The 72,089-nt window shown below is 31.2% G+C and overlaps 3 protein-coding genes, 1 long non-coding RNA gene and 1 pseudogene across 9 annotated transcripts; all 5 read left to right on the forward strand.

Moving 5' to 3' along the window:
- Positions 1–716: 716 nt before the first annotated feature.
- LOC141703741 (uncharacterized) lies at positions 717–4,530 on the forward strand. Its single transcript, XR_012567662.1, has 2 exons — positions 717–897; positions 4,165–4,530. It is a non-coding gene; the product is annotated as an uncharacterized LOC141703741 (long non-coding RNA).
- Positions 4,531–12,058: 7,528 nt separating this feature from the next.
- Positions 12,059–23,823, forward strand: LOC141703736 (putative 1-phosphatidylinositol-3-phosphate 5-kinase FAB1D). Of its 4 annotated transcripts, none has more exons than XM_074507167.1 (8): positions 12,059–12,553; positions 12,900–13,041; positions 13,128–13,469; positions 14,031–14,861; positions 14,974–15,308; positions 15,669–15,730; positions 15,820–15,984; positions 23,368–23,823. In XM_074507167.1, exons 1-6 carry the CDS (start codon positions 12,132–12,134, stop codon positions 15,721–15,723), a joined length of 2,127 nt encoding a protein of 708 aa, XP_074363268.1. In that variant the 5' UTR covers positions 12,059–12,131; the 3' UTR covers positions 15,724–15,730; positions 15,820–15,984; positions 23,368–23,823. The 4 variants fall into 4 exon arrangements, with proteins under 4 accessions (XP_074363268.1, XP_074363267.1, XP_074363266.1 ...); XM_074507166.1 differs by lacking the exon at positions 23,368–23,823 and adding an exon at positions 19,279–19,644 and having other exon boundaries at positions 15,669–15,741; XM_074507165.1 differs by lacking the exon at positions 23,368–23,823 and adding an exon at positions 19,279–19,644.
- A 3,353-nt stretch (positions 23,824–27,176) lies between these two features.
- On the forward strand, positions 27,177–34,602 carry LOC141703737 (putative 1-phosphatidylinositol-3-phosphate 5-kinase FAB1D). 3 transcript variants are annotated; one of them, XM_074507170.1, is made up of 8 exons: positions 27,177–27,671; positions 28,018–28,159; positions 28,246–28,587; positions 29,149–29,979; positions 30,092–30,426; positions 30,787–30,859; positions 30,938–31,102; positions 34,385–34,602. In XM_074507170.1, the coding sequence occupies exons 1-6, from the start codon at positions 27,250–27,252 to the stop codon at positions 30,839–30,841; spliced, it is 2,127 nt and encodes a 708-aa protein (XP_074363271.1). In that variant the 5' UTR covers positions 27,177–27,249; the 3' UTR covers positions 30,842–30,859; positions 30,938–31,102; positions 34,385–34,602. The 3 variants fall into 3 exon arrangements, with proteins under 3 accessions (XP_074363271.1, XP_074363270.1, XP_074363272.1); XM_074507169.1 differs by having other exon boundaries at positions 30,787–30,848; XM_074507171.1 differs by lacking the exons at positions 30,787–30,859; positions 30,938–31,102; positions 34,385–34,602 and having other exon boundaries at positions 30,076–30,238.
- A 7,711-nt stretch (positions 34,603–42,313) lies between these two features.
- On the forward strand, positions 42,314–46,346 carry LOC141703733 (putative 1-phosphatidylinositol-3-phosphate 5-kinase FAB1D; annotated as a pseudogene).
- Positions 46,347–62,429: 16,083 nt separating this feature from the next.
- On the forward strand, positions 62,430–70,021 carry LOC141703738 (putative 1-phosphatidylinositol-3-phosphate 5-kinase FAB1D). The gene is made up of 9 exons (XM_074507172.1): positions 62,430–62,454; positions 62,706–62,880; positions 63,227–63,368; positions 63,455–63,796; positions 64,358–65,188; positions 65,301–65,635; positions 65,997–66,058; positions 66,148–66,312; positions 69,656–70,021. Exons 1-7 carry the CDS (start codon positions 62,430–62,432, stop codon positions 66,049–66,051), a joined length of 1,905 nt encoding a protein of 634 aa, XP_074363273.1. The 3' UTR covers positions 66,052–66,058; positions 66,148–66,312; positions 69,656–70,021.
- Positions 70,022–72,089: the final 2,068 nt, after the last annotated feature.

The following is a 72,089-nucleotide window of genomic DNA, read 5'->3' on the forward strand; positions in this document are numbered from 1 at the left end:
ACACAAAGCATCTTCCTGGGAAACCGATGGAAAAATTTTGGATGTGGAGTCGCGTGGATTGTAAACTTCAAATGGAAACACTACTACAAAAAGAGTCTTAATGTCAGCTACTGCCCGTGGTTTGTCCTTTGGAAAGTTTTTGGAACTTAGCTTAGCGAACCACTTGTCATCTAGTAAAATTCCCATCTGCGGGCATCAATTGCATACTGACTTCCTCTACTTCTTTGGGTATGTGAACTTGTATGAATGTCTATATTGTAAATTGCAGAAATAATATACAAACAACTATGCCTCAAAGAGACTTGAATCCTCAACCTCTTATTATCGAGAGGAGAGTGGTATCCTCTAAACTATTAGCGGGCATCATTATTTTTGTTTTTCAGAATGAACTATACGATGCATGGGTCCAAAACATCAAAATTCATATAAACTTTCTTTTCCCATCGTGTCTGTAAATATGGTGTACTCATTCACTTATCTGTTATTAGAATGCTCAATGCTGGGTCATGCTTGCCTTTCTTAGGTTTTTTCAAATACCACCTTGTTACTAATCCATATTTCATTGATGTTGTTCACATTGCAGATTGGGGACAATGGTTGCAATGCTCAGATATTCACGGGTTATGAAATATTTCTAGTGGCTGTAATGTTTCTGTGAGCAATGAGGCAATGATTTAAGAAATATTTACTCTTATCCTGCTTAAATTGATGTTGATCTTTCTTCCTATATAGATATCAAACTTGAATGAGGAAGTAATTGAAGTATTCCTTGAAGCCGAGACACTTTTGAAGGACATCAGTTTGCATTTTGAAGGATCAAAACTCAAAATTCAAGGATCACTGAGAGAATTCTCGGATATTGTGGAGATGTTGAGGCAGGAAAGACGCCAATTTGAGGTTTGTGCTTCTTACTTATAAAACTCTTTGCACTTTGGCCGGAAAGTATAATGACTTTAACAAATTAATGTTATAGGTTCTTGTGAAATAGAAAATGTGCGTGTAAAAGAAATTATTTATAGTGCTAGTTATTGTAGTAATAACACTTGCATTAAATGAGAGAAGAATAAAATTATAAATACAAAATTTTAAAAATTATTTTTCAAACTACAAATATTGACTATCAACTTTTTATTAAATAAAAATTATAATGATGAATATTTGTATAAATAAAATTAATTTTGAATAAGAAAAAATTAGTGAATAATATGGAACTATTGAAAATTTTTAATAAGAAAGGAAGAAAGAGAATGAGAAATGGGTAACAGATATAATTAGGAGGTAATAAAAAAGAGAAAGATTGAAAATAAATTAAATGAGGAGATGATTGTTAGTGGAAGATGATATCAACAAAATTAACGAGAGTTTGACACATATGATTAAAACTCTTAAATGAGAACTTAACACATTAGATATGATGATGTCATCTATACTTTATTTTAGTATAATGTAGATTATATATTTATATAAGGATAACATTCATCACATGTAAAAATATTTATGGTGAAAAATATTTTTAAAATAATCGAAACACAAATTCAGAACTAAACGCCAGTTAAACTGAAGTTTGATTGTTAAAATGGAAAACCAAATAACATTATTTTGATATGAAACTTTGGTTATATCACTAATATATATATATGGCATCGATATGGTTGGATCGATAAACAATATTTTTAAATTAATCGAAACACAAATTCAGGACTAAACACTAATTAACTACTAGTCAACAACTGAAGTTTGACTCTTAAAATGGCAAATAAAATAAAATTATTTTGATATGAAACTTTGGTTATATCACTAATATATATATTGACATCCATACGGTTAGATCGACGAAAAAATTTTTAAAATAATTGAAACACAAATTCAGGACTAAACGTTAGTTAGCTATACTAGTCAAACTGAAATATGACTGTTAAAATGACAAACCAAATAAAATTTTTTTGATATGAAACTTTGGTTATATCATTACTATATATATTTATTGACATCCATATGGTTAGATTGATGAAAAATATTTTAAATTAATCGAAACACAAATTCAGGACTAAACACTAGTTAGCTGGACTAGTCAAACTAAAGTTTGACTGTTAAAATGACAAACCAAATAAAATTATTTTGATATGAAACTTTGGTTATATAACTAATATATATGTTAATTGACATCCATACGGATAGATCGAGGAAAAATATTTTTAAAATAATTAAAATACTAATTCAGGATTAAACGCTAGTTAGCTGGACTAGTCAAACTACTGTTAAGATGCCAAACCAAATAAAATTATTTTTATATGAAACTTTGCTTATATCACTAATATATATATATATCTATTGACATCCATACGGTTGGATCGTTGAAAAATATTGTTTAAAAAATTGAAACATCATTTCATGAATAAACTCTATTTAGTTGTACTAGTTACATTGCGGCTTGACTGTTAAATTGGCAAACCAAATAAATTATTTGGATATGAAACTTTGGTTATATCACTAATATATATATATCTATTAACATTCATATGGATAGATCAATAAAGAATATTTTAAAATAATCAAAATACAAATTCAGGATTGAACACTAGTTAGCTAAACTAGTCAAACTGAAGTTTGACTGTTAAATGGAAAACCGAATAAAATTATTTTATATGAAACTTTGGTTATATCACTAATATATATATTAGTTGACATCCATATGGATATATCGATGAAAAATATTTTTAAAATAATCAAAATACAAATTCAGGACTAAACGCTAGTTAGCTGGACTAGTCAAACTGAAGTTTGACTGTTAAGATGACAAACCAAATAAAATTATTTTTGATATGAAACTTTGGTTATATCTCTAATATATATATTTATTGACATCCATACGGTTAGATCGATTAAAAATATTTTTAAATAATCGAAACACAAATTCAGGACTAAACCTAGTTAGCTAGACTAGTCCAACTAAAGTTTGACCGTAAGATGGCAAACCAAATAAAATTATTTTGATCTGAAATTTTGCTTATATCACTAATATATAATATATATATATAGATATATATATATATATATATTGACATCCATACGGTTGGATCGTCGAAAAATATTGTTTAAAAAATCCAAACATCTTTCATGAATAAACGCTAGTTTGTTGTATAGTTACAGTGAAGCTTGACTATTTGTATTTGGATACGAAGACTTTAGTTATATCACTAATATATATCTATTGACATCATATTTTAAATTCAAATATAAAATATAAACATATGCAATAAATATGTATTTTATATTAATAATAGTTGGTAATGGCAAATGTTTAAAAAGGAAGAGGAAGAGAACGGTGAAGATACCAATTTTTTAAAAAATATTTTAAAAAAATTGAAACATCAATTGAGGAATAAATACTAATTAGCTCTACTAGTCAAACTGAAATTTGACTGTTAAAAAGTCGGCATTGTAAGGACTTATAAATTGGGACTTATAAATTGGTTAATTTTTGATTTTTAGTTTTGTTTTGCACCTACCTTTCTTGCGTGAGAGAGGTAGTACGCCTAATTTATCTATAGGCTTTACTATCCGAGTTGGACTCATTGAGTTGTGCTGGCCCAAATAATTATTATTTAGCTAAAAAATTGAAAAATTGACAAATATAATAGATTGATAAATAAATGGACAATGGTGGTAGTTGTTGATCACAAGCAAATTGCTACATATTATTGGAAAATGTAATCGAGATTCAAATTTATTACTAAGACTGGTCGTTATATATTAGTGGAAGAAACTTAAAACTTTTTACATATTTTAAATTCAAATATAAAATATAAATATATTCCATGAATATGTATTTTATCTAAATAATAGTTGGGCAATGGTAGAGAGGAAAAATCAGATGCATTTTTTATTTTAAATAATATTTATTTTTAATATCCTAATTTTAATATTAATTTATAAGTTAATATATATATTATATTATATAGTAATTTATTTAATAGTAATATATTTAATTGGTCTGGGAAATTTGCAAAGCCCATTCAAAGGCTATATACTATACTGTTGGATTGAATATGATGTTTAACATCAATAAAAGCACATCTTTCTCTGTCTTAATAAAACCCTGATTTAGAGTTCAGCCGCTTCTCTTCTATTTTGTAATTTAGTATCTCTCTCTCCAATTTGTAGTTTTGATGTGTGTCCTTGAAAGATGATGTGCAACTAAAGTCGGGGGAGGTGGGAATGGTGGAAGCTCCTTTACAAACTCTGTTTTCCTTAGATTTTAAGAAGCTTCTCCACCTCTGTTTTCATGTATTTTGCCCCCCCTCTCTCCCCTCTCTCCGATAACTATTTAAGTCAGCTGGCCAGACTTGGTCTTTTAGCCGTCGTGGGACGACGGAGATGGCAGAGGCTCCTCCGCGGAATCGGTCAAGCTTTCGGTCGCTATCTTTCCCTTTTGAAATTCATGGCTTTGCTGGTTTATGTAATAAGTAACATTATGGAGTTTGTTAATTCGTCTGGATGGGGTCGAATTTAATATCTTATATTTGACAAGATACGGTCGAGTTTAATATTTGGGCGGGCTTTTTAAAATATTTCAGAAATTTTAATTATTTGGGCGGGATTTTCAAATTTTAAGTGTAAAATCAATTTTGACAGGTGTCGGTTGAATTGGACGGTTGAATTTAGCGGTCGAATTTAACCGATCATATTTAGACGGTCGTATTCATACTAAATACAACCGACTACTAAATATCACTCCCATATGTACAACCGGGACTAAAATTGGTCGTATTTAGCTAAATACTACTGCTGGCGGTCGTATTTAGTTAAATACGACCGATTTTGAGCCGGTAGTATTAGCCGTTTTCTTGTAGTGACATGTGTGCAAACATATGACCCCAAACAATTGAGTTAAATGCCCATTTCATTATATTTTGATAACATCAACACTGAGCTACATATATACTTGTTTCTTTATTTTGGGTAACTAAACTTATACTATAATTTAATATTATTGTAAGACTTGGGTAATTAGCTCATTACCATATAATAACTTTATGCTTAAATTCACTATCTCTTTATTTTTTTATTATACAGTAGAAATGGGTAATACCTGCATGCTTAATTATAAAAATAAAAAATAATATTAGAAGCCTCACTTATTTTTCATTTCTTTTCCTTCAATTATTTGATTTACAAAGGGGAATCTTATTTATTTGCAGGTATGCGATTATAAGTATAATATTTTTTGCTATATTTTCGCTTTTTTATAATTTTTTTATAGTTTGTTTATATTTCTTTTGTCAATGAAAAGGAGAATAGATACACAGCATGACATGGGATGTCAAGTAATAAAGAACAGTAAGGAGGAGTATATTATAATTAATATTATAAAAATGTCTATCTGCGACCAAGTTTATCAGTGACCGCAAAATCAGTAGCTATTTTTTTGGATCAACGACGGGTTTCAGCGACCGCGGCCAAAGTCGTCGCTAACCGGACTTTAGCGACGGCCGGTGGTCGCTAATAGGACAGAAATATTAAATCATTCCATTAAAAAAACCGTGAAAAACTGGCGGTAATTTATTAGCTATTGATTTTTATTTGCGACCGACGTTGGTTGCGGAAAATGCCACACCAGCAACAAAATCAAGGACTTTAATCAATAGCTAAACCGGAGACCAAATAAAGGCGGCGACCAGTGGCTTTCTGCGATCGAGGTCCGTCGCCAATAATTTTTTTATTTATAAGTTGTTTAAAGTTTTGGCGCGCTATTTAATTAGCAATCAAAGCACATCTACGACCGAATGTAGTCACAAATACGAAATAATGAAAAATACAATTTTTTAATTATAAATAGTATTTTATTTATATATTTTTTAAATCAAATTGTTATTAAATATGTCTTAAATTTGTTTTAATAAGAAAGAATTAAAAATATATTTTTTAAATTTAGAAAATAAAATTGACGCAATATTTTAGACACCGAGAAATATTTCAAATCGAGTGCGATTACAGATTTCAAGTATTTAAAATATATTTTTTTTAACTTTAAATAGTATGTTATTTATATGTAGCATTTTTAAATCAAATTATAATTAAAAAAATATCTTAAAATTTAGTTTCTAATTCTTTTGAAATATTCAAAGAATATAAGGTAGAAACGCAAACAGAGAAAAATATAAAAGTTTTACGATCAGGTCGTGGAAGAGTATACTTAAGCCTCAAATTCAAGAGTTTATTGAAGGAGTGTGATATTGTATCACAACTTACTCCTTCTGGAACACCTCAATTGAATAGATATTCTGAGAGAAGAAATCGTACATTATTGGACATGTTGCGATCGATGATGAGTCAAGCGGACCTTTCAATAAGTTTGTAGGGTTATGCTCTAGAAATGGCTGCTTACACGTTTAACCGAGTTCCGAAAAAAGCGGTTCAAAAGACTCCATATGAGATATGGACTGATAAACTTCATAGCATGTCATTTATAAAAATTTAGGGACGTGAAGCATTTGTAAAACGTTTAGCCTCTGACAAGTTTGGACCAAAATTAGATGATGCTATATTGTGGGATATCCAAGTAAGACTAGGGTATAAAATTTTATAATTCTTCTGAGAACAAAGTGTTTGTTGCTCGGACGGATGTATTTTTTCAGGGAGAACTACTTTCTAAGAAAATTAGTGGGAGGACAATACATCTTGGTGAAGATCGAGAACCACATGATAAAATTGAACCACAGATGGAACAAGATTAGGATGTACATCAAACTATAGAAATTAATCATGTTTAGGAAACACGGGTTATTCATAGATCAAGTAGGATTCACCATGACCCCGAGAAAAAATATGGATTTATTTTGACTCGAAATGGTAATGCGATGCTTAGGATAATGATAAGCATCTCACCTATCAAGATTCTATGAACGGTCCAAACTTCGAGAGATGGATGGAGGCCATGAAATCCGAGATGGAATCTATGTATCAAAATAAAGTATTGACTTTTGTTGATCCACACTAAGGGGTAAAACCTATAGGGTGCAAGTGGAAAACTGACATGGATGGTAAAGTACATACATATAAGGCGCGACTAGTGGCTTATTATGATATATATTATGATGAAACTTTTTGAACAGTTGCTATGGTCAAGTCCATTAGGATTTTGTTAGGAATAGCTGCTTACTTTGACTACGAGATTTGGCAAATGGATGTCAAAACCGCTTTCTTATATGAGAGCCTTGAAGAGGATGTATATATGATACAACTTGAGGGTTTTGTCGATCCAAAGTTTGCTAAGATGGTTTGTAAGTTGCTTTTATCTATTTATAGGTTAAAGCAAGCCTAAAGTAGATGGAATATTATTTTGATGAAACAGTCAAAGAGTTTACTTTATTCAAAATGCAGATGAACCGTGTATTTACAAGAAGGTTAGTGGGAACCATGTGACATTCATATTATTCTATATAGATGACATATAACGAATAGGGAATGACATAACTTCTCTACAGGCTGTTAAGACTTGGTTGAGAAATAGTTTCTCGATGAAAGACTTAGGCGATGCTAGCTAAATATTGAGAATCACGATATATATAGATAGATAAGAAGATTAATTGGCCTAAGTCATAGTACACATATTGACAAAATATTGCATCATTTTAGAATGCAAGAGGCAAGTAGGGGATACGTCCCGATGTATCGTAAGATAGTGATCTCATAGGATAACTGCCCTAAATTATTAGATGATAAGGGTCATCTTAGAAAAGTTCCATATGCTTCAGCAATTGGATCTATAATGTATGCAATGATATGTATTTGTCCTGATATTTTGTATGCTTTTAGCATGACGAGCAGATACCGGTCTAATCCAGGTGAGGGTCACTGGATAGTTGTCAAGAATATTCTTAAGTACTTAAAGAGGACTAAAGATTTATTTTTGGTGTATGGAGAAGATAGGGAACTGGTTGTAAATGGTTACATTGATCCTAGTTTCTGAACCTAATTTTTGGACAAACAAGGATGATTATGTGTCTGGTTTGTGTTTTGTCTAAATGTAAGTGTTGTTATCTTGAATAGTTCATATCAAGAATATTGATGATTCTATAATGGAAGCCAACTATATTGGTGCTTTCGAAATAGCCAAGGAGACTATTTGGGCATGTGCTTAGGCGATATCACCTTATTAATGAGATTAATGATTAAGGAGATATATATGTAAAGTGCATAGTAATGGTAATATTGCAGACCCACTGACTAAGGCTTTGTCGCAGAAAAAGCACGATGGTCATACAAGTTTCATGAGTATTGGATACATGGGTGATTGGCTCCAGTGCAAGTGGGAGATTGATAGTGTTTGAACCCTAGAGAAATCATTATAATATTTTAGTTTAAGACATTTGGATTATTAATGTTTATGTTTTATCGATTATTCCCTTTATAATTTATTATGTCTTAATTTACTGTGATATAAATGTTAGATTAATAAATATCCTTAGAATATGATATAAATCCTATATCTCTAAGTACGTGACTTAGAAATAAAATTTTGAGAATAGTATCAATATATCTAAAGGTCCCTAGTCCGAGTATTATTATTAACAGACAATAAAAATGCATTAAGACTGGTGTGATTGTTGAGTGATGATCACATCTCATTGATCATAGGTATTATATATGATACTAAAGTCAAAAACACAGGCAAATATAAATATACATGGTGCTGGACATACCCAAAGTGAGATTCTACATGTCTATTGTGTCACATGTGATTCTCACTGTGATAATGATGTAATGGTCCTTAGACTTGAAATCAATATATTTTTTTATGAGAATTAATGTACTTTCATTACATTAAAATTTACGTTTAATCGGGTAATGATAAAAGTATATTTTGGGTATATTATAAATCGTATGAGAAACATGCATGATATAGAAAGGATTTAACTCTCCTAATTTTAGGAGTGATATTATTGGACTCTTGTGATAAAACATGTATGTAATTAAATTTGATTTTTCAATTTTTTAATTAAGGGATCTGATGGATTATTTTAGTTTTGATGTATATAGGTTAGTATACATGATTTCTACGAATTTTATTGTAATATCTTATTCAATGGAAAATTTTCGGACTCGTCGGAATAATCATTAGAGTAGGTAATTTCTGAATTAGTTTGTATGTATGTACAGATCTGATGATGTTGTACACCATATTTTTTTTGTAAATTATTCTGGGAAATTATATTATTGCCGGAAAAATATTTCTCGCCGGATTTTATTCGAATTTTGACTGAATTGTTAATTTAGTGATGTTTAGACTCGATTGTTGTGGTATTAATAATGGACAATTGGATAGAGATAATACGAGATGCATTATAGAATGTTTAGAACGACTTTATGACCCTGTAAGCTTGCCTGAAATGGCCAGAGTTTTAGCCGTAAATTGACCCTTATTACGGTGACCGGTTCTTCAGAAAATAAAATTATAAATAAAATCGAAATTGCATAAGCAAGTTTTCGAATTAAAATAATTTTGAATTGAAAATTTAATTAAATTAGAATATATTTTGCATTTATTTAATTTTAAATAAAAAACCGGGTTTTTAACGGGTCGTATTTAGACGTTTTTCTTGTAGTGATCCGACGTTCTGTGTCGTAAGTAACTAACATACAACGATATGTTCCGTTGTAAGTTCATAACACACGATAATATATTCCTTCGTAAGTTGATTTATTATTCTATTGAGAACGGGGGCCCCTGCTTACTAACTTGCGACGAAATTATCCATTCCCCAATATGCTCGTAAGCATTTCTTGTGTTCAAGTGTAAGCTAAAGTCTTACTAGGTTTCTTAAAAATTAAAATATTGTAATTGTTTGCTAGTGCAAATATGACATATTGTATTTTATTCATAAGAATGTTGGTTCTTGACGATCACCATCATGCACATCTAGGAAAGGAAATGCAAGAATAACATTTGTATACTTTACATATGTATATATATGTATATACTTATAAAAACCCTAGTGTGTAGTTGCATCTCATGTATATGTAATAAGTTATTTCATTTTAAATTGGTTATCGTCAATATTTAATAACTTACTATAAAAACAATAATTAAAGATTATTCATTTGACAATTAGAATAATACTTGAAATTTTAATTTTATTAAAGAGAGGTTGTACCAGGTGTATACCAATATAAATAAAATATAATTATAAAATACATATAATTTATTAATGGGTTTTTTCATAAATATCCAATTTTTACCAAATTTTTCCAAAATAATACTATCAAATTTTGAAAATATTTTCAAAACTAAGCAACTTTGGAATGATTTTGCAACCAAGTTTGTAAGTTGAATTTTAAAAAATATTTGAAAAAAAATACATTCTGCAAATTTCTAACAACATAAATTGCAACCTAAAATGCAATGCAACCCAATCTAATGTAAACGGTTGCACAATTTAAACTAAAATGCAACCTATTATGCTAACAGATTGTACTTTTGCAAATATTATCAAAACGAAATAGTATTTTAGCAAAAAAAATCTAAGTTGTTAAAATTCGCAAATTATTTTACATAAAATTGAACTTTTGATAAATTCCATTTATTAATTCGTTAATTAAAAAAATATAATTTATGAAAATAAATTATATATATGTGTGTGTATATATATACACACACACAAAATTAATCCCACCATGAAACTAATAATTTAAAATTATGTGACATTGTGGAAATAAATTATCATGTGATTAAAATATATAAACCTAAATGGAAACACCAAAAATAGTCACTAGAAATTATGCAATATGTTTAAGATATAATATTAATAATATGATTATTACATATATTCCTTTCCAATTATCAAATATATATATATATATATATACATATATAATTTATTTGTATTTTACTACTAAATAATTTACTCATCCATTTTACTACTTTTTTGATAAGTTTTTAAATGTTTAATATCCAACATGTTCATCTACTGTGAAAAAATTATAATTTACAAAGGACAAAATTATTTTTAACATATTAATATCTAATATTTGTACTTTTAAAAATAATATGTTACAAATATTTCTGCTTCAATTTTTTTTTAAAAATGATAAAATTTATATATTTGGGTAAAAGAACCTAAAATATGAAGTATGAATCCATTTGCTTAAAATCTATATTATTAGTTTTTAAAATATTGGAAGATTAATAACATTAGAATAAATACAAAAATATTAAAAAAAGATATAGTTAGTAATATTAAATTAGTAAAATGAGGAAATGGGAGACCTTGTTCTGCAACCTAAATATTACAAAATATATTATTTTGCTAATTATCTTATAAGAATATTATTAATTCATTAAAATCATTTAAGATTGTTTAAATTTAATAAGTAGAAAGTGTATTTGCAAGCTAAAGAAACCCTACATGCTAGAGAAATGTACATGTTTTATAGAATAGAATATTTTTTAATGTTTTATATTCTACATATATCTCCTATTTTTGATTAAATGGGACATCTTTTTTTATCAACTCGGACATCCTACATACATACATATTTATTTTATAAAGCCATCTATTTATTATTATTTATGAAGGGGAAAAAATATAGATAGGATTACTAAACAGCTGGATGTAGGGGATATGGTGTTAGAAGGCTTTAATTGTGTATCGGTGAGGCGCCTTCCATTTCAAGAAAATAATATTAAATACAACCAATTAAAATTCGACTGGGTTAAATTCGACCAAAGGCGGTCAAATCCCTTGGACATGGCTAAATTCGACCGAGGCCGGTCGAATTCAAACGATCATATTTAAATGGTCGTATTTGCAACCAATTTTAACCGAAAACGGTTAAAATTAAAACGGGCGAAACTAAACCGGTCAAATTTAGCCCCTAAATTTGACAAAAAAAATCGGGCCGAATTTAGCTATAATAAAAAAGTGGAGGGATTTTCCCGCAAAGTAATTTATTTGGAACTGCTAAATTCAACTGATTTCGGTCAAATTTTATATTTCAAAATGACGGGTGACTTATAAACACTTTCAAAATTTTCGAAAAAAGTGAGGGAAAGACGCTGAGTGCATACAAAAGGGTAGTAAATCACAAAGATACAAGGAGAGAGAAAACACTTGGCCAATAAAGTTGAAATGGATCTTCAAATTTGGTTACCCCCAGAAACAGATGACCACGAAAATGACATGGAGTGCAGTGTTGCAAATTATGATGATGATGACGAGGACGAAGGTGATGATGGTACAAAATGGAGAAGACCTAGTTCTTTAGGTAGCTTTGGAGAGAAAAGTTTCCGGAGCTACAGATATAAAGAGGAGAAGCAAAAGGCTATGGACTACGTAATAAATTGCAAGTTTAAAGCTCTTGTGTCTCATCTTCTTACATCAGCCGGGGTTGCTCCTTTGGGTAACGACGGAGACAATTGGGTGGATATTGTGACTTCCTTATCTTGGGAAGCTGCTTCCTTTGTGAAGCCTGATATCGGTGCGGGAAAGGCAATGGATCCTGATGGATATGTTAAGGTTAAATGTGTTGCAAGTGGTTCTCGAAGCAATAGGTGATAGCTTAAACCTGTATTTGTTGCTGCTAATGCCCTAATGCTATTGTCAATTGCCTCAAAGCTCTCTGTTCCATTCTAGTAAATATTTCTTGATGACCAGTTGTGGTTCCGACCAACTATCTTGTTTCACTTGTTTGTTAGCTATGAAGTGAAGACCATAGCTCTTTAAATGCATCCTTTCTATATGATGAGAAAACTGTACAAAGTATACAGATATCTTTTTGCTTCTTAATAGTGGAATTTATAATGATCACATTGATGCAGCATAGTTATTGTCATTACAGCCAGTCACTGATGTTGGACGGCACCATTTCTGGAAACTTATATTCGTTTTGATGTGCAGTCAGTTAGTTAGCATGGTATTCAAAAAGCACGCTGCACACAAGCACATGCCAACTAATTACAATAAACCTAGGCTGTTGCTGATCCAGGGTGCTCTTGATCTTTCATTGAGGGGATTGTCATCATTTGAATCAATAAAACAGGTTTCAAGACATAAATAAAGAATTATTAGCGTTTGAATCTTACTACTCTCTATTCAACATCTGTTAATTATGAGTGACGTGGGCAGGAGAAGGATACCCATAAATCCATTATTGAAAGAATAGCGAAGTGCAACCCGAGCATAATTTTAGTTGAAAAAACTGTTTCTCGTGATATACAAGAATCCATCCTTGCAAAAGGAATGACACTAGTTATTGATATGAAACTCCACCGCCTGCAGAGAGTTTCTCGCTGTACTGGTTCAGTAATCTTATCATTAGATACACTGACTGGGAAAAAGCTCAGACAATGTGATTCCTTTCATTTCGAGAAGTTAGTAGAGGAACATATTGCTAGTGGAGAGTGTGGAAAAAAACCCAGCAAGACTTTGATGTTCCTTAGTGGTTGTCCTACACGTCAGGGTTGTACAGTAAGTTCCTCTTTGCTTATGAAGTTTACATCTAGTCTTAACCATACCTTTTTTGAGTTTGCAAAGGGTGCCCTTGTATTTCTTGTTGTTTGACTTTCATTCTAATGCTTAAAAATAAAAAAGAAATTGGAAATCCAAAATTCATTTGTCGTTTAAATAAGCTTCTATTCTACACTCTTTGTAGATGTAACTCGTGAAGATTATTAATATCACATTATTTTTTGTTTCTCAAAATTGTTTGTGATTTTTTTAGTGAATATTGGTGTAGTATGATAAAGGCTTGCAACTATGGTCAATTAGGAATTTAAAATTAGTAACAATTAAGCAGAAAGTTGTTTCCTATTTATTAGAGGTTTTTACTTGTTATAGAAATATTTGCATGAGAGCTCGGGCTCATATCCTCAGGTAAAGCAAATACTCTGTGTTGTCTTGGCATGATACTGGCCAGTTGTAGCTGTTGCGTTCAATTTTTTCATTGTCATGTAAACATGGTAGATCCTCGTGTAGAATAGCTGTTAATTTAATATGTCACTGAATTTACAGAATTTTGGAAAATTTCAGATTTTACTGAAAGGAACAAACAGGGAAGAACTGAAGAAGATTAAACTTGTGGTCCAGTACGCAGTCCTTGTGGCTTATCATTTGATTCTTGAAACGGCTTTCCTTCTAGATCAAAAGGCCATGTTCTCTACCCTCCCTCTTGATAGACTGGTAAATATGTCATCACCTGATCAACGACCATATTTTTTCTCCGGTGAGGCATATGTTCCTTGGCCCGTGGATTCTATTGTTAAAAGTGATTCATCAGGTGCAATTAACATCCACATCGCTGATGGATTTTATAAAGAAGGGACACGAGATGTAGGGTTAAAGAGTGATTCCTTGTTGCCTTATGAGCCATATAAACCTCTAGTTTTTACCCCTTTTTTATCAATCTCAGCTTCCATAAACAGAGGCTTTGGTGACAGTTTTCCTCTTTTATCTTCTTCTCAGCAACCTATCTCTACATATTTAGGCATCACTGAAGAGGTTCCTTACAGTCAAGTTCAATCAGCTAATATGCTTTCAACCAATTTAGTGGCAAATGTTAAATCTTATAGTCTAATACAGAATATTAATGGTGAAGAGAAGGCTCTTGATAGTGATAGAACCTCAGTTCAGAGAAAAGCCCAATTGTATACACAAAATTCTGGGGGTGACTATAAAGATCAAACACAGTTTATGGATGATATTAACAGAATGTTTAATGCCGATAGTATCTTAGTACTGATGTCTCGCAGGAATTCCTCCACCGGAAGTATATGTGAGCAGAGTCATTTTTCTCATATTAAGTTCTACCGGAATTTTGATATTCCACTTGGAATATTTTTAAAGGATAACTTACTCAATCAGGTTAGTACAAACTATTTATGTGATTTAAAATTATTTTTGTGCTTTCTTCATATACATATTTATATTAAAATACGTATTGCTTCTATGACCATATAGCCGCTTCTATTTTCAGAGGCTTTTATGTAGCTTGTGCGGTGGATCACCAGAAGCTCATATATATTATTATGCACATCACAGTAAGCAGCTCACAATACATGTTAGACATCATATTACACAAAAGCATCTTCCTGGTGAAACCGATGGAAAAATTTGGATGTGGAGTCGCTGTGGTGATTGTAAACTTCAAAATGGAAAGACACTATCTACAAAAAGAGTCTTAATGTCAGCTACTGCCCGTGGTTTGTCCTTTGGAAAGTTTTTGGAACTTAGCTTAGCGAACCACTTGTCATCTAGTAAAATTCCCATCTGCGGGCATCAATTGCATACTGACTTCCTCTACTTCTTTGGGTATGTGAACTTGTATGAATGTCTATATTGTAAATTGCAGAAATAAATATACAAACAACTATGCCTCAAAGAGACTTGAATCCTCAACCTCTTATTATCGAGAGGAGAGTGGTATCCTCTAAACTATTAGCGGGCATCATTATTTTTGTTTTTCAGAATGAACTATACGATGCATGGGTCCAAAACATCAAAATTCATATAAACTTTTATGCTTTTCCCATCGTGTCTGTAAATATGGTGTACTCATTCACTTATCTGTTATTAGAATGCTCAATGCAGGGTCATGCTTGCCTTTCTTAGGTTTTTTCAAATACCACCTTGTTACTAATCCATATTTCATTGATGTTGTTCACATTGCAGATTGGGGACAATGGTTGCAATGCTCAGATATTCACGGGTTATGAAATATTTCTAGTGGCTCTGTAATGTTTCTGTGAGCAATGAGGCAATGATTTAAGAAATATTTACTCTTATCCTGCTTAAATTGATGTTGATCTTTCTTCCTATATAGATATCAAACTTGAATGAGGAAGTAATTGAAGTATTCCTTGAAGCCGAGACACTTTTGAAGGACATCAGTTTGCATTTTGAAGGATCAAAACTCAAAATTCAAGGATCACTGAGAGAATTCTCGGATATTGTGGAGATGTTGAGGCAGGAAAGACGCCAATTTGAGGTTTGTGCTTCTTACTTATAAAACTCTTTGCACTTTGGCCGGAAAGTATAATGACTTTAACAAATTAATGTTATAGGTTCTTGTGAAATAGAAAATGTGCGTGTAAAAGAAATTATTTATAGTGCGAGTTATTGTAGTAATAACACTTGAATTAAATGAGAGAAGAATAAAAATTATAAATACAAAATTTTAAAAATAATATTTTTCAAACTACAAATATTGACTATCAACTTTTTATTAAATATAAAAATTATAATGATGAATATTTGTATAAATAAAATTAATTTTGAATAAGAAAAAATTAGTGAATAATATGGAACTATTGAAAATTTTTAATAAGAAAGGAAGAAAGAGAATGAGAAATGGGTAACAGATATAATTAGTGGAGGTAATAAAAAAGAGAAAGATTGAAAATAAATTAAATGAGGAGATGATTGTTAGTGGAAGATGATATCAACAAAATTAACGAGAGTTTGACACATATGATTAAAACTCTTAAATGAGAACTTAACACATTAGATATGATGATGTCATCTATACTTTATTTTAGTATAATGTAGATTATATATTTATATATAAGGATAACATTCATCACATGTAAAAATATTTATGGTGAAAAATATTTTTAAAATAATCGAAACACAAATTCAGAACTAAACGCCAGTTAAACTGAAGTTTGATTGTTAAAATGGAAAACCAAATAACATTATTTTGATATGAAACTTTGGTTATATCACTAATATATATATATATTGGCATCGATATGGTTGGATCGATAAACAATATTTTTAAATTAATCGAAACACAAATTCAGGACTAAACACTAATTAACTACTAGTCAAACTGAAGTTTGACTCTTAAAATGGCAAATAAAATAAAATTATTTTGATATGAAACTTTGGTTATATCACTAATATATATATTTATTGACATCCATACGGTTAGATCGACGAAAAATATTTTTAAAATAATTGAAACACAAATTCAGGACTAAACGTTAGTTAGCTATACTAGTCAAACTGAAATATGACTGTTAAAATGACAAACCAAATAAAATTTTTTTGATATGAAACTTTGGTTATATCATTACTATATATATTTATTGACATCCATATGGTTAGATTGATGAAAAATATTTTAAATTAATCGAAACACAAATTCAGGACTAAACACTAGTTAGCTGGACTAGTCAAACTAAAGTTTGACTGTTAAAATGACAAACCAAATAAAATTATTTTGATATGAAACTTTGGTTATATAACTAATATATATGTTAATTGACATCCATACGGATAGATCGAGGAAAAATATTTTTAAAATAATTAAAATACTAATTCAGGATTAAACGCTAGTTAGCTGGACTAGTCAAACTACTGTTAAGATGCCAAACCAAATAAAATTATTTTTATATGAAACTTTGCTTATATCACTAATATATATATATATATATATTGACATCCATACGGTTGGATCGTTGAAAAATATTGTTTAAAAAATTGAAACATCATTTCATGAATAAACTCTATTTAGTTGTACTAGTTACATTGCGGCTTGACTGTTAAATTGGCAAACCAAATAAAATTATTTGGATATGAAACTTTGGTTATATCACTAATATATATATATCTATTAACATTCATATGGATAGATCAATAAAGAATATTTTTAAAATAATCAAAATACAAATTCAGGATTGAACACTAGTTAGCTAAACTAGTCAAACTGAAGTTTGACTGTTTAAATGGAAAACCGAATAAAATTATTTTTATATGAAACTTTGGTTATATCACTAATATATATATTAGTTGACATCCATATGGATATATCGATGAAAAATATTTTTAAAATAATCAAAATACAAATTCAGGACTAAACGCTAGTTAGCTGGACTAGTCAAACTGAAGTTTGACTGTTAAGATGACAAACCAAATAAAATTATTTTGATATGAAACTTTGGTTATATCTCTAATATATATATTTATTGACATCCATACGGTTAGATCGATTAAAAATATTTTTAAAATAATCGAAACACAAATTCAGGACTAAACACTAGTTAGCTAGACTAGTCAAACTAAAGTTTGACCGGTAAGATGGCAAACCAAATAAAATTATTTTGATCTGAAATTTTGCTTATATCACTAATATATATATATATATATATATATATATATATATATATATATTGACATCCATACGGTTGGATCGTCGAAAAATATTGTTTAAAAAATCCAAACATCATTTCATGAATAAACGCTAGTTTGTTGTACTAGTTACAGTGAAGCTTGACTATTTTATTTGGATACGAAACTTTAGTTATATCACTAATATATATCTATTGACATCCATATTTTAAATTCAAATATAAAATATAAACATATTCAATAAATATGTATTTTATATTAATAATAGTTGGGTAATGGCAATGTTAAAAAAGGAAGAGGAAGAGAACGGTGAAGATACCAATTTTTTAAAAATATTTTTAAAAAAATTGAAACATCAATTGAGGAATAAATACTAATTAGCTCTACTAGTCAAACTGAAATTTGACTGTTAAAAAGTCGGCATTGTAAGGACTTATAAATTGGGACTTATAAATTGGTTAATTTTTGATTTTTAGTTTTGTTTTGCACCTACCTTTCTTGCGTGAGAGAGGTAGTACGCCTAATTTATCTATAGGCTTTACTATCCGAGTTGGACTCATTGAGTTGTGCTGGCCCAAATAATTATTATTTAGCTAAAAAATTGAAAAATTGACAAATATAATAGATTGATAAATAAATGGACAATGGTGGTAGTTGTTGATCACAAGCAAATTGCTACATATTATTGGAAAATGTAATCGAGATTCAAATTTATTACTAAGACTGGTCGTTATATATTAGTGGAAGAAACTTAAAACTTTTTACATATTTTAAATTCAAATATAAAATATAAATATATTCCATGAATATGTATTTTATCTAAATAATAGTTGGGCAATGGTAGAGAGGAAAAATCAGATGCATTTTTTATTTTAAATAATATTTATTTTTAATATCCTAATTTTAATATTAATTTATAAGTTAATATATATATTATATTATATAGTAATTTATTTTAATAGTAATATATTTAATTGGTCTGGGAAATTTGCAAAGCCCATTCAAAAGGCTATATACTATACTGTTGGATTGAATATGATGTTTAACATCAATAAAAGCACATCTTTCTCTGTCTTAATAAAACCCTGATTTAGAGTTCAGCCGCTTCTCTTCTATTTTGTAATTTAGTATCTCTCTCTCCAATTTGTAGTTTTGATGTGTGTCCTTGAAAGATGATGTGCAACTAAAGTCGGGGGAGGTGGGAATGGTGGAAGCTCCTTTACAAACTCTGTTTTCCTTAGATTTTAAGAAGCTTCTCCACCTCTGTTTTCATGTATTTTGCCCCCCCTCTCTCCCCTCTCTCCGATAACTATTTAAGTCAGCTGGCCAGACTTGGTCTTTTAGCCGTCGTGGGACGACGGAGATGGCAGAGGCTCCTCCGCGGAATCGGTCAAGCTTTCGGTCGCTATCTTTCCCTTTTGAAATTCATGGCTTTGCTGGTTTATGTAATAAGTAACATTATGGAGTTTGTTAATTCGTCTGGATGGGGTCGAATTTAATATCTTATATTTGACAAGATACGGTCGAGTTTAATATTTGGGCGGGCTTTTTAAAATATTTCAGAAATTTTAATTATTTGGGCGGGATTTTCAAATTTTAAGTGTAAAATCAATTTTGACAGGTGTCGGTTGAATTTGGACGGTTGAATTTAGCGGTCGAATTTAACCGATCATATTTAGACGGTCGTATTCATACTAAATACAACCGACTACTAAATATCACTCCCATATGTACAACCGGGACTAAAATTGGTCGTATTTAGCTAAATACTACTGCTGGCGGTCGTATTTAGTTAAATACGACCGATTTTGAGCCGGTAGTATTTAGCCGTTTTTCTTGTAGTGACATGTGTGCAAACATATGACCCCAATCAATTGAGTTAAATGCCCATTTCATTATATTTTGATAACATCAACACTGAGCTACATATATACTTGTTTCTTTATTTTGGGTAACTAAACTTATACTATAATTTAATATTATTGTAAGACTTGGGTAATTAGCTCATTACCATATAATAACTTTATGCTTAAATTCACTATCTCTTTATTTTTTTATTATACAGTAGAAATGGGTAATACCTGCATGCTTAATTATAAAAATAAAAAATAATATTAGAAGCCTCACTTATTTTTCATTTCTTTTTCCTTCAATTATTTGATTTACAAAGGGGAATCTTATTTTATTTGCAGGTACGCGATTATAAGTATAATATTTTTTGCTATATTTTCGCTTTTTTATAATTTTTTTATAGTTTGTTTATATTTCTTTTGTCAATGAAAAGGAGAATAGATACACAGCATGACATGGGATGTCAAGTAATAAAGAACAGTAAGGAGGAGTATATTATAATTAATATTATAAAAATGTCTATCTGCGACCAAGTTTATCAGTGACCGCAAAATCAGTAGCTATTTTTTTGGATCAACGACGGGTTTCAGCGACCGCGGCCAAAGTCGTCGCTAACCGGACTTTAGCGACGGCCGGTGGTCGCTAATAGGACAGAAATATTAAATCATTCCATTAAAAAAACCGTGAAAAACTGGCGGTAATTTATTAGCTATTGATTTTTATTTGCGACCGACGTTGGTTGCGGAAAATGCCACACCAGCAACAAAATCAAGGACTTTAATCAATAGCTAAACCGGAGACCAAATAAAGGCGGCGACCAGTGGCTTTCTGCGATCGAGGTCCGTCGCCAATAATTTTTTTATTTTATAAGTTGTTTAAAGTTTTGGCGCGCTATTTAATTAGCAATCAAAGCACATCTACGACCGAATGTAGTCACAAATACGAAATAATGAAAAATACAATTTTTTAATTATAAATAGTATTTTATTTATATATTTTTTAAATCAAATTGTTATTAAAATATGTCTTAAATTTGTTTTAATAAGAAAGAATTAAAAATATATTTTTTAAATTTAGAAAATAAAATTGACGCAATATTTTAGACACCGAGAAATATTTCAAATCGAGTGCGATTACAGATTTCAAGTATTTAAAATATATTTTTTTTAACTTTAAATAGTATGTTATTTATATGTAGCATTTTTAAATCAAATTATAATTAAAAAATATCTTAAAATTTAGTTTCTAATTCTTTTGAAATATTCAAAGAATATAAGGTAGAAACGCAAACAGAGAAAAATATAAAAGTTTTACGATCAGGTCGTGGAAGAGTATACTTAAGCCTCAAATTCAAGAGTTTATTGAAGGAGTGTGATATTGTATCACAACTTACTCCTTCTGGAACACCTCAATTGAATAGATATTCTGAGAGAAGAAATCGTACATTATTGGACATGTTGCGATCGATGATGAGTCAAGCGGATCTTTCAATAAGTTTGTAGGGTTATGCTCTAGAAATGGCTGCTTACACGTTTAACCGAGTTCCGAAAAAAGCGGTTCAAAAGACTCCATATGAGATATGGACTGATAAACTTCATAGCATGTCATTTATAAAAATTTAGGGACGTGAAGCATTTGTAAAACGTTTAGCCTCTGACAAGTTTGGACCAAAATTAGATGATGCTATATTGTGGGATATCCAAGTAAGACTAGGGTATAAAATTTTATAATTCTTCTGAGAACAAAGTGTTTGTTGCTCGGACGGATGTATTTTTTCAGGGAGAACTACTTTCTAAGAAAATTAGTGGGAGGACAATACATCTTGGTGAAGATCGAGAACCACATGATAAAATTGAACCACAGATGGAACAAGATTAGGATGTACATCAAACTATAGAAATTAATCATGTTTAGGAAACACGGGTTATTCATAGATCAAGTAGGATTCACCATGACCCCGAGAAAAAATATGGATTTATTTTGACTCGAAATGGTAATGCGATGCTTAGGATAATGATAAGCCTCTCACCTATCAAGATTCTATGAACGGTCCAAACTTCGAGAGATGGATGGAGGCCATGAAATCCGAGATGGAATCTATGTATCAAAATAAAGTATTGACTTTTGTTGATCCACACTAAGGGGTAAAACCTATAGGGTGCAAGTGGAAAACTGACATGGATGGTAAAGTACATACATATAAGGCGCGACTAGTGGCTTATTATGATATATATTATGATGAAACTTTTTGAACAGTTGCTATGGTCAAGTCCATTAGGATTTTGTTAGGAATAGCTGCTTACTTTGACTACGAGATTTGGCAAATGGATGTCAAAACCGCTTTCTTATATGAGAGCCTTGAAGAGGATGTATATATGATACAACTTGAGGGTTTTGTCGATCCAAAGTTTGCTAAGATGGTTTGTAAGTTGCTTTTATCTATTTATAGGTTAAAGCAAGCCTAAAGTAGATGGAATATTTATTTTGATGAAACAGTCAAAGAGTTTACTTTATTCAAAATGCAGATGAACCGTGTATTTACAAGAAGGTTAGTGGGAACCATGTGACATTCATATTATTCTATATAGATGACATATAACGAATAGGGAATGACATAACTTCTCTACAGGCTGTTAAGACTTGGTTGAGAAATAGTTTCTCGATGAAAGACTTAGGCGATGCTAGCTAAATATTGAGAATCACGATATATATAGATAGATAAGAAGATTAATTGGCCTAAGTCATAGTACACATATTGACAAAATATTGCATCATTTTAGAATGCAAGAGGCAAGTAGGGGATACGTCCCGATGTATCGTAAGATAGTGATCTCATAGGATAACTGCCCTAAATTATTAGATGATAAGGGTCATCTTAGAAAAGTTCCATATGCTTCAGCAATTGGATCTATAATGTATGCAATGATATGTATTTGTCCTGATATTTTGTATGCTTTTAGCATGACGAGCAGATACCGGTCTAATCCAGGTGAGGGTCACTGGATAGTTGTCAAGAATATTCTTAAGTACTTAAAGAGGACTAAAGATTTATTTTTGGTGTATGGAGAAGATAGGGAACTGGTTGTAAATGGTTACATTGATCCTAGTTTCTGAACCTAATTTTTGGACAAACAAGGATGATTATGTGTCTGGTTTGTGTTTTGTCTAAATGTAAGTGTTGTTATCTTGAATAGTTCATATCAAGAATATTGATGATTCTATAATGGAAGCCAACTATATTGGTGCTTTCGAAATAGCCAAGGAGACTATTTGGGCATGTGCTTAGGCGATATCACCTTATTAATGAGATTAATGATTAAGGAGATATATATGTAAAGTGCATAGTAATGGTAATATTGCAGACCCACTGACTAAGGCTTTGTCGCAGAAAAAGCACGATGGTCATACAAGTTTCATGAGTATTGGATACATGGGTGATTGGCTCCAGTGCAAGTGGGAGATTGATAGTGTTTGAACCCTAGAGAAAACATTATAATATTTTAGTTTAAGACATTTGGATTATTAATGTTTATGTTTTATCGATTATTCCCTTTATAATTTATTATGTCTTAATTTACTGTGATATAAATGTTAGATTAATAAATATCCTTAGAATATGATATAAATCCTATATCTCTAAGTACGTGACTTAGAAATAAAATTTTGAGAATAGTATCAATATATCTAAAGGTCCCTAGTCGAGTATTATTATTAACAGACAATAAAAATGCATTAAGACTGGTGTGATTGTTGAGTGATGATCACATCTCATTGATCATAGGTATTATATATGATACTAAAGTCAAAAACACAGGCAAATATAAATATACATGGTGCTGGACATACCCAAAGTGAGATTCTACATGTCTATTGTGTCACATGTGATTCTCACTGTGATAATGATGTAATGGTCCTTAGACTTGAAATCAATATATTTTTTTATGAGAATTAATGTACTTTCATTACATTAAAATTTACGTTTAATCGGGTAATGATAAAAGTATATTTTGGGTATATTATAAATCGTATGAGAAACATGCATGATATAGAAAGGATTTAACTCTCCTAATTTTAGGAGTGATATTATTGGACTCTTGTGATAAAACATGTATGTAATTAAATTTGATTTTTCAATTTTTTAATTAAGGGATCTGATGGATTATTTTAGTTTTGATGTATATAGGTTAGTATACATGATTTCTACGAATTTTATTGTAATATCTTATTCAATGGAAAATTTTCGGACTCGTCGGAATAATCATTAGAGTAGGTAATTTCTGAATTAGTTTGTATGTATGTACAGATCTGATGATGTTGTACACCATATTTTTTTTGTAAATTATTCTGGGAAATTATATTATTGCCGGAAAAATATTTCTCGCCGGATTTTATTCGAATTTTGACTGAATTGTTAATTTAGTGATGTTTAGACTCGATTGTTGTGGTATTAATAATGGACAATTGGATAGAGATAATACGAGATGCATTATAGAATGTTTAGAACGACTTTATGACCCTGTAAGCTTGCCTGAAATGGCCAGAGTTTTAGCCGTAAATTGACCCTTATTACGGTGACCGGTTCTTCAGAAAATAAAATTATAAATAAAATCGAAATTGCATAAGCAAGTTTTCGAATTAAAATAATTTTGAATTGAAAATTTAATTAAATTAGAATATATTTTGCATTTATTTAATTTTAAATAAAAACCGGGTTTTTAACGGGTCGTATTTAGACGTTTTTCTTGTAGTGATCCGACGTTCTGTGTCGTAAGTAACTAACATACAACGATATGTTCCGTTGTAAGTTCATAACACACGATAATATATTCCTTCGTAAGTTGATTTATTATTCTATTGAGAACGGGGGCCCCTGCTTACTAACTTGCGACGAAATTATCCATTCCCCAATCTGCTCGTAAGCATTTCTTGTGTTCAAGTGTAAGCTAAAGTCTTACTAGGTTTCTTAAAAATTAAAATATTGTAATTGTTTGCTAGTGCAAATATGACATATTGTATTTTATTCATAAGAATGTTGGTTCTTGACGATCACCATCATGCACATCTAGGAAAGGAAATGCAAGAATAACATTTGTATACTTTACATATGTATATATATGTATATACTTATAAAAACCCTAGTGTGTAGTTGCATCTCATGTATATGTAATAAGTTATTTCATTTTAAATTGGTTATCGTCAATATTTAATAACTTACTATAAAAACAATAATTAAAGATTATTCATTTGACAATTAGAATAATACTTGAAATTTTAATTTTATTAAAGAGAGGTTGTACCGAGGTGTATACCAATATAAATAAAATATAATTATAAAATACATATAATTTATTAATGGGTTTTTTCATAAATATCCAATTTTTACCAAATTTTTCCAAAATAATACTATCAAATTTTGAAAATATTTTCAAAACTAAGCAACTTTGGAATGATTTTGCAACCAAGTTTGTAAGTTGAATTTTAAAAAATATTTGAAAAAAAATACATTCTGCAAATTTCTAACAACATAAATTGCAACCTAAAATGCAATGCAACCCAATCTAATGTAAACGGTTGCACAATTTAAACTAAAATGCAACCTATTATGCAACAGATTGTACTTTTGCAAATATTATCAAAACGAAATAGTATTTTAGCAAAAAAAATCTAAGTTGTTAAAATTCGCAAATTATTTTACATAAAATTGAATTTTTGATAAATTCCATTTATTAATTCGTTAATTAAAAAAATATAATTTATGAAAATAAATTATATATATGTGTGTGTATATATATACACACACACAAAATTAATCCCACCATGAAACTAATAATTTAAAATTATGTGACATTGTGGAAATAAATTATCATGTGATTAAAACATATAAACCTAAATGGAAACACCAAAAATAGTCACTAGAAATTATGCAATATGTTTAAGATATAATATTAATAATATGATTATTACATATATTCCTTTCCAATTATCAAATATATATATATATATATACATATATAATTTATTTGTATTTTACTACTAAATAATTTACTCATCCATTTTACTACTTTTTTGATAAGTTTTTAAATGTTTAATATCCAACATGTTCATCTACTGTGAAAAAATTATAATTTACAAAGGACAAAATTATTTTTAACATATTAATATCTAATATTTGTACTTTTAAAAATAATATGTTACAAATATTTCTGCTTCAATTTTTTTTTAAAAATGATAAAATTTATATATTTGGGTAAAAGAACCTAAAATATGAAGTATGAATCCATTTGCTTAAAATCTATATTATTAGTTTTTAAAATATTGGAAGATTAATAACATTAGAATAAATACAAAAATATTAAAAAAAGATATAGTTAGTAATATTAAATTAGTAAAATGAGGAAATGGGAGACCTTGTTCTGCAACCTAAATATTACAAAATATATTATTTTGCTAATTATCTTATAAGAATATTATTAATTCATTAAAATCATTTAAGATTGTTTAAATTTAATAAGTAGAAAGTGTATTTGCAAGCTAAAGAAACCCTACATGCTAGAGAAATGTACATGTTTTATAGAATAGAATATTTTTTAATGTTTTATATTCTACATATATCTCCTATTTTTGATTAAATGGGACATCTTTTTTTATCAACTCGGACATCCTACATACATACATATTTATTTTATAAAGCCATCTATTTATTATTATTTATGAAGGGGAAAAAATATAGATAGGATTACTAAACAGCTGGATGTAGGGGATATGGTGTTAGAAGGCTTTAATTGTGTATTCGGTGAGGCGCCTTCCATTTCAAGAAAATAATATTAAATACAACCAATTAAAATTCGACTGGGTTAAATTCGACCAAAGGCGGTCAAATCCCTTGGACATGGCTAAATTCGACCGAGGCCGGTCGAATTCAAACGATCATATTTAAATGGTCGTATTTGCAACCAATTTTAACCGAAAACGGTTAAAATTAAAACGGGCGAAACTAAACCGGTCAAATTTAGCCCCTAAATTTGACAAAAAAAATCGGGCCGAATTTAGCTATAATAAAAAAGTGGAGGGATTTTCCCGCAAAGTAATTTATTTGGAACTGCTAAATTCAACTGATTTCGGTCAAATTTTATATTTCAAAATGACGGGTGACTTATAAACACTTTCAAAATTTTCGAAAAAAGTGAGGGAAAGACGCTGAGTGCATACAAAAGGGTAGTAAATCACAAAGATACAAGGAGAGAGAAAACACTTGGCCAATAAAGTTGAAATGGATCTTCAAATTTGGTTACCCCCAGAAACAGATGACCACGAAAATGACATGGAGTGCAGTGTTGCAAATTATGATGATGATGACGAGGACGAAGGTGATGATGGTACAAAATGGAGAAGACCTAGTTCTTTAGGTAGCTTTGGAGAGAAAAGTTTCCGGAGCTACAGATATAAAGAGGAGAAGCAAAAGGCTATGGACTACGTAATAAATTGCAAGTTTAAAGCTCTTGTGTCTCATCTTCTTACATCAGCCGGGGTTGCTCCTTTGGGTAACGACGGAGACAATTGGGTGGATATTGTGACTTCCTTATCTTGGGAAGCTGCTTCCTTTGTGAAGCCTGATATCGGTGCGGGAAAGGCAATGGATCCTGATGGATATGTTAAGGTTAAATGTGTTGCAAGTGGTTCTCGAAGCAATAGGTGATAGCTTAAACCTGTATTTGTTGCTGCTAATGCCCTAATGCTATTGTCAATTGCCTCAAAGCTCTCTGTTCCATTCTAGTAAATATTTCTTGATGACCAGTTGTGGTTCCGACCAACTATCTTGTTTCACTTGTTTGTTAGCTATGAAGTGAAGACCATAGCTCTTTAAATGCATCCTTTCTATATGATGAGAAAACTGTACAAAGTATACAGATATCTTTTTGCTTCTTAATAGTGGAATTTATAATGATCACATTGATGCAGCATAGTTATTGTCATTACAGCCAGTCACTGATGTTGGACGGCACCATTTCTGGAAACTTATATTCGTTTTGATGTGCAGTCAGTTAGTTAGCATGGTATTCAAAAAGCACGCTGCACACAAGCACATGCCAACTAATTACAATAAACCTAGGCTGTTGCTGATCCAGGGTGCTCTTGATCTTTCATTGAGGGGATTGTCATCATTTGAATCAATAAAACAGGTTTCAAGACATAAATAAAGAATTATTAGCGTTTGAATCTTACTACTCTCTATTCAACATCTGTTAATTATGAGTGACGTGGGCAGGAGAAGGATACCCATAAATCCATTATTGAAAGAATAGCGAAGTGCAACCCGAGCATAATTTTAGTTGAAAAAACTGTTTCTCGTGATATACAAGAATCCATCCTTGCAAAAGGAATGACACTAGTTATTGATATGAAACTCCACCGCCTGCAGAGAGTTTCTCGCTGTACTGGTTCAGTAATCTTATCATTAGATACACTGACTGGGAAAAAGCTCAGACAATGTGATTCCTTTCATTTCGAGAAGTTAGTAGAGGAACATATTGCTAGTGGAGAGTGTGGAAAAAAACCCAGCAAGACTTTGATGTTCCTTAGTGGTTGTCCTACACGTCAGGGTTGTACAGTAAGTTCCTCTTTGCTTATGAAGTTTACATCTAGTCTTAACCATACCTTTTTTGAGTTTGCAAAGGGTGCCCTTGTATTTCTTGTTGTTTGACTTTCATTCTAATGCTTAAAAATAAAAAAGAAATTGGAAATCCAAAATTCATTTGTCGTTTAAATAAGCTTCTATTCTACACTCTTTGTAGATGTAACTCGTGAAGATTATTAATATCACATTATTTTTTGTTTCTCAAAATTGTTTGTGATTTTTTTAGTGAATATTGGTGTAGTATGATAAAGGCTTGCAACTATGGTCAATTAGGAATTTAAAATTAGTAACAATTAAGCAGAAAGTTGTTTCCTATTTATTAGAGGTTTTTACTTGTTATAGAAATATTTGCATGAGAGCTCGGGCTCATATCCTCAGGTAAAGCAAATACTCTGTGTTGTCTTGGCATGATACTGGCCAGTTGTAGCTGTTGCGTTCAATTTTTTCATTGTCATGTAAACATGGTAGATCCTCGTGTAGAATAGCTGTTAATTTAATATGTCACTGAATTTACAGAATTTTGGAAAATTTCAGATTTTACTGAAAGGAACAAACAGGGAAGAACTGAAGAAGATTAAACTTGTGGTCCAGTACGCAGTCCTTGTGGCTTATCATTTGATTCTTGAAACGGCTTTCCTTCTAGATCAAAAGGCCATGTTCTCTACCCTCCCTCTTGATAGACTGGTAAATATGTCATCACCTGATCAACGACCATATTTTTTCTCCGGTGAGGCATATGTTCCTTGGCCCGTGGATTCTATTGTTAAAAGTGATTCATCAGGTGCAATTAACATCCACATCGCTGATGGATTTTATAAAGAAGGGACACGAGATGTAGGGTTAAAGAGTGATTCCTTGTTGCCTTATGAGCCATATAAACCTCTAGTTTTTACCCCTTTTTTATCAATCTCAGCTTCCATAAACAGAGGCTTTGGTGACAGTTTTCCTCTTTTATCTTCTTCTCAGCAACCTATCTCTACATATTTAGGCATCACTGAAGAGGTTCCTTACAGTCAAGTTCAATCAGCTAATATGCTTTCAACCAATTTAGTGGCAAATGTTAAATCTTATAGTCTAATACAGAATATTAATGGTGAAGAGAAGGCTCTTGATAGTGATAGAACCTCAGTTCAGAGAAAAGCCCAATTGTATACACAAAATTCTGGGGGTGACTATAAAGATCAAACACAGTTTATGGATGATATTAACAGAATGTTTAATGCCGATAGTATCTTAGTACTGATGTCTCGCAGGAATTCCTCCACCGGAAGTATATGTGAGCAGAGTCATTTTTCTCATATTAAGTTCTACCGGAATTTTGATATTCCACTTGGAATATTTTTAAAGGATAACTTACTCAATCAGGTTAGTACAAACTATTTATGTGATTTAAAATTATTTTTGTGCTTTCTTCATATACATATTTATATTAAAATACGTATTGCTTCTATGACCATATAGCCGCTTCTATTTTCAGAGGCTTTTATGTAGCTTGTGCGGTGGATCACCAGAAGCTCATATATATTATTATGCACATCACAGTAAGCAGCTCACAATACATGTTAGACATCATATTACACAAAAGCATCTTCCTGGTGAAACCGATGGAAAAATTTGGATGTGGAGTCGCTGTGGTGATTGTAAACTTCAAAATGGAAAGACACTATCTACAAAAAGAGTCTTAATGTCAGCTACTGCCCGTGGTTTGTCCTTTGGAAAGTTTTTGGAACTTAGCTTAGCGAACCACTTGTCATCTAGTAAAATTCCCATCTGCGGGCATCAATTGCATACTGACTTCCTCTACTTCTTTGGGTATGTGAACTTGTATGAATGTCTATATTGTAAATTGCAGAAATAAATATACAAACAACTATGCCTCAAAGAGACTTGAATCCTCAACCTCTTATTATCGAGAGGAGAGTGGTATCCTCTAAACTATTAGCGGGCATCATTATTTTTGTTTTTCAGAATGAACTATACGATGCATGGGTCCAAAACATCAAAATTCATATAAACTTTTATGCTTTTCCCATCGTGTCTGTAAATATGGTGTACTCATTCACTTATCTGTTATTAGAATGCTCAATGCAGGGTCATGCTTGCCTTTCTTAGGTTTTTTCAAATACCACCTTGTTACTAATCCATATTTCATTGATGTTGTTCACATTGCAGATTGGGGACAATGGTTGCAATGCTCAGATATTCACGGGTTATGAAATATTTCTAGTGGCTCTGTAATGTTTCTGTGAGCAATGAGGCAATGATTTAAGAAATATTTACTCTTATCCTGCTTAAATTGATGTTGATCTTTCTTCCTATATAGATATCAAACTTGAATGAGGAAGTAATTGAAGTATTCCTTGAAGCCGAGACACTTTTGAAGGACATCAGTTTGCATTTTGAAGGATCAAAACTCAAAATTCAAGGATCACTGAGAGAATTCTCGGATATTGTGGAGATGTTGAGGCAGGAAAGACGCCAATTTGAGGTTTGTGCTTCTTACTTATAAAACTCTTTGCACTTTGGCCGGAAAGTATAATGACTTTAACAAATTAATGTTATAGGTTCTTGTGAAATAGAAAATGTGCGTGTAAAAGAAATTATTTATAGTGCTGAGTTATTGTAGTAATAACACTTGAATTAAATGAGAGAAGAATAAAAATTATAAATACAAAATTTTAAAAATAATATTTTTCAAACTACAAATATTGACTATCAACTTTTTATTAAATATAAAAATTATAATGATGAATATTTGTATAAATAAAATTAATTTTGAATAAGAAAAAATTAGTGAATAATATGGAACTATTGAAAATTTTTAATAAGAAAGGAAGAAAGAGAATGAGAAATGGGTAACAGATATAATTAGTGGAGGTAATAAAAAGAGAAAGATTGAAAATAAATTAAATGAGGAGATGATTGTTAGTGGAAGATGATATCAACAAAATTAACGAGAGTTTGACACATATGATTAAAACTCTTAAATGAGAACTTAACACATTAGATATGATGATGTCATCTATACTTTATTTTAGTATAATGTAGATTATATATTTATATATAAGGATAACATTCATCACATGTAAAAATATTTATGGTGAAAAATATTTTTAAAATAATCGAAACACAAATTCAGAACTAAACGCCAGTTAAACTGAAGTTTGATTGTTAAAATGGAAAACCAAATAACATTATTTTGATATGAAACTTTGGTTATATCACTAATATATATATATATTGGCATCGATATGGTTGGATCGATAAACAATATTTTTAAATTAATCGAAACACAAATTCAGGACTAAACACTAATTAACTACTAGTCAAACTGAAGTTTGACTCTTAAAATGGCAAATAAAATAAAATTATTTTGATATGAAACTTTGGTTATATCACTAATATATATATTTATTGACATCCATACGGTTAGATCGACGAAAAATATTTTTAAAATAATTGAAACACAAATTCAGGACTAAACGTTAGTTAGCTATACTAGTCAAACTGAAATATGACTGTTAAAATGACAAACCAAATAAAATTTTTTTGATATGAAACTTTGGTTATATCATTACTATATATATTTATTGACATCCATATGGTTAGATTGATGAAAAATATTTTAAATTAATCGAAACACAAATTCAGGACTAAACACTAGTTAGCTGGACTAGTCAAACTAAAGTTTGACTGTTAAAATGACAAACCAAATAAAATTATTTTGATATGAAACTTTGGTTATATAACTAATATATATGTTAATTGACATCCATACGGATAGATCGAGGAAAAATATTTTTAAAATAATTAAAATACTAATTCAGGATTAAACGCTAGTTAGCTGGACTAGTCAAACTACTGTTAAGATGCCAAACCAAATAAAATTATTTTTATATGAAACTTTGCTTATATCACTAATATATATATATATATCTATTGACATCCATACGGTTGGATCGTTGAAAAATATTGTTTAAAAAATTGAACATCATTTCATGAATAAACTCTATTTAGTTGTACTAGTTACATTGCGGCTTGACTGTTAAATTGGCAAACCAAATAAAATTATTTGGATATGAAACTTTGGTTATATCACTAATATATATATATCTATTAACATTCATATGGATAGATCAATAAAGAATATTTTTAAAATAATCAAAATACAAATTCAGGATTGAACACTAGTTAGCTAAACTAGTCAAACTGAAGTTTGACTGTTTAAATGGAAAACCGAAATAAAATTATTTTTATATGAAACTTTGGTTATATCACTAATATATATATTAGTTGACATCCATATGGATATATCGATGAAAAATATTTTAAAATAATCAAAATACAAATTCAGGACTAAACGCTAGTTAGCTGGACTAGTCAAACTGAAGTTTGACTGTTAAGATGACAAACCAAATAAAATTATTTTGATATGAAACTTTGGTTATATCTCTAATATATATATTTATTGACATCCATACGGTTAGATCGATTAAAAATATTTTTAAAATAATCGAAACACAAATTCAGGACTAAACACTAGTTAGCTAGACTAGTCAAACTAAAGTTTGACCGGTAAGATGGCAAACCAAATAAAATTATTTTGATCTGAATTTTGCTTATATCACTAATATATATATATATATATATATATATATATATATATATATTGACATCCATACGGTTGGATCGTCGAAAAATATTGTTTAAAAAATCCAAACATCATTTCATGAATAAACGCTAGTTTGTTGTACTAGTTACAGTGAAGCTTGACTATTTTATTTGGATATGAAACTTTAGTTATATCACTAATATATATCTATTGACATCCATATTTTAAATTCAATATAAAATATAAACATATTCAATAAATATGTATTTTATATTAATAATAGTTGGGTAATGGCAATGTTAAAAAAGGAAGAGGAAGAGAACGGTGAAGATACCAATTTTTTAAAAATATTTTTAAAAAATTGAAACATCAATTGAGGAATAAATACTAATTAGCTCTACTAGTCAAACTGAAATTTGACTGTTAAAAAGTCGGCATTGTAAGGACTTATAAATTGGGACTTATAAATTGGTTAATTTTGATTTTTAGTTTTGTTTTGCACCTACCTTTCTTGCGTGAGAGAGGTAGTACGCCTAATTATCTATAGGCTTTACTATCCGAGTTGGACTCATTGAGTGTGCTGGCCCAAATAATTATTATTTAGCTAAAAAATTGAAAAATTGACAAATATAATAGATTGATAAATAAATGGACAATGGTGGTAGTTGTTGATCACAAGCAAATTGCTACATATTATTGGAAAATGTAATCGAGATTCAAATTTATTACTAAGACTGGTCGTTATATATTAGTGGAAGAAACTTAAAACTTTTTACATATTTTAAATTCAAATATAAAATATAAATATATTCCATGAATATGTATTTTATCTAAATAATAGTTGGGCAATGGTAGAGAGGAAAAATCAGATGCATTTTTTATTTTAAATAATATTTATTTTAATATCCTAATTTAATATTAATTTATAAGTAATATATATATTATATTATATAGTAATTTATTTTAATAGTAATATATTTAATTGGTCTGGGAAATTTGCAAAGCCCATTCAAAAGGCTATATACTATACTGTTGGATTGAATATGATGTTTAACATCAATAAAAGCACATCTTTCTCTGTCTTAATAAAACCCTGATTTAGAGTTCAGCCGCTTCTCTTCTATTTTGTAATTTAGTATCTCTCTCTCCAATTTGTAGTTTTGATGTGTGTCCTTGAAAGATGATGTGCAACTAAAGTCGGGGGAGGTGGGAATGGTGGAAGCTCCTTTACAAACTCTGTTTTCCTTAGATTTTAAGAAGCTTCTCCACCTCTGTTTTCATGTATTTTGCCCCCCCTCTCTCCCCTCTCTCCGATAACTATTTAAGTCAGCTGGCCAGACTTGGTCTTTTAGCCGTCGTGGGACGACGGAGATGGCAGAGGCTCCTCGCGGAATCGGTCAAGCTTTCGGTCGCTATCTTTCCCTTTTGAAATTCATGGCTTTGCTGGTTTATGTAATAAGTAACATTATGGATGTTTGTTAATTCGTCTGGATGGGTCGAATTTAATATCTTATATTTGACAAGATACGGTCGAGTTTAATATTTGGGCGGGCTTTTAACATATTTCAGAAATTTTAATTATTTGGGCCGGGACTTTTCAAATTTTAAGTGTAAAATCAATTTTGACAGGTGTCGGTTGAATTTGGACGGTTGAATTTAGCGGTCGAATTTAATCGCTCATTATTTAACGGTCGTATCATACTAATACAACCGAATCTAATAAATATCACTACCATATGTCCAACCGGGACTAAAATTGGTCGTATTTAGCTAAACTACTACTGCTGGCGGTAGTCTTTAGTTAACATACGACCGCGATTTTGAGCCAGGTCGGGTGAGTCATTTGAGCCGTTTTTCTTGTAGTGGACCAGTGTCCTGCCAAACATATGCCCCCAATCAATTGAGTTAAATGCCCATTTCATTATATTTTGATAACATCAACACTGAGCTACATATATACTTGTTTCTTTATTTTGGGAACTAAACTTATACTATAACAATTTAATATTATGTAAGACTTGGGTAATTAGCTCATTACCCATATAATAACTTTATGCTTAAATTCACTATCTCTTTATTTTTTTATTATACAGTAGAAATGGGTAATACCTGCATGCTTAATTATAAAAATAAAAATAATATTAGAAGCCTCACTTATTTTTCATTTCTTTTTGCTTCATTATTTGATTTACAAAGGGGAATCTTATTTTATTTGCAGGTACGCGATTATAAGTATATATTTTTTGCTATATTTTCGCTTTTTTATAATTTTTTATAGTTTGTTTATATTTCTTTTGTCAATGAAAAGGAGAAAGATACACAGCATGACATGGGATGTCAAGTAATAAAGACCAGTAAGGAGGAGTATATTATAATTAATATTATAAAAATGTCTATCTGCGACCAAGTTTATCAGTGACCCGCAAAATCAGTAGCTATTTTTTTGGATCAACGACGGGTTTCAGCGACCGCGGCCAAAGGCGTCGCTAAACCGGACTTTAGCGCGGCCGGTTGGTCGCTAATAGGACAGAAATATTAATCATTCCATTAAAAAAACCGTGAAAAACTGGCGGTAATTTATTAGCTATTGATTTTATTTGCGACCGACGTTGGTTGCGGAAAAATGCCACACCAGCAAACAAAATCAAGGACTTTAATCAATAGCTAAACCGAGACCAAATAAGGCGGCGACAGTGGCTTTCTGCGATCGAGGTCCGTCGCCAATAATTTTTTATTTTATAAGTGTTTAAAGTTTTGGCGCGCTATTTTAATTAGCAATCAAAGCACATCTACGACCGAATGTAGTCACAAATACGAACATAATGAAAAATACCATTTTTAATTATAAATAGTATTTTATTTATATATTTTTAAATCAAATTGTTATTAAAATATAGTCTTAAATTTGTTTTAATAAGAAAGAATTAAAAATATATTTTTTAAATTTAGAAAATAAAATTGACGCAATATTTTAGACACCGAGAAATATTTCAAACTCGAGTGCGATTACAGATTTCAAGTCTTTAAAATCTATTTTTTTTAACTTTAATAGTATGTATTTATATGTAGCATTTTTTAAATCAAATTATAATTAAAAAAAATATCTAAAATTTAGTTTCTAATTCTTTTGAAATATTCAAAGAATATAAGGTAGAAACGCAAACAGAGAAAAATATAAAAGTTTACGATCAGGTCGTGAAGAGTATACTTAAGCTCAAATTCAAGAGTTTATTGAAGGAGTGTGATATTGTATCACAACTTACTCCTTCTGGAACACCTCAAATTGAATAGATATTCTAGAGAAGAAATCGTACCATTATTGGAAATGTTGCGATCGATGATGAGTCAAGCGGATCTTTCAATACGTTTGTCGGGTATGCTCTAGAAAGGCGACTGCTTACACGTTTAACCGAGTTCCGAAAAAGCGGTTCAAAAGACTCCATATGAGATAGGGACTGATAAACTTCATAGCATGTCATTTATAAAATTTAGGGACGTGAAGCATTTGTAAAACGTTTAGCCTCTGACAAGTTTTGGACCAAAATTAGATGATGCTATATTGTGGGATATCCAAGTAAGACTAGGGTAAAAATTTTATAATTCTTCTGAGAACAAAGGTGTTGTTGCTCGGACGGATGTATTTTTTCAGGGAGAACTACTTTCTAAGAAAATTAGTGGGAGGACAATACATCTTGGTGAAGATCGAGAACCACATGATAAAATTGAACCACAGATGGAACAAGATTAGGATGTACATCAAACTATAGAAATTAATCATGTTTAGGAAACACGGGTTATTCATAGATCAAGTAGGATTCACCATGACCCGAGAAAAAATATGGATTTATTTTGACTCGAAATGGTAATGCGATGCTTAGGATAATGATAAGCCTCTCACCTATCAGATTCTATGAACGGTCCAAACTTCGAGGAGGATGGATGGAGGCCATGAAATCCGAGATGGAACTTAGTATCAAAATAAAGTATTGACTTTTGTTGATCCACACTAAGGGGTAAAACCTATAGGGTGCAAGTGGAAAACTGACATGGATGGTAAAGTACATACATATAAGGCGCTGACTAGTGGCTTATTATGATATATTATAGATGAAACTTTTTGAACAGTTGCTATGGTCAAGTCCCATTAGGATTTGTTAGGAATAGCTGCTTACTTTGACTACGAGATTTGGACAAATGGATGTCAAAACCGCTTTCTTATATGAGAGCCTTGAAGAGGATTGTATATATGATACAACTTGAGGGTTTTGTCGATCCAAAGTTTGCTAAGATGGTTTGTAAGTTGCTTTATCTATTTATAGGTTAAAGCAAGCCTAAAGTAGATGGAATATTTATTTTGATGGAAACAGTCAAAGAGTTTACTTTATTCAAAATGCAGATGAACCAGTGTATTACAGAAGGTTAGTGGGGAACCATGTGACATGCATATTATCTATATAGATGACATATAACGAATGGGAATGACATAACTTCCTCTACAGGCGGTAAGACTTGGTTGAGAATATGTTTTCTCGATGGAAAGACTTAGGCGATGCTAGCGAAATAGTTAGAGGAATCACGATAATATAGATAGATAAGAAGATTTCATTGGGCCTAGTCCATAGTACACCATATGACAAAATATTGGGCATCATTTAGAATGCAACAGAGGCAAGTAAGGGGGATACAGTCCCGAGTATCCGTAAGATAGTGATCTCATAGGATAACTGCCCTCAATTATTAGAGGATAAGGGTCCCATCTAGAAAAGTTCCATATGCTTCAGCAATTGGATCTATAATGTATGCAATGATATGTATTTGTCCTGATATTTTGTATGCTTTTAGGCATGGACGAGCAGATACCGGTCTAATCCAGGTGAGGGTCACTGGATAGTTGTCAAGAATATTCTTAGTACTTAAGAGGACTAAAGATTTATTTTTGGTGTAGGAGAAGATAGGGAACTGGTTGTAAATGGTTACATTGATCCTAGTTTCTGAACCTAATTTTTGACAAACAAGGATGATTATGTGTCTGGTTTGTGTTTTGTCTAAATGTAAGTGTTGTTTATCTTGAATAGTTTCATATCAGAATATTGATGATTCTATAATGGAAGCCAACTATATTGGTGCTTTTCGAAATAGCCAAGGAGACTATTTGGGCATGTGCTTAGGCGATATCACCCTTATTAATGAGATTAATGATTAAGGAGATATATATGTAAAGTGCATAGTAATGGTAATATTGCCAGACCCACTGACTAAGGCTTTGTCGCAGAAAAAAGCACGTATGGTCATACAAGTTTCATGAGTATTGGATACATGGGTGATTGGCTCCAGTGCAGTGGGGAGATTGATAGTGTTTGAACCCTAGAGAAAACATTTATAATATTTAGTTTAAGACATTTGGATTTATTAATGTTTATGTTTTATCGATTATTCCCTTTATAATTTATTATGTCTAATTTACTGTGATATAAATGTTAGATTAATAAATATCTTGAGAATATGATATAAATCCTATATCTCTAAGTACGTGAACTTAGAAATAAAATTTTGAGTAATAGTATCAATATATCTAACGGTCCCTAGTCGAGTATTTATTGTATTAACAACAATAAAATGCCTAAGACTGGTGTGATTGTTGAGTGATGATCACATCTCATTGATCATAGGTATTATATATGATACTAAAGTCAAAAACACAGGCAATATAATCTACATGGTGCTGGACATACCAAAGTGAGAATTCTACATGTCTATTGTGTCACATGTGATTCTCACTGTGATAATGATGTAATGGTCCTTAGACTTGAAATCATATATTTTTTATGAGAATAATGTACTTTCATTACATTAAAATTTACGTTTAATCGGGTAATGATAAAAGTATATTTTGGGTATATTATAAATCGTATGAGAAACATGCATGATATAGAAAGGATTTAACTCTCCTAATTTAGGAGTGATATTATTGGACTCTTGTGATAAAACATGTATGTAATAAATTTGATTTTTTCAATTTTTTAATTAAGGGATCTGATGGATTATTTTAGTTTTGATGTATATAGGTTAGTATACATGATTTCTACGAATTTATTGTAATATCTTATTCAATGGAAAATTTCGGAACTCGTCGGAATAATCCATTAGAGTAGGTAATTTCTGAATTAGTTTGTATGTATGTACAGATCTGATGATGTTGTACACCATATTTTTTTTTGTAAAATTATCTGGGAAATTATATATTGCCGGAAAAATATTTCTCGCCGGATTTTATTCGAATTTTGACTGAATTGTTAATTTAGTGATGTTTAGACTCGATTGTTGTGGTATTAATAATGGACCAATTGGATAGAGATAATACGAGATGCATTATAGAATGTTTAGAACGACTTTAGGACCCTGTAAGCTTGCCTGAAATGGCCAGAGTTTTAGCCGTAAATGGTGACCCTTATTACGGTGACCGGTTCTTCAGAAAATAAAATTATAAATAAAACTCGAAATTGCATAAGCAAGTTTTCGAATTAAAATAATTTTGAATTGAAAATTTAATTAAATTAGAATATATTTGCATTTATTTAATTTTAAATAAAAAAACCGGGTTTTTACGGGTGTATTTAGACGTTTTTCTTGTAGTGATCCGACGTTCTGTGTCGTAAGTAACTAACATACAACGATATGTTCCGTTGTAAGTTCATAACACACGATAATTATATTCCTTCGTAAGTTGATTTATATTCTATTGAGAACGGGGGCCCCTGCTTACTAACTTGCGACGAAATTATCCATTCCCCAATCTGCTCGTAAGCATTCTTGTGTTCAAGTGTAAGCTAAAGTCTTACTAGGTTCTTAAAAATTAAAATATTGTAATTGTTTGCCTAGTGCAAATATGACATATTGTATTTTATTCATAAGAATGTTGGTTCTTGACGATCACCATCATGCACATCTAGGAAAGGAAATGCAAGAATAACATTTGTATACTTTACATATGTATATATATGTATATACTTATAAAAAACCCTAGTGTGTAGTTGCATCTCATGTATATGTAATAAGTTATTTCATTTTAAATTGGTTATCGTCAATATTTAATAACTTACTATAAAAACAATAATTAAAGATTATTCATTGACAATTAGAATAATACTTGAAATTTTAATTTTATTAAAGAGAGGTTGTACCAGGTGTATACCAATATAAATAAATATAATTATAAAATACATATAATTTATTAATGGGTTTTTTCATAAATATCCAATTTTACCAAATTTTTTCCAAAATAATACTATCAAATTTTGAAAATATTTTCAAAACTAAGCAACTTTGGAATGATTTTGCAACCAAGTTTGTAAGTTGAATTTTAAAAAATATTTGAAAAAAAATACATTCTGCAAATTTCTAACAACCTAAATTGCAACCTAAAATGCAATGCAACCCAATCTAATGTAAAACGGTTGCACAATTTAAACTAAAATGCAACCTATTATGCAACAGATTGTACTTTTGCAAATATTATCAAACGAAATAGTATTATTAGCAAAAAAAAATCTAAGTTGTTTAAAATTCGGCAAATTATTTTACATAAAATTGAATTTTTGATAAATTCCATTTATTAATTCGTTAATTAAAAAAAATAGAATTTATGAAAATAAATTATATATATGTGTGGTGTATATATATACCCACACACAAAATTAATTCCCACCATGAACTAATAATTTAAAATTATGTGGACATTGTGGAAATAACATTATCATGTGATTAAAACATATAAACCTAAATGGAAACACCAAAATAGTCACTAGAAATTATGCAATATGTTTAAGATATAATATTAATAATATGATTATTACATATATTCCTTTCCAATTATCAAATATATATATATATATACAATATAATTTATTTGTATTTTACTACTAAATAATTTACTCATCCATTTTACTACTTTTTTGATAAGGTTTTAATGTTTAATATCCAACATGTTCATCTACTGTGAAAAAATTATAATTTACAAAGGACAAAATTATTTTTAACATATTAATATCTAATATTTGTACTTTTAAAAATAATATGTTACAATATTTCTGCTTCAATTTTTTTTTAAAAATGATAAAATTTATATATTTGGGTAATAAGAACCTAAAATATGAAGTATGAATCCATTTGCTTAAAATCTATATTATTAGTTTTTAAAATATTGGAAGATTAATAACATAGAATAAATACAAAAATATTAAAAAAGATATAGTTAGTAATATTAAATTAGTAAAATGAGGAAATGGGAGACCCTTGGTTCTGCAACCTAAATATTACAAAATATATTATTTTGCTAATTATCTTATAAGAATATTATTATTCATTAAAATCATTTAAGATTGTTTTAAATTTAATAAGTAGAAAGTGTATTTGCAAGCTAAAGAAACCCTACATGCTAGAGAAATGTACATGTTTTATAGAATAGAATATTTTTTTAATGTTTTATATTCTACATATATCTCCTATTTTGATTAAATGGGACATCTTTTTTATCAACTCGGACATCCTCACATACATACATATTTATTTTATAAAGCCATCTATTTATTATTATTTATGAAGGGGAAAAAATATAGATAGGATTACTAAACAGCTGGATGTAGGGGATATGGTGTTAGAAGGCTTTAATTGTGTATCGGTGAGGCGCCTTCCATTTCAAGAAAATAATATTAAATACAACCAATTAAAATTCGATGGGTTTAAATTCGACCAAAGGCGGTCAAATCCCTTGGACATGGGCTTAAATTCGATCCGAGGCCGGTCGAATTCAAACGATCATATTTAAATGGTCGTATTTGCAACCAATTTTAACCGAAAACGGTTTAAAATTAAAACGGGCGAAACTAAACCGGTCAAATTTAGCCCCTAAATTTGACAAAAAAATCGGGCCGACATTTAGCTATAATAAAAAAGTGGAGGGATTTTCCGCAAAGTAATTTATTTGGATACTGCTAAATTCAACTGATTTCGGTCAAATTTTTATATTTCAAAATGACGGGTGACTTATAAACACTTTCAAAATTTTCGAAAAAAGTGATGGGAAAGACGCTGAGTGCATACAAAAGGGTAGTAAATCACAAAGATACAAGGAGAGAGAAAACACTTGGCCAATAAAGTTGAAATGGATCTTCAAATTTGGTTACCCCCAGAAACAGATGACCACGAAAATGACATGGAGTGCAGTGTTGCAAATTATGATGATGATGACGAGGACGAAGGTGATGATGGTACAAAATGGGAGAAGACCTAGTTCTTTAGGTAGCTTTGGAGAGAAAAGTTTCCGGAGCTACAGATATAAAGAGGAGAAGCAAAAGGCTATGGACTACGTAATAAATTGCAAGTTTAAAGCTCTTGTGTCTCATCTTCTTACATCAGCCGGGGTTGCTCCTTTGGGTAACGACGGAGACAATTGGGTGGATATTGTGACTTCCTTATCTTGGGAAGCTGCTTCCTTTGTGAAGCCTGATATCGGTGCGGGAAAGGCAATGGATCCTGATGGATATGTTAAGGTTAAATGTGTTGCAAGTGGTTCTCGAAGCAATAGGTGATAGCTTAAACCTGTATTTGTTGCTGCTAATGCCCTAATGCTATTGTCAATTGCCTCAAAGCTCTCTGTTCCATTCTAGTAAATATTTCTTGATGACCAGTTGTGGTTCCGACCAACTATCTTGTTTCACTTGTTTGTTAGCTATGAAGTGAAGACCATAGCTCTTTAAATGCATCCTTTCTATATGATGAGAAAACTGTACAAAGTATACAGATATCTTTTTGCTTCTTAATAGTGGAATTTATAATGATCACATTGATGCAGCATAGTTATTGTCATTACAGCCAGTCACTGATGTTGGACGGCACCATTTCTGGAAACTTATATTCGTTTTGATGTGCAGTCAGTTAGTTAGCATGGTATTCAAAAAGCACGCTGCACACAAGCACATGCCAACTAATTACAATAAACCTAGGCTGTTGCTGATCCAGGGTGCTCTTGATCTTTCATTGAGGGGATTGTCATCATTTGAATCAATAAAACAGGTTTCAAGACATAAATAAAGAATTATTAGCGTTTGAATCTTACTACTCTCTATTCAACATCTGTTAATTATGAGTGACGTGGGCAGGAGAAGGATACCCATAAATCCATTATTGAAAGAATAGCGAAGTGCAACCCGAGCATAATTTTAGTTGAAAAAACTGTTTCTCGTGATATACAAGAATCCATCCTTGCAAAAGGAATGACACTAGTTATTGATATGAAACTCCACCGCCTGCAGAGAGTTTCTCGCTGTACTGGTTCAGTAATCTTATCATTAGATACACTGACTGGGAAAAAGCTCAGACAATGTGATTCCTTTCATTTCGAGAAGTTAGTAGAGGAACATATTGCTAGTGGAGAGTGTGGAAAAAAACCCAGCAAGACTTTGATGTTCCTTAGTGGTTGTCCTACACGTCAGGGTTGTACAGTAAGTTCCTCTTTGCTTATGAAGTTTACATCTAGTCTTAACCATACCTTTTTTGAGTTTGCAAAGGGTGCCCTTGTATTTCTTGTTGTTTGACTTTCATTCTAATGCTTAAAAATAAAAAAGAAATTGGAAATCCAAAATTCATTTGTCGTTTAAATAAGCTTCTATTCTACACTCTTTGTAGATGTAACTCGTGAAGATTATTAATATCACATTATTTTTTGTTTCTCAAAATTGTTTGTGATTTTTTTAGTGAATATTGGTGTAGTATGATAAAGGCTTGCAACTATGGTCAATTAGGAATTTAAAATTAGTAACAATTAAGCAGAAAGTTGTTTCCTATTTATTAGAGGTTTTTACTTGTTATAGAAATATTTGCATGAGAGCTCGGGCTCATATCCTCAGGTAAAGCAAATACTCTGTGTTGTCTTGGCATGATACTGGCCAGTTGTAGCTGTTGCGTTCAATTTTTTCATTGTCATGTAAACATGGTAGATCCTCGTGTAGAATAGCTGTTAATTTAATATGTCACTGAATTTACAGAATTTTGGAAAATTTCAGATTTTACTGAAAGGAACAAACAGGGAAGAACTGAAGAAGATTAAACTTGTGGTCCAGTACGCAGTCCTTGTGGCTTATCATTTGATTCTTGAAACGGCTTTCCTTCTAGATCAAAAGGCCATGTTCTCTACCCTCCCTCTTGATAGACTGGTAAATATGTCATCACCTGATCAACGACCATATTTTTTCTCCGGTGAGGCATATGTTCCTTGGCCCGTGGATTCTATTGTTAAAAGTGATTCATCAGGTGCAATTAACATCCACATCGCTGATGGATTTTATAAAGAAGGGACACGAGATGTAGGGTTAAGAGTGATTCCTTGTTGCCTTATGAGCCATATAAACCTCTAGTTTTTACCCCTTTTTTATCAATCTCAGCTTCCATAAACAGAGGCTTTGGTGACAGTTTTCCTCTTTTATCTTCTTCTCAGCAACCTATCTCTACATATTTAGGCATCACTGAAGAGGTTCCTTACAGTCAAGTTCAATCAGCTAATATGCTTTCAACCAATTTAGTGGCAAATGTTAAATCTTATAGTCTAATACAGAATATTAATGGTGAAGAGAAGGCTCTTGATAGTGATAGAACCTCAGTTCAGAGAAAAGCCCAATTGTATACACAAAATTCTGGGGGTGACTATAAAGATCAAACACAGTTTATGGATGATATTAACAGAATGTTTAATGCCGATAGTATCTTAGTACTGATGTCTCGCAGGAATTCCTCCACCGGAAGTATATGTGAGCAGAGTCATTTTTCTCATATTAAGTTCTACCGGAATTTTGATATTCCACTTGGAATATTTTTAAAGGATAACTTACTCAATCAGGTTAGTACAAACTATTTATGTGATTTAAAATTATTTTTGTGCTTTCTTCATATACATATTTATATTAAAATACGTATTGCTTCTATGACCATATAGCCGCTTCTATTTTCAGAGGCTTTTATGTAGCTTGTGCGGTGGATCACCAGAAGCTCATATATATTATTATGCACATCACAGTAAGCAGCTCACAATACATGTTAGACATCATATTACACAAAAGCATCTTCCTGGTGAAACCGATGGAAAAATTTGGATGTGGAGTCGCTGTGGTGATTGTAAACTTCAAAATGGAAAGACACTATCTACAAAAAGAGTCTTAATGTCAGCTACTGCCCGTGGTTTGTCCTTTGGAAAGTTTTTGGAACTTAGCTTAGCGAACCACTTGTCATCTAGTAAAATTCCCATCTGCGGGCATCAATTGCATACTGACTTCCTCTACTTCTTTGGGTATGTGAACTTGTATGAATGTCTATATTGTAAATTGCAGAAATAAATATACAAACAACTATGCCTCAAAGAGACTTGAATCCTCAACCTCTTATTATCGAGAGGAGAGTGGTATCCTCTAAACTATTAGCGGGCATCATTATTTTTGTTTTTCAGAATGAACTATACGATGCATGGGTCCAAAACATCAAAATTCATATAAACTTTTATGCTTTTCCCATCGTGTCTGTAAATATGGTGTACTCATTCACTTATCTGTTATTAGAATGCTCAATGCTGGGTCATGCTTGCCTTTCTTAGGTTTTTTTCAAATACCACCTTGTTACTAATCCATATTTCATTGATGTTGTTCACATTGCAGATTGGGGACAATGGTTGCAATGCTCAGATATTCACGGGTTATGAAATATTTCTAGTGGCTCTGTAATGTTTCTGTGAGCAATGAGGCAATGATTTAAGAAATATTTACTCTTATCCTGCTTAAATTGATGTTGATCTTTCTTCCTATATAGATATCAAACTTGAATGAGGAAGTAATTGAAGTATTCCTTGAAGCCGAGACACTTTTGAAGGACATCAGTTTGCATTTTGAAGGATCAAAACTCAAAATTCAAGGATCACTGAGAGAATTCTCGGATATTGTGGAGATGTTGAGGCAGGAAAGACGCCAATTTGAGGTTTGTGCTTCTTACTTATAAAACTCTTTGCACTTTGGCCGGAAAGTATAATGACTTTAACAAATTAATGTTATAGGTTCTTGTGAAATAGAAAATGTGCGTGTAAAAGAAATTATTTATAGTGCTAGTTATTGTAGTAATAACACTTGCATTAAATGAGAGAAGAATAAAAATTATAAATACAAAATTTTAAAAATAATATTTTTCAAACTACAAATATTGACTATCAACTTTTTATTAAATATAAAAATTATAATGATGAATATTTGTATAAATAAAATTAATTTTGAATAAGAAAAAATTAGTGAATAATATGGAACTATTGAAAATTTTTAATAAGAAAGGAAGAAAGAGAATGAGAAATGGGTAACAGATATAATTAGTGGAGGTAATAAAAAAGAGAAAGATTGAAAATAAATTAAATGAGGAGATGATTGTTAGTGGAAGATGATATCAACAAAATTAACGAGAGTTTGACACATATGATTAAAACTCTTAAATGAGAACTTAACACATTAGATATGATGATGTCATCTATACTTTATTTTAGTATAATGTAGATTATATATTTATATATAAGGATAACATTCATCACATGTAAAAATATTTATGGTGAAAAATATTTTTAAAATAATCGAAACACAAATTCAGAACTAAACGCCAGTTAAACTGAAGTTTGATTGTTAAAATGGAAAACCAAATAACATTATTTTGATATGAAACTTTGGTTATATCACTAATATATATATATATATTGGCATCGATATGGTTGGATCGATAAACAATATTTTTAAATTAATCGAAACACAAATTCAGGACTAAACACTAATTAACTACTAGTCAAACTGAAGTTTGACTCTTAAAATGGCAAATAAAATAAAATTATTTTGATATGAAACTTTGGTTATATCACTAATATATATATTTATTGACATCCATACGGTTAGATCGACGAAAAATATTTTTAAAATAATTGAAACACAAATTCAGGACTAAACGTTAGTTAGCTATACTAGTCAAACTGAAATATGACTGTTAAAATGACAAACCAAATAAAATTTTTTTGATATGAAACTTTGGTTATATCATTACTATATATATTTATTGACATCCATATGGTTAGATTGATGAAAAATATTTTAAATTAATCGAAACACAAATTCAGGACTAAACACTAGTTAGCTGGACTAGTCAAACTAAAGTTTGACTGTTAAAATGACAAACCAAATAAAATTATTTTGATATGAAACTTTGGTTATATAACTAATATATATGTTAATTGACATCCATACGGATAGATCGAGGAAAAATATTTTTAAAATAATTAAAATACTAATTCAGGATTAAACGCTAGTTAGCTGGACTAGTCAAACTACTGTTAAGATGCCAAACCAAATAAAATTATTTTTATATGAAACTTTGCTTATATCACTAATATATATATATATCTATTGACATCCATACGGTTGGATCGTTGAAAAATATTGTTTAAAAAATTGAAACATCATTTCATGAATAAACTCTATTTAGTTGTACTAGTTACATTGCGGCTTGACTGTTAAATTGGCAAACCAAATAAAATTATTTGGATATGAAACTTTGGTTATATCACTAATATATATATATCTATTAACATTCATATGGATAGATCAATAAAGAATATTTTTAAAATAATCAAAATACAAATTCAGGATTGAACACTAGTTAGCTAAACTAGTCAAACTGAAGTTTGACTGTTTAAATGGAAAACCGAATAAAATTATTTTTATATGAAACTTTGGTTATATCACTAATATATATATTAGTTGACATCCATATGGATATATCGATGAAAAATATTTTTAAAATAATCAAAATACAAATTCAGGACTAAACGCTAGTTAGCTGGACTAGTCAAACTGAAGTTTGACTGTTAAGATGACAAACCAAATAAAATTATTTTGATATGAAACTTTGGTTATATCTCTAATATATATATTTATTGACATCCATACGGTTAGATCGATTAAAATATTTTTAAAATAATCGAAACACAAATTCAGGACTAAACACTAGTTAGCTAGACTAGTCAAACTAAAGTTTGACCGGTAAGATGGCAAACCAAATAAAATTATTTTGATCTGAAATTTTGCTTATATCACTAATATATATATATATATATATATATATATATATATATATATATATATATATATATATATATATATATATATATATATTGACATCCATACGGTTGGATCGTCGAAAAATATTGTTTAAAAAATCCAAACATCATTTCATGAATAAACGCTAGTTTGTTGTACTAGTTACAGTGAAGCTTGACTATTAAAATGGCAAATCAAATAAAATTATTTGGATATGAAACTTTAGTTATATCACTAATATATATCTATTGACATCCATATTTTAAATTCAAATATAAAATATAAACATATTCAATAAATATGTATTTTATATTAATAATAGTTGGGTAATGGCAATGTTAAAAAGGAAGAGGAAGAGAACGGTGAAGATACCAATTTTTTAAAAATATTTTTAAAAAAATTGAAACATCAATTGAGGAATAAATACTAATTAGCTCTACTAGTCAAACTGAAATTTGACTGTTAAAAAGTCGGCATTGTAAGGACTTATAAATTGGGACTTATAAATTGGTTAATTTTTGATTTTTAGTTTTGTTTTGCACCTACCTTTCTTGCGTGAGAGAGGTAGTACGCCTAATTTATCTATAGGCTTTACTATCCGAGTTGGACTCATTGAGTTGTGCTGGCCCAAATAATTATTATTTAGCTAAAAAATTGAAAAATTGACAAATATAATAGATTGATAAATAAATGGACAATGGTGGTAGTTGTTGATCACAAGCAAATTGCTACATATTATTGGAAAATGTAATCGAGATTCAAATTTATTACTAAGACTGGTCGTTATATATTAGTGGAAGAAACTTAAAACTTTTTACATATTTTAAATTCAAATATAAAATATAAATATATTCCATGAATATGTATTTTATCTAAATAATAGTTGGGCAATGGTAGAGAGGAAAAATCAGATGCATTTTTTATTTTAAATAATATTTATTTTTAATATCCTAATTTTAATATTAATTTATAAGTTAATATATATATTATATTATATAGTAATTTATTTTAATAGTAATATATTTAATTGGTCTGGGAAATTTGCAAAGCCCATTCAAAAGGCTATATACTATACTGTTGGATTGAATATGATGTTTAACATCAATAAAAGCACATCTTTCTCTGTCTTAATAAAACCCTGATTTAGAGTTCAGCCGCTTCTCTTCTATTTTGTAATTTAGTATCTCTCTCTCCAATTTGTAGTTTTGATGTGTGTCCTTGAAAGATGATGTGCAACTAAAGTCGGGGGAGGTGGGAATGGTGGAAGCTCCTTTACAAACTCTGTTTTCCTTAGATTTTAAGAAGCTTCTCCACCTCTGTTTTCATGTATTTTGCCCCCCCTCTCTCCCCTCTCTCCGATAACTATTTAAGTCAGCTGGCCAGACTTGGTCTTTTAGCCGTCGTGGGACGACGGAGATGGCAGAGGCTCCTCCGCGGAATCGGTCAAGCTTTCGGTCGCTATCTTTCCCTTTTGAAATTCATGGCTTTGCTGGTTTATGTAATAAGTAACATTATGGAGTTTGTTAATTCGTCTGGATGGGGTCGAATTTAATATCTTATATTTGACAAGATACGGTCGAGTTTAATATTTGGGCGGGCTTTTTAAAATATTTCAGAAATTTTAATTATTTGGGCGGGATTTTCAAATTTTAAGTGTAAAATCAATTTTGACAGGTGTCGGTTGAATTTGGACGGTTGAATTTAGCGGTCGAATTTAACCGATCATATTTAGACGGTCGTATTCATACTAAATACAACCGACTACTAAATATCACTCCCATATGTACAACCGGGACTAAAATTGGTCGTATTTAGCTAAATACTACTGCTGGCGGTCGTATTTAGTTAAATACGACCGATTTTGAGCCGGTAGTATTTAGCCGTTTTTCTTGTAGTGACATGTGTGCAAACATATGACCCCAAATCAATTGAGTTAAATGCCCATTTCATTATATTTTGATAACATCAACACTGAGCTACATATATACTTGTTTCTTTATTTTGGGTAACTAAACTTATACTATAATTTAATATTATTGTAAGACTTGGGTAATTAGCTCATTACCATATAATAACTTTATGCTTAAATTCACTATCTCTTTATTTTTTTATTATACAGTAGAAATGGGTAATACCTGCATGCTTAATTATAAAAATAAAAATAATATTAGAAGCCTCACTTATTTTTCATTTCTTTTTCCTTCAATTATTTGATTTACAAAGGGGAATCTTATTTTATTTGCAGGTACGCGATTATAAGTATAATATTTTTTGCTATATTTTCGCTTTTTTATAATTTTTTTATAGTTTGTTTATATTTCTTTTGTCAATGAAAAGGAGAATAGATACACAGCATGACATGGGATGTCAAGTAATAAAGAACAGTAAGGAGGAGTATATTATAATTAATATTATAAAAATGTCTATCTGCGACCAAGTTTATCAGTGACCGCAAAATCAGTAGCTATTTTTTTGGATCAACGACGGGTTTCAGCGACCGCGGCCAAAGTCGTCGCTAACCGGACTTTAGCGACGGCCGGTGGTCGCTAATAGGACAGAAATATTAAATCATTCCATTAAAAAAACCGTGAAAAACTGGCGGTAATTTATTAGCTATTGATTTTTATTTGCGACCGACGTTGGTTGCGGAAAATGCCACACCAGCAACAAAATCAAGGACTTTAATCAATAGCTAAACCGGAGACCAAATAAAGGCGGCGACCAGTGGCTTTCTGCGATCGAGGTCCGTCGCCAATAATTTTTTTATTTTATAAGTTGTTTAAAGTTTTGGCGCGCTATTTAATTAGCAATCAAAGCACATCTACGACCGAATGTAGTCACAAATACGAAATAATGAAAAATACAATTTTTTAATTATAAATAGTATTTTATTTATATATTTTTTAAATCAAATTGTTATTAAAATATGTCTTAAATTTGTTTTAATAAGAAAGAATTAAAAATATATTTTTTAAATTTAGAAAATAAAATTGACGCAATATTTTAGACACCGAGAAATATTTCAAATCGAGTGCGATTACAGATTTCAAGTATTTAAAATATATTTTTTTTAACTTTAAATAGTATGTTATTTATATGTAGCATTTTTAAATCAAATTATAATTAAAAAAATATCTTAAAATTTAGTTTCTAATTCTTTTGAAATATTCAAAGAATATAAGGTAGAAACGCAAACAGAGAAAAATATAAAAGTTTTACGATCAGGTCGTGGAAGAGTATACTTAAGCCTCAAATTCAAGAGTTTATTGAAGGAGTGTGATATTGTATCACAACTTACTCCTTCTGGAACACCTCAATTGAATAGATATTCTGAGAGAAGAAATCGTACATTATTGGACATGTTGCGATCGATGATGAGTCAAGCGGATCTTTCAATAAGTTTGTAGGGTTATGCTCTAGAAATGGCTGCTTACACGTTTAACCGAGTTCCGAAAAAAAGCGGTTCAAAAGACTCCATATGAGATATGGACTGATAAACTTCATAGCATGTCATTTATAAAAATTTAGGGACGTGAAGCATTTGTAAAACGTTTAGCCTCTGACAAGTTTGGACCAAAATTAGATGATGCTATATTGTGGGATATCCAAGTAAGACTAGGGTATAAAATTTTATAATTCTTCTGAGAACAAAGTGTTTGTTGCTCGGACGGATGTATTTTTTCAGGGAGAACTACTTTCTAAGAAAATTAGTGGGAGGACAATACATCTTGGTGAAGATCGAGAACCACATGATAAAATTGAACCACAGATGGAACAAGATTAGGATGTACATCAAACTATAGAAATTAATCATGTTTAGGAAACACGGGTTATTCATAGATCAAGTAGGATTCACCATGACCCCGAGAAAAAATATGGATTTATTTTGACTCGAAATGGTAATGCGATGCTTAGGATAATGATAAGCATCTCACCTATCAAGATTCTATGAACGGTCCAAACTTCGAGAGATGGATGGAGGCCATGAAATCCGAGATGGAATCTATGTATCAAAATAAAGTATTGACTTTTGTTGATCCACACTAAGGGGTAAACCCTATAGGGTGCAAGTGGAAAACTGACATGGATGGTAAAGTACATACATATAAGGCGCGACTAGTGGCTTATTATGATATATATTATGATGAAACTTTTTGAACAGTTGCTATGGTCAAGTCCATTAGGATTTTGTTAGGAATAGCTGCTTACTTTGACTACGAGATTTGGCAAATGGATGTCAAAACCGCTTTCTTATATGAGAGCCTTGAAGAGGATGTATATATGATACAAATTGAGGGTTTTGTCGATCCAAAGTTTGCTAAGATGGTTTGTAAGTTGCTTTTATCTATTTATAGGTTAAAGAAAGCCTAAAGTAGATGGAATATTCATTTTGATGAAACAGTCAAAGAGTTTACTTTATTCAAAATGCAGATGAACCGTGTATTTACAAGAAGGTTAGTGGGAACCATGTGACATTCATATTATTCTATATAGATGACATATAACGAATAGGGAATGACATAACTTCTCTACAGGCTGTTAAGACTTGGTTGAGAAATAGTTTCTCGATGAAAAACTTAGGCGATGCTAGCTAAATATTGAGAATCACGATATATATAGATAGATAAGAAGATTAATTGGCCTAAGTCATAGTACACATATTGACAAAATATTGCATCATTTTAGAATGCAAGAGGCAAGTAGGGGATACGTCCCGATGTATCGTAAGATAGTGATCTCATAGGATAACTGCCCTAAATTATTAGATGATAAGGGTCATCTTAGAAAAGTTCCATATGCTTCAGCAATTGGATCTATAATGTATGCAATGATATGTATTTGTCCTGATATTTTGTATGCTTTTAGCATGACGAGCAGATACCGGTCTAATCCAGGTGAGGGTCACTGGATAGTTGTCAAGAATATTCTTAAGTACTTAAAGAGGACTAAAGATTTATTTTTGGTGTATGGAGAAGATAGGGAACTGGTTGTAAATGGTTACATTGATCCTAGTTTCTGAACCTAATTTTTGGACAAACAAGGATGATTATGTGTCTGGTTTGTGTTTTGTCTAAATGTAAGTGTTGTTATCTTGAATAGTTCATATCAAGAATATTGATGATTCTATAATGGAAGCCAACTATATTGGTGCTTTCGAAATAGCCAAGGAGACTATTTGGGCATGTGCTTAGGCGATATCACCTTATTAATGAGATTAATGATTAAGGAGATATATATGTAAAGTGCATAGTAATGGTAATATTGCAGACCCACTGACTAAGGCTTTGTCGCAGAAAAAGCACGATGGTCATACAAGTTTCATGAGTATTGGATACATGGGTGATTGGCTCCAGTGCAAGTGGGAGATTGATAGTGTTTGAACCCTAGAGAAAACATTATAATATTTTAGTTTAAGACATTTGGATTATTAATGTTTATGTTTTATCGATTATTCCCTTTATAATTTATTATGTCTTAATTTACTGTGATATAAATGTTAGATTAATAAATATCCTTAGAATATGATATAAATCCTATATCTCTAAGTACGTGACTTAGAAATAAAATTTTGAGAATAGTATCAATATATCTAAAGGTCCCTAGTCGAGTATTATTATTAACAGACAATAAAAATGCATTAAGACTGGTGTGATTGTTGAGTGATGATCACATCTCATTGATCATAGGTATTTTATATGATACTAAAGTCAAAAACACAGGCAAATATAAATATACATGGTGCTGGACATACCCAAAGTGAGATTCTACATGTCTATTGTGTCACATGTGATTCTCACTGTGATAATGATGTAATGGTCCTTAGACTTGAAATCAATATATTTTTTTATGAGAATTAATGTACTTTCATTACATTAAAATTTACGTTTAATCGGGTAATGATAAAAGTATATTTTGGGTATATTATAAATCGTATGAGAAACATGCATGATATAGAAAGGATTTAACTCTCCTAATTTTAGGAGTGATATTATTGGACTCTTGTCATAAAACATGTATGTAATTAAATTTGATTTTTCAATTTTTTAATTAAGGGATCTGATGGATTATTTTAGTTTTGATGTATATAGGTTAGTATACATGATTTCTACGAATTTTATTGTAATATCTTATTCAATGGAAAATTTTCGGACTCGTCGGAATAATCATTAGAGTAGGTAATTTCTGAATTAGTTTGTATGTATGTACAGATCTGATGATGTTGTACACCATATTTTTTTTGTAAATTATTCTGGGAAATTATATTATTGCCGGAAAAATATTTCTCGCCGGATTTTATTCGAATTTTGACTGAATTGTTAATTTAGTGATGTTTAGACTCGATTGTTGTGGTATTAATAATGGACAATTGGATAAAGATAATACGAGATGCATTATAGAATGTTTAGAACGACTTTATGACCCTGTAAGCTTGCCTGAAATGGCCAGAGTTTTAGCCGTAAATTGACCCTTATTACGGTGACCGGTTCTTCAGAAAATAAAATTATAAATAAAATCGAAATTGCATAAACAAGTTTTCGAATTAAAATAATTTTGAATTGAAAATTTAATTAAATTAGAATATATTTTGCATTTATTTAATTTTAAATAAAAAACCGGGTTTTTAACGGGTCGTATTTAGACGTTTTTCTTGTAGTGATCCGACGTTCTGTGTCGTAAGTAACTAACATACAACGATATGTTCCGTTGTAAGTTCATAACACACGATAATATATTCCTTCGTAAGTTGATTTATTATTCTATTGAGAACGGGGGCCCCTGCTTACTAACTTGCGACGAAATTATCCATTCCCCAATATGCTCGTAAGCATTTCTTGTGTTCAAGTGTAAGCTAAAGTCTTACTAGGTTTCTTAAAAATTAAAATATTGTAATTGTTTGCTAGTGCAAATATGACATATTGTATTTTATTCATAAGAATATTGGTTCTTGACGATCACCATCATGCACATCTAGGAAAGGAAATGCAAGAATAACATTTGTATACTTTACATATGTATATATATGTATATACTTATAAAAACCCTAGTGTGTAGTTGCATCTCATGTATATGTAATAAGTTATTTCATTTTAAATTGGTTATCGTCAATATTTAATAACTTACTATAAAAACAATAATTAAAGATTATTCATTTGACAATTAGAATAATACTTGAAATTTTAATTTTATTAAAGAGAGGTTGTACCAGGTGTATACCAATATAAATAAAATATAATTATAAAATACATATAATTTATTAATGGGTTTTTTCATAAATATCCAAGTTTTACCAAATTTTTCCAAAATAATACTATCAAATTTTGAAAATATTTTCAAAACTAAGCAACTTTGGAATGATTTTGCAACCAAGTTTGTAAGTTGAATTTTAAAAAATATTTGAAAAAAAATAGATTCTGCAAATTTCTAACAACATAAATTGCAACCTAAAATGCAATGCAACCCAATCTAATGTAAAGGGTTGCACAATTTAAACTAAAATGCAACCTATTATGCTACAGATTGTACTTTTGCAAATATTATCAAAACGAAATAGTATTTTAGCAAAAAAAATCTAAGTTGTTAAAATTCGCAAATTATTTTACATAAAATTGAATTTTTGATAAATTCCATTTATTAATTCGTTAATTAAAAAAATATAATTTATGAAAATAAATTATATATATATGTGTGTGTATATATATACACACACACAAAATTAATCCCACCATGAAACTAATAATTTAAAATTATGTGACATTGTGGAAATAAATTATCATGTGATTAAAATATATAAACCTAAATGGAAACACCAAAAATAGTCACTAGAAATTATGCAATATGTTTAAGATATAATATTAATAATATGATTATTACATATATTCCTTTCCAATTATCAAATATATATATATATATACATATATAATTTATTTGTATTTTACTACTAAATAATTTACTCATCCATTTTACTACTTTTTTGATAAGTTTTTAAATGTTTAATATCCAACATGTTCATCTACTGTGAAAAAATTATAATTTACAAAGGACAAAATTATTTTTAACATATTAATATCTAATATTTGTACTTTTAAAAATAATATGTTACAAATATTTCTGCTTCAATTTTTTTTTAAAAATGATAAAATTTATATATTTGGGTAAAAGAACCTAAAATATGAAGTATGAATCCATTTGCTTAAAATCTATATTATTAGTTTTTAAAATATTGGAAGATTAATAACATTAGAATAAATACAAAAATATTAAAAAAAAATATAGTTAGTAATATTAAATTAGTAAAATGAGGAAATGGGAGACCTTGTTCTGCAACCTAAATATTACAAAATATATTATTTTGCTAATTATCTTATAAGAATATTATTAATTCATTAAAATCATTTAAGATTGTTTAAATTTAATAAGTAGAAAGTGTATTTGCAAGCTAAAGAAACCCTACATGCTAGAGAAATGTACATGTTTTATAGAATAGAATATTTTTTAATGTTTTATATTCTACATATATCTCCTATTTTTGATTAAATGGGACATCTTTTTTTATCAACTCGGACATCCTACATACATACATATTTATTTTATAAAGCCATCTATTTATTATTATTTATGAAGGGGAAAAAATATAGATAGGATTACTAAACAGCTGGATGTAGGGGATATGGTGTTAGAAGGCTTTAATTGTGTATCGGTGAGGCGCCTTCCATTTCAAGAAAATAATATTAAATACAACCAATTAAAATTCGACTGGGTTAAATTCGACCAAAGGCGGTCAAATCCCTTGGACATGGCTAAATTCGACCGGCCTCGGTCGAATTCAAACGATCATATTTAAATGGTCGTATTTGCAACCAATTTTAACCGAAAACGGTTAAAATTAAAACGGGCGAAACTAAACCGGTCAAATTTAGCCCCTAAATTTGACAAAAAAAATCGGGCCGAATTTAGCTATAATAAAAAAGTGGAGGGATTTTCCCGCAAAGTAATTTATTTGGAACTGCTAAATTCAACTGATTTCGGTCAAATTTTATATTTCAAAATGACGGGTGACTTATAAACACTTTCAAAATTTTCGAAAAAAGTGAGGGAAAGACGCTGAGTGCATACAAAAGGGTAGTAAATCACAAAGATACAAGGAGAGAGAAAACACTTGGCCAATAAAGTTGAAATGGATCTTCAAATTTGGTTACCCCCAGAAACAGATGACCACGAAAATGACATGGAGTGCAGTGTTGCAAATTATGATGATGATGACGAGGACGAAGGTGATGATGGTACAAAATGGAGAAGACCTAGTTCTTTAGGTAGCTTTGGAGAGAAAAGTTTCCGGAGCTACAGATATAAAGAGGAGAAGCAAAAGGCTATGGACTACGTAATAAATTGCAAGTTTAAAGCTCTTGTGTCTCATCTTCTTACATCAGCCGGGGTTGCTCCTTGTTGGGTTTTTAATTTAAGCTTGTTATTTTATTTAATGTAAGTTTCTTTTTACACATGCACGTGCCTGTTACTGCTGCATGTCTAGAGATCAGCTTGTGGAATTAGTCTTCACGTAGTAGAGATTTTATAGGAGTCCAGAGAAATAATCGTGTGTTTCAGTCGTGTTAGGAGAATCAGTTGTGTCCCTGGTTTTTAGCCATTATCAGCTAAACCAATCTCTTATATTGTACTGTTCTTCTTTTGAAATAATAACAGACTCTTACTAGTGCATCTATCTTGTTTTCTCTCAGATAAAGAAACACTTATATATATATAAACTGGTATATACAGGTGCTATTTTTAACATTCTGGTATCAGAGCTAGCAACCTGTGAATGCCCAAATATATGCCAAGAATGACTACGATCGAGACAAGCAAAGTAAAGGAAGGTGCAGTCAGTTTGAGCTATCCCATGCTATCAAGAGGAAACTACACAGCATGGTCTTTAAAGATGAAAGTGTTTATGCAGGCACACGGTGTTTGGGATGCAGTGGAGCCAAAAGACGACACGGCGAAGGTCGAGGACAGAATGGACAAGATCGCACTCGCTGCGATATATCAAGCCATACCTGAGGACATTCTCTTGTCCGTTGCTGAAAAACAGACGGCTAAAGAAGCTTGGGATTCCATAAAAACCATGTGCCTGGGAGCAGAACGAGTAAAGAAAGCGAAGGTACAGACTCTAAAAACCGAGTTCGAGATGCTGAACATGAAAGACACGGAATCCCTAGATGATTTCTGCATGAAGCTACATGGCCTGGTGACGAATATACGAGCCCTAGGTGAAACTATTGAGGAGGAATATGTGGTGAAAAAATTGCTCAGAGCAGTACCCTCAAAGTTTCTACAAATAGCGTCCACCATTGAACAGTTTGGGAATCTGGAAACTATGACGGTCGAGGAGGCTGTTGGATCGCTTAAGGCACATGAAGAAAGAATACGTGGCCAAGTAGAGGTCAGTGGAGGGCAGTTGCTGCTCACAGAAGAAGAATGGTTGAAAAGAGAAGGCGAGGAGAGCAAGTTATTGCTCACTAGAGAGGAATGGCTCAAGCGAGGGAGCAAGGGAGGATTAGAGTCTGGGCAACGTTTTAAAAATAACAATGACTATCGTGGAAGGGACAATAATCGACTGGTGCGAGATAAGAGCCGAGTCAGATGTTTTAACTGTCAACTACATGGACACTATGCAGCAGAGTGTCGCAAACCGCGACGTGACAGAGATCAAAAACAGGAGGTTAACATAGCCCAGATTCAAGATGATGAACCAGCTCTGTTGCTAACAGAGCGTGAAGAGGAAAATGCTAGTGTGATGTTGAATGAAGAAAGGATAGCCCCAAAGTTGAACACTGCTGAAAATGAAAAGGCAAAAGGTGACTCAAACTTGTGGTACTTAGACAATGGCGCAAGCAACCACATGACGGGTCAAAAATCAAAATTCAGAGAACTGGATGAGAAGATAACTGGACAAGTCAAATTTGGAGATGGTTCAACAGTTCATATCAAAGGGAAGGGAAACATAGTGCTGAACTGCAAGAACGGGGAGGAGCGTGTTTTAAATGAGGTATATTATATCCCTACACTTCGTAGTAATATCATTAGCCTCGGTCAATTATCTGAATCTGGAAATGAGGTTGTTTTACGTGGTGACTATCTGTTTGTTCGAGACTTGAATGGAAATCTGCTTATGAAAGTAAGACGTTCTCACAATAGGCTCTATAAAATTATTATTGAGAACAGCAAATCTAAATGCATGTTGTCTAAGTCAGATGAGTCTTCGTGGCTTTGGCATTCGAGACTAGGACATGTTAATTTCAGGGCTATGAATCTGATGTCCACAAGTAAAATGGTATATGGCATGCCAAATGTGAATCAGCCTAAAGAACCATGTACAGGCTGCCTAATGTCGAAGCAAACCAGGAACCCGTTTCCATCACAGTCGAACTATAGTACAAAAAGAGTCTTGGAATTGATATATGGTGACCTCTGTGGCCCGATAACACCAACAACTCCTGCAGGAAACAAGTACTTTTTTCTATTGGTGGATGATTTCAGCCGTGCCATGTGGGTTTTCATGTTAAAAACCAAAGACGAAGCCTTCGAGGTTTTTAAAAGATTCAGAGCACAAGTTGAAGATGGTATGGAAAAGAAAATAAAAACATTGAGAACTGATAGAGGAGGGGAGTTCATGTCCAAGCAATTCATGTCTTATTGTGAGGAAGCTGGAATCAACAGGCAATTCACGGCCCCTTTCTCTCCACAGCAGAATGGAATCGTGGAGCGGAGGAATAGAACTGTGGTAGAAATGGCTAGAAGCTTTTTAAAGGAGAAACGCTTACCCTCTATGTTCTGGGGTGAGGCAGTTCGTCATTCTGTGTATATCCTTAACAGATTGCCGACGAGAGCTGTGTCCGATATTACTCCATATGAAGCCTGGTCAGGTTACAAGCCACAGATCGGACATATCCGAGTTTTCGGCTGTGTTGCCCACATGAAGATTCCAAATGCATACACAAAAAAACTCGATGATCGTAGTAAGCCTGTAATTCATCTCGGCAAAGAGCCAGGTACAAAAGCATACAGGGTGTATGATCCAGTGGCAAACACAATCCATGTAAGTCGAGACTTGGTCTTTGAGGAATCTAAAATGTGGTCGTGGGAGAAACATAAGGAAGTGCAGATCACTCACCCTGAAATGTTTGTTGTTCAGAACATATCTGTGACAGAATCAGCCGAGAATACAAGCGAGGAGGAAACATTCACATCTCAAAGTGCGAGCTCAGACAATACAAATGAACATACAACAGAAACTGAAAACTCTCAATCATCTGAGACACTCTCTGATCTAGATTCCACCAGCAGCGAACCCAGAAACTACAGATCATTGACAGATATTTATGACAATACAGAAGAGATAGAGCTTGACGAAGAACTGTACCTCATGGGAGTGGATGAGCCTGTGTGCTATGAACAGGCAGCAAAAGAAACGGAGTGGAGGAAAGCTATGAAGAAAGAGATGGAGGCTGTTGAGAAAAATAAAACTTGGGAGTTGACAGAGTTACCTGCTGGACATAAGGCTATTGGTCTGAAGTGGATATTCAAATTGAAGAAGGATGCTAACGGAAGAATTGTGAAACACAAGGCTAGAATCGTGGCTAAAGGATATGTACAGAAACATGGGGTTGACTTCGAGGAAATCTTCGCACCTGTAACTCGACTTGAAACCGTCAGATTGCTTCTTGCTTTGGCTGCTAAAAATGGTTGGGAGGTGCACCATCTTGATGTAAAAACGGCATTCCTCAACGGGGAGATTCTTGAGGAAGTCTACGTCTCTCAACCGGAAGGGTTTAAGAAAGCGGGCCAGGAGCACTTAGTATACAAGCTGTTAAAAGCTTTGTATGGGCTACGACAAGCGCCCCGGGCATGGTATGCGAAATTAAACAAATGCCTTGAGGAACTGGGATTCATGAGATGTCCTGTTGAACATGCTGTTTACACCAAAAGGGAGGGAGATGAGTTTCTGATCGTGGGTGTATATGTGGATGACTTACTAGTGACGGGTACAAGTGTGTCAATCATTCAAGACTTCAAGGCAAAGATGAGCAGCAGATTCGAAATGAGTGATCTAGGGAGATTATCCTATTACTTAGGAATTGAAGTCGAGCAAGGTGCTGATTACATAGAATTGAAGCAAGCAGCGTACGCAAAAAAAATTCTAGAGAAAGCAGGATTGGCAGGCTGCAATCCAGTCAAATACCCGATGGATCCCAAGGAATCAATGTCAAAGGATGAGAACGGTAAGCCTGTGAATTCTACTCTGTTCAAAAGTATAGTAGGTGGGTTACGTTACCTTGTAAATACGAGGCCAGATATTGCTTTTTCGGTTGGGATGGTGAGTAGGTTTATGGAAAAGCCCACCACGATGCACATGAATGCAGCAAAGAGAATTCTGCGCTACATAAAGGGTACAATTGATTTTGGCCTGGTATACACAAAGGAAGGTGGAAACAATATTCTCACTGGTTATTCTGACAGCGATATGGGTGGTTTTGTTGTTGACAGAAGAAGTACTGGAGGCATGGTATTCTACCTGAATGAAAGTTTAGTGACCTGGGTATCTCAAAAACAACGGTGCATTGCTCTCTCATCCTGCGAGGCGGAGTTCATGGCAGCAACAGCGGCTGCGTGCCAAGCTATTTGGTTACGGAACCTGTTGAAACAAATAACTGGAGATTTTGTTAGTCCTGTGGTTATATACATAGACAACAAATCCGCGATCGATTTGGCCAAAAATCCAGTGTTTCATGGCCGTAGCAAACACATAGATATCCGCTATCATTTTATCCGTGAATGCATTGAAAGGGGTGAGATAATTGTCAAGCATGTCAGCACGGAGTTTCAGCGAGCAGATGTGTTAACGAAGAGCCTCACTACTGTTAAATTTGAGAGAATGCGGAAACTACTGGGAGTGAAGGAGTTAAGCAAACAAGCTTAAATTAGGAGGGTGATTGTTGGGTTTTTAATTTAAGCTTGTTATTTTATTTAATGTAAGTTTCTTTTTACACATGCACGTGCCTGTTACTGCTGCATGTCTAGAGATCAGCTTGTGGAATTAGTCTTCACGTAGTAGAGATTTTATAGGAGTCCAGAGAAATAATCGTGTGTTTCAGTCGTGTTAGGAGAATCAGTTGTGTCCCTGGTTTTTAGCCATTATCAGCTAAACCAATCTCTTATATTGTACTGTTCTTCTTTTGAAATAATAACAGACTCTTACTAGTGCATCTATCTTGTTTTCTCTCAGATAAAGAAACACTTATATATATATAAACTGGTATATACAGGTGCTATTTTTAACACTCCTTTGGGTAACGACGGAGACAATTGGGTGGATATTGTGACTTCCTTATCTTGGGAAGCTGCTTCCTTTGTGAAGCCTGATATCGGTGCGGGAAAGGCAATGGATCCTGATGGATATGTTAAGGTTAAATGTGTTGCAAGTGGTTCTCGAAGCAATAGGTGATAGCTTAAACCTGTATTTGTTGCTGCTAATGCCCTAATGCTATTGTCAATTGCCTCAAAGCTCTCTGTTCCATTCTAGTAAATATTTCTTGATGACCAGTTGTGGTTCCGACCAACTATCTTGTTTCACTTGTTTGTTAGCTATGAAGTGAAGACCATAGCTCTTTAAATGCATCCTTTCTATATGATGAGAAAACTGTACAAAGTATACAGATATCTTTTTGCTTCTTAATAGTGGAATTTATAATGATCACATTGATGCAGCATAGTTATTGTCATTACAGCCAGTCACTGATGTTGGACGGCACCATTTCTGGAAACTTATATTCGTTTTGATGTGCAGTCAGTTAGTTAGCATGGTATTCAAAAAGCACGCTGCACACAAGCACATGCCAACTAATTACAATAAACCTAGGCTGTTGCTGATCCAGGGTGCTCTTGATCTTTCATTGAGGGGATTGTCATCATTTGAATCAATAAAACAGGTTTCAAGACATAAATAAAGAATTATTAGCGTTTGAATCTTACTACTCTCTATTCAACATCTGTTAATTATGAGTGACGTGGGCAGGAGAAGGATACCCATAAATCCATTATTGAAAGAATAGCGAAGTGCAACCCGAGCATAATTTTAGTTGAAAAAACTGTTTCTCGTGATATACAAGAATCCATCCTTGCAAAAGGAATGACACTAGTTATTGATATGAAACTCCACCGCCTGCAGAGAGTTTCTCGCTGTACTGGTTCAGTAATCTTATCATTAGATACACTGACTGGGAAAAAGCTCAGACAATGTGATTCCTTTCATTTCGAGAAGTTAGTAGAGGAACATATTGCTAGTGGAGAGTGTGGAAAAAAACCCAGCAAGACTTTGATGTTCCTTAGTGGTTGTCCTACACGTCAGGGTTGTACAGTAAGTTCCTCTTTGCTTATGAAGTTTACATCTAGTCTTAACCATACCTTTTTTGAGTTTGCAAAGGGTGCCCTTGTATTTCTTGTTGTTTGACTTTCATTCTAATGCTTAAAAATAAAAAAGAAATTGGAAATCCAAAATTCATTTGTCGTTTAAATAAGCTTCTATTCTACACTCTTTGTAGATGTAACTCGTGAAGATTATTAATATCACATTATTTTTTGTTTCTCAAAATTGTTTGTGATTTTTTTAGTGAATATTGGTGTAGTATGATAAAGGCTTGCAACTATGGTCAATTAGGAATTTAAAATTAGTAACAATTAAGCAGAAAGTTGTTTCCTATTTATTAGAGGTTTTTACTTGTTATAGAAATATTTGCATGAGAGCTCGGGCTCATATCCTCAGGTAAAGCAAATACTCTGTGTTGTCTTGGCATGATACTGGCCAGTTGTAGCTGTTGCGTTCAATTTTTTCATTGTCATGTAAACATGGTAGATCCTCGTGTAGAATAGCTGTTAATTTAATATGTCACTGAATTTACAGAATTTTGGAAAATTTCAGATTTTACTGAAAGGAACAAACAGGGAAGAACTGAAGAAGATTAAACTTGTGGTCCAGTACGCAGTCCTTGTGGCTTATCATTTGATTCTTGAAACGGCTTTCCTTCTAGATCAAAAGGCCATGTTCTCTACCCTCCCTCTTGATAGACTGGTAAATATGTCATCACCTGATCAACGACCATATTTTTTCTCCGGTGAGGCATATGTTCCTTGGCCCGTGGATTCTATTGTTAAAAGTGATTCATCAGGTGCAATTAACATCCACATCGCTGATGGATTTTATAAAGAAGGGACACGAGATGTAGGGTTAAAGAGTGATTCCTTGTTGCCTTATGAGCCATATAAACCTCTAGTTTTTACCCCTTTTTTATCAATCTCAGCTTCCATAAACAGAGGCTTTGGTGACAGTTTTCCTCTTTTATCTTCTTCTCAGCAACCTATCTCTACATATTTAGGCATCACTGAAGAGGTTCCTTACAGTCAAGTTCAATCAGCTAATATGCTTTCAACCAATTTAGTGGCAAATGTTAAATCTTATAGTCTAATACAGAATATTAATGGTGAAGAGAAGGCTCTTGATAGTGATAGAACCTCAGTTCAGAGAAAAGCCCAATTGTATACACAAAATTCTGGGGGTGACTATAAAGATCAAACACAGTTTATGGATGATATTAACAGAATGTTTAATGCCGATAGTATCTTAGTACTGATGTCTCGCAGGAATTCCTCCACCGGAAGTATATGTGAGCAGAGTCATTTTTCTCATATTAAGTTCTACCGGAATTTTGATATTCCACTTGGAATATTTTTAAAGGATAACTTACTCAATCAGGTTAGTACAAACTATTTATGTGATTTAAAATTATTTTTGTGCTTTCTTCATATACATATTTATATTAAAATACGTATTGCTTCTATGACCATATAGCCGCTTCTATTTTCAGAGGCTTTTATGTAGCTTGTGCGGTGGATCACCAGAAGCTCATATATATTATTATGCACATCACAGTAAGCAGCTCACAATACATGTTAGACATCATATTACACAAAAGCATCTTCCTGGTGAAACCGATGGAAAAATTTGGATGTGGAGTCGCTGTGGTGATTGTAAACTTCAAAATGGAAAGACACTATCTACAAAAAGAGTCTTAATGTCAGCTACTGCCCGTGGTTTGTCCTTTGGAAAGTTTTTGGAACTTAGCTTAGCGAACCACTTGTCATCTAGTAAAATTCCCATCTGCGGGCATCAATTGCATACTGACTTCCTCTACTTCTTTGGGTATGTGAACTTGTATGAATGTCTATATTGTAAATTGCAGAAATAAATATACAAACAACTATGCCTCAAAGAGACTTGAATCCTCAACCTCTTATTATCGAGAGGAGAGTGGTATCCTCTAAACTATTAGCGGGCATCATTATTTTTGTTTTTCAGAATGAACTATACGATGCATGGGTCCAAAACATCAAAATTCATATAAACTTTTATGCTTTTCCCATCGTGTCTGTAAATATGGTGTACTCATTCACTTATCTGTTATTAGAATGCTCAATGCATGGGTCATGCTTGCCTTTCTTAGGTTTTTTCAAATACCACCTTGTTACTAATCCATATTTCATTGATGTTGTTCACATTGCAGATTGGGGACAATGGTTGCAATGCTCAGATATTCACGGGTTATGAAATATTTCTAGTGGCTCTGTAATGTTTCTGTGAGCAATGAGGCAATGATTTAAGAAATATTTACTCTTATCCTGCTTAAATTGATGTTGATCTTTCTTCCTATATAGATATCAAACTTGAATGAGGAAGTAATTGAAGTATTCCTTGAAGCCGAGACACTTTTGAAGGACATCAGTTTGCATTTTGAAGGATCAAAACTCAAAATTCAAGGATCACTGAGAGAATTCTCGGATATTGTGGAGATGTTGAGGCAGGAAAGACGCCAATTTGAGGTTTGTGCTTCTTACTTATAAAACTCTTTGCACTTTGGCCGGAAAGTATAATGACTTTAACAAATTAATGTTATAGGTTCTTGTGAAATAGAAAATGTGCGTGTAAAAGAAATTATTTATAGTGCTAGTTATTGTAGTAATAACACTTGCATTAAATGAGAGAAGAATAAAAATTATAAATACAAAATTTTAAAAATAATATTTTTCAAACTACAAATATTGACTATCAACTTTTTATTAAATATAAAAATTATAATGATGAATATTTGTATAAATAAAATTAATTTTGAATAAGAAAAAATTAGTGAATAATATGGAACTATTGAAAATTTTTAATAAGAAAGGAAGAAAGAGAATGAGAAATGGGTAACAGATATAATTAGTGGAGGTAATAAAAAAGAGAAAGATTGAAAATAAATTAAATGAGGAGATGATTGTTAGTGGAAGATGATATCAACAAAATTAACGAGAGTTTGACACATATGATTAAAACTCTTAAATGAGAACTTAACACATTAGATATGATGATGTCATCTATACTTTATTTTAGTATAATGTAGATTATATATTTATATATAAGGATAACATTCATCACATGTAAAAATATTTATGGTGAAAAATATTTTTAAAATAATCGAAACACAAATTCAGAACTAAACGCCAGTTAAACTGAAGTTTGATTGTTAAAATGGAAAACCAAATAACATTATTTTGATATGAAACTTTGGTTATATCACTAATATATATATATATTGGCATCGATATGGTTGGATCGATAAACAATATTTTTAAATTAATCGAAACACAAATTCAGGACTAAACACTAATTAACTACTAGTCAAACTGAAGTTTGACTCTTAAAATGGCAAATAAAATAAAATTATTTTGATATGAAACTTTGGTTATATCACTAATATATATATTTATTGACATCCATACGGTTAGATCGACGAAAAATATTTTTAAAATAATTGAAACACAAATTCAGGACTAAACGTTAGTTAGCTATACTAGTCAAACTGAAATATGACTGTTAAAATGACAAACCAAATAAAATTTTTTTGATATGAAACTTTGGTTATATCATTACTATATATATTTATTGACATCCATATGGTTAGATTGATGAAAAATATTTTAAATTAATCGAAACACAAATTCAGGACTAAACACTAGTTAGCTGGACTAGTCAAACTAAAGTTTGACTGTTAAAATGACAAACCAAATAAAATTATTTTGATATGAAACTTTGGTTATATAACTAATATATATGTTAATTGACATCCATACGGATAGATCGAGGAAAAATATTTTTAAAATAATTAAAATACTAATTCAGGATTAAACGCTAGTTAGCTGGACTAGTCAAACTACTGTTAAGATGCCAAACCAAATAAAATTATTTTTATATGAAACTTTGCTTATATCACTAATATATATATATATCTATTGACATCCATACGGTTGGATCGTTGAAAAATATTGTTTAAAAAATTGAAACATCATTTCATGAATAAACTCTATTTAGTTGTACTAGTTACATTGCGGCTTGACTGTTAAATTGGCAAACCAAATAAAATTATTTGGATATGAAACTTTGGTTATATCACTAATATATATATATCTATTAACATTCATATGGATAGATCAATAAAGAATATTTTTAAAATAATCAAAATACAAATTCAGGATTGAACACTAGTTAGCTAAACTAGTCAAACTGAAGTTTGACTGTTTAAATGGAAAACCGAATAAAATTATTTTTATATGAAACTTTGGTTATATCACTAATATATATATTAGTTGACATCCATATGGATATATCGATGAAAAATATTTTTAAAATAATCAAAATACAAATTCAGGACTAAACGCTAGTTAGCTGGACTAGTCAAACTGAAGTTTGACTGTTAAGATGACAAACCAAATAAAATTATTTTGATATGAAACTTTGGTTATATCTCTAATATATATATTTATTGACATCCATACGGTTAGATCGATTAAAAATATTTTTAAAATAATCGAAACACAAATTCAGGACTAAACACTAGTTAGCTAGACTAGTCAAACTAAAGTTTGACCGGTAAGATGGCAAACCAAATAAAATTATTTTGATCTGAAATTTTGCTTATATCACTAATATATATATATATATATATATATATATATATATATATATATATATATATATATATATATATATATATATATTGACATCCATACGGTTGGATCGTCGAAAAATATTGTTTAAAAAATCCAAACATCATTTCATGAATAAACGCTAGTTTGTTGTACTAGTTACAGTGAAGCTTGACTATTAAAATGGCAAATCAAATAAAATTATTTGGATATGAAACTTTAGTTATATCACTAATATATATCTATTGACATCCATATTTTAAATTCAAATATAAAATATAAACATATTCAATAAATATGTATTTTATATTAATAATAGTTGGGTAATGGCAATGTTAAAAAAGGAAGAGGAAGAGAACGGTGAAGATACCAATTTTTTAAAAATATTTTTAAAAAAATTGAAACATCAATTGAGGAATAAATACTAATTAGCTCTACTAGTCAAACTGAAATTTGACTGTTAAAAAGTCGGCATTGTAAGGACTTATAAATTGGGACTTATAAATTGGTTAATTTTTGATTTTTAGTTTTGTTTTGCACCTACCTTTCTTGCGTGAGAGAGGTAGTACGCCTAATTTATCTATAGGCTTTACTATCCGAGTTGGACTCATTGAGTTGTGCTGGCCCAAATAATTATTATTTAGCTAAAAAATTGAAAAATTGACAAATATAATAGATTGATAAATAAATGGACAATGGTGGTAGTTGTTGATCACAAGCAAATTGCTACATATTATTGGAAAATGTAATCGAGATTCAAATTTATTACTAAGACTGGTCGTTATATATTAGTGGAAGAAACTTAAAACTTTTTACATATTTTAAATTCAAATATAAAATATAAATATATTCCATGAATATGTATTTTATCTAAATAATAGTTGGGCAATGGTAGAGAGGAAAAATCAGATGCATTTTTTATTTTAAATAATATTTATTTTTAATATCCTAATTTTAATATTAATTTATAAGTTAATATATATATTATATTATATAGTAATTTATTTTAATAGTAATATATTTAATTGGTCTGGGAAATTTGCAAAGCCCATTCAAAAGGCTATATACTATACTGTTGGATTGAATATGATGTTTAACATCAATAAAAGCACATCTTTCTCTGTCTTAATAAAACCCTGATTTAGAGTTCAGCCGCTTCTCTTCTATTTTGTAATTTAGTATCTCTCTCTCCAATTTGTAGTTTTGATGTGTGTCCTTGAAAGATGATGTGCAACTAAAGTCGGGGGAGGTGGGAATGGTGGAAGCTCCTTTACAAACTCTGTTTTCCTTAGATTTTAAGAAGCTTCTCCACCTCTGTTTTCATGTATTTTGCCCCCCCTCTCTCCCCTCTCTCCGATAACTATTTAAGTCAGCTGGCCAGACTTGGTCTTTTAGCCGTCGTGGGACGACGGAGATGGCAGAGGCTCCTCCGCGGAATCGGTCAAGCTTTCGGTCGCTATCTTTCCCTTTTGAAATTCATGGCTTTGCTGGTTTATGTAATAAGTAACATTATGGAGTTTGTTAATTCGTCTGGATGGGGTCGAATTTAATATCTTATATTTGACAAGATACGGTCGAGTTTAATATTTGGGCGGGCTTTTTAAAATATTTCAGAAATTTTAATTATTTGGGCGGGATTTTCAAATTTTAAGTGTAAAATCAATTTTGACAGGTGTCGGTTGAATTTGGACGGTTGAATTTAGCGGTCGAATTTAACCGATCATATTTAGACGGTCGTATTCATACTAAATACAACCGACTACTAAATATCACTCCCATATGTACAACCGGGACTAAAATTGGTCGTATTTAGCTAAATACTACTGCTGGCGGTCGTATTTAGTTAAATACGACCGATTTTGAGCCGGTAGTATTTAGCCGTTTTTCTTGTAGTGACATGTGTGCAAACATATGACCCCAATCAATTGAGTTAAATGCCCATTTCATTATATTTTGATAACATCAACACTGAGCTACATATATACTTGTTTCTTTATTTTGGGTAACTAAACTTATACTATAATTTAATATTATTGTAAGACTTGGGTAATTAGCTCATTACCATATAATAACTTTATGCTTAAATTCACTATCTCTTTATTTTTTATTATACAGTAGAAATGGGTAATACCTGCATGCTTAATTATAAAAATAAAAAATAATATTAGAAGCCTCACTTATTTTTCATTTCTTTTTCCTTCAATTATTTGATTTACAAAGGGGAATCTTATTTTATTTGCAGGTACGCGATTATAAGTATAATATTTTTTGCTATATTTTCGCTTTTTTATAATTTTTTTATAGTTTGTTTATATTTCTTTTGTCAATGAAAAGGAGAATAGATACACAGCATGACATGGGATGTCAAGTAATAAAGAACAGTAAGGAGGAGTATATTATAATTAATATTATAAAAATGTCTATCTGCGACCAAGTTTATCAGTGACCGCAAAATCAGTAGCTATTTTTTTGGATCAACGACGGGTTTCAGCGACCGCGGCCAAAGTCGTCGCTAACCGGACTTTAGCGACGGCCGGTGGTCGCTAATAGGACAGAAATATTAAATCATTCCATTAAAAAAACCGTGAAAAACTGGCGGTAATTTATTAGCTATTGATTTTTATTTGCGACCGACGTTGGTTGCGGAAAATGCCACACCAGCAACAAAATCAAGGACTTTAATCAATAGCTAAACCGGAGACCAAATAAAGGCGGCGACCAGTGGCTTTCTGCGATCGAGGTCCGTCGCCAATAATTTTTTTATTTTATAAGTTGTTTAAAGTTTTGGCGCGCTATTTAATTAGCAATCAAAGCACATCTACGACCGAATGTAGTCACAAATACGAAATAATGAAAAATACAATTTTTTAATTATAAATAGTATTTTATTTATATATTTTTTAAATCAAATTGTTATTAAAATATGTCTTAAATTTGTTTTAATAAGAAAGAATTAAAAATATATTTTTTAAATTTAGAAAATAAAATTGACGCAATATTTTAGACACCGAGAAATATTTCAAATCGAGTGCGATTACAGATTTCAAGTATTTAAAATATATTTTTTTTAACTTTAAATAGTATGTTATTTATATGTAGCATTTTTAAATCAAATTATAATTAAAAAAATATCTTAAAATTTAGTTTCTAATTCTTTTGAAATATTCAAAGAATATAAGGTAGAAACGCAAACAGAGAAAAATATAAAAGTTTTACGATCAGGTCGTGGAAGAGTATACTTAAGCCTCAAATTCAAGAGTTTATTGAAGGAGTGTGATATTGTATCACAACTTACTCCTTCTGGAACACCTCAATTGAATAGATATTCTGAGAGAAGAAATCGTACATTATTGGACATGTTGCGATCGATGATGAGTCAAGCGGATCTTTCAATAAGTTTGTAGGGTTATGCTCTAGAAATGGCTGCTTACACGTTTAACCGAGTTCCGAAAAAAGCGGTTCAAAAGACTCCATATGAGATATGGACTGATAAACTTCATAGCATGTCATTTATAAAAATTTAGGGACGTGAAGCATTTGTAAAACGTTTAGCCTCTGACAAGTTTGGACCAAAATTAGATGATGCTATATTGTGGGATATCCAAGTAAGACTAGGGTATAAAATTTTATAATTC

This window comes from Apium graveolens, unplaced genomic scaffold (assembly GCF_009905375.1).
Source record: "Apium graveolens cultivar Ventura unplaced genomic scaffold, ASM990537v1 ctg7049, whole genome shotgun sequence".
NCBI classification, from domain to species: domain Eukaryota; kingdom Viridiplantae; phylum Streptophyta; class Magnoliopsida; order Apiales; family Apiaceae; genus Apium; species Apium graveolens.

What these genes read in the sequence shown, in the direction of transcription:
- LOC141703736 (XM_074507167.1), top strand. Translation starts at nt 12,132, where the DNA reads ATGGATCTTCAAATTTGGTTACCCCCAGAAACAGATGACCACGAAAAT. An exon ending in CATTTGAATCAATAAAACAG is followed by an intron (nt 13,042 to 13,127) that starts GTTTCAAGACAT and finishes TGACGTGGGCAG; the next exon opens with GAGAAGGATACCCATAAATC. An exon ending in AGGATAACTTACTCAATCAG is followed by an intron (nt 14,862 to 14,973) that starts GTTAGTACAAAC and finishes TTCTATTTTCAG; the next exon opens with AGGCTTTTATGTAGCTTGTG.
- LOC141703737 (XM_074507170.1), top strand. Translation starts at nt 27,250, where the DNA reads ATGGATCTTCAAATTTGGTTACCCCCAGAAACAGATGACCACGAAAAT. An exon ending in AGTGGTTCTCGAAGCAATAG is followed by an intron (nt 27,672 to 28,017) that starts GTGATAGCTTAA and finishes TTTGATGTGCAG; the next exon opens with TCAGTTAGTTAGCATGGTAT. An exon ending in GACTTCCTCTACTTCTTTGG is followed by an intron (nt 30,427 to 30,786) that starts GTATGTGAACTT and finishes TTCACATTGCAG; the next exon opens with ATTGGGGACAATGGTTGCAA.
- LOC141703738 (XM_074507172.1), top strand. Translation starts at nt 62,430, where the DNA reads ATGCACGTGCCTGTTACTGCTGCAT. An exon ending in AGTGGTTCTCGAAGCAATAG is followed by an intron (nt 62,881 to 63,226) that starts GTGATAGCTTAA and finishes TTTGATGTGCAG; the next exon opens with TCAGTTAGTTAGCATGGTAT. An exon ending in CATTTGAATCAATAAAACAG is followed by an intron (nt 63,369 to 63,454) that starts GTTTCAAGACAT and finishes TGACGTGGGCAG; the next exon opens with GAGAAGGATACCCATAAATC.